Raw genomic sequence first — 61,546 nt, forward strand, 5'->3', positions numbered from 1 at the left:
ACAAAAAGAAGCGGAGATAAAGAAAAGCGAAGGAAGCAAGTTTATTAAATTTTCTAGCAAAAAATTGATAAACAACTAGCAAATACTGAAGGAGTTCAAGCGAAAAAGGAAAGCAAAGAAAATCCTAAATGCTCCCTAGAAGACTATTCTTCAATAGCTTGGACATCTCATGACTACTCGGTCGTCACACCTTTAGCAGCCTTGATGTTCTCAGCAGCAGTATCATCCGGCACTTTACCCTCAGCTGTCCCAGCTTGGACACCAACTTCTCCAACTACTTCACCGAAAGAAGACTCAAAAGTAAAAGCAAGCAAGTCTTCTGGAGAAATAGAGAAGGTCTCGAAATCTTTACCAGAGAATTCAAAATCAGACGGTCGCCCATAGAGATGATCCATATAACCTAGCTTGTAGAAATCGGCTTGACTCTGAGTAAGCGATGCCTCAAACCCAGCCTTCTCAACTTTCAACTGCTCATTCTCCTCAAGCAGGCAAGCACGGACCCGCTGCAACTCCTCAATTTCCTTCTTCAGATTGTCATTGATCTTCAAAGTACTTTGAAGCTCCAACACTTGAGGCTCAAGCCTATCGACAACCTTTTTGAAATGGATCACTTGGTTGTAAACAGCAATCAATTCTTCATCCTTTGCATAAGCAGCAGAGCGGAATTCAGAGATAGAACGCTCAAGATCTTGAATTTGAGGTATGTAACCCTCGATTTCCTTCTCTGCACCTTCGTACTTTACTTGGATCGCATCAAGTCTAGTCTTCAAATCCATGATCTCTTGGCGAGCGGCCTCAAGCTGCAGGGAAGTGGGGGCAGGAATGTTAGATCCCTTCAAAACAGCAAGCTCAGATTCCAATTTCTTGATTTTTTTCGACCGAGGAGTAAGCTTCGGCAACCATGGTTCTTTCCATCTCTTTAGCAGCCTTGGTATCCTCTTGGTCAAGGAACATAGACTCGGCTGCCAGAAGTGTTGTTTTCTGCATCATGGATAGCAAAGCAGCCTTCCTATACTCGGAGGTGTGCTTCGCGAAAAGACTCGAACCAACAATTTCCCTGACGCCATCAACAAACTTGGCACATGTATCCATGTCTTCAAGTAGATCTGGTTTCAAAAGCGCGCAAACCTCAGCAAATTCTCCAGAAACAGCCTTGGTGGATTCGCCAAGCTTGCCTGAACGAACAGTTTCCTTCTTATCAATAGACGAGTTGGGTGCAGCAGCGGAAGAAGCAGGTTTTGGCACCACTTTAGCAGGCAAAGACACCTTGTCACTCTTCATAGTAGCAAGCCTCTCCAAAGGTGAGCCAGAATTAGCTCCAGACGAACGCTTTGGCACAAACTTTGGTACCGGAGGCACGGAGGAACTTCTGCGTTGGGCAATTTTTTCAGCGATCAAGCTAGCAGCCTTCGAAGTAATAGGCATCACCGACACGAATCTAGCAGTTCGTTCTTTCTCGCCTTTAGAAGAAGTCAAGTCAATCACGATCTTGGGAATAACTGGAGAATCCCCACAAACAGTCTTCAGTTTCTTTTCAACAGGCGTCTCTTGGGCAGGCGGGGAATGTTTCTTTTTCCCACCTTCATTGATAGTAGGCACCGGAGAATCCCCGCGAGCAGTCTTCAGTTTCTTTTCAGCAGACGTCTCTTGAGCAGACGAAGAATGTTTCTTTTTCCCACCTTCATTGATAGTAAGTTCCATCATAGCAATGGGACGAGCCATTGCGTCTACCTTGATCCGTTTTATCTCTTCTTGTGGGGGCAGCCCACCTTTTTCCCTACGAAGAGGACTAAGCAGCCAACGCCACTCGCGATATTCGGAAAGGATACCCAGAGTGACGTGTACTTTCTTCATGTCCGGAAAAACCTTAGGAGTTGAGCCAAATTTCGAATCTACAAAAAACAGCGGAAGACAATCAGAAAGTTGAAGAGTAACTGGGCACTAAAGTAAAGCAGCCGAGAAGATTAAGCAGCTTGCTTACCAGATATGAAGACCGTAGGAACACGCAGCTCGGAGGAAGAATCAGACTCCCATTCTCCACTTATCTCTAAATTATCTCCAAAGTCTCTTTGGCCCAGTCGTGATCTCATTTGCTGGAGCTATCAAAAAGCTTATGACGAGATCGCAGTTGCCCAACTCCATCAATGTGACCTATGTCAAAGAAATACCAAAATTCGTTGGTGGTTAGTCCCAAGTCAAAAAATTGGTTCAAATTGTGGAACCCCACCATCACTCGGACCGCATTCGGGGAACATTGGGCGGGCGCACATTTCATGGAACATAGCACTTCTTGGAAGAAACGCGGCATAGGGAAAGTAAATCCTAACACAAAATAGTAAGGATGAAACTTGATAGCTCTCCGAGTTCCACTGCATGGTTCCCGGCTGCTACCATCCTTAACTCGCCTCACACGCACTCCCGACGGAATGGCATGCCAATACGCTTCAAGAAAATCTCTAAACAAATCGTCAGAGCTAATCTTGAGGTGAGCAGCTTTGAAATAGCCAATCTTGCTCAAAGACCCGCCTTGACGATACAACAGAGGCACACCATCATCATTCTTACGGCTTGAGGAAAACATGCTTGAAAATTCTGCAAAAGTACAAGGAAGATTTGTTAGAGAGTTGTTTAAAAAAAAAAAAGCAAAGCAGCTCTCGGCCAAAAAAAAAAAAAAAGTTGAAAGCCGCAGGAACCCAGCCAAATTGCCAGGCCCCACGGCTTGGCTAATCAGCAGCGCCCCAGCGCCCAGTAAAAAAAAAAAAAAAAAAAAAAAAAAAAAAAAAAGTGAAGGCCGCAGGACCTAGCCAACCCACCAGGCCCCACGGCCTAGTTTGCTTCAACGCCCAGCGCCCAACAAAAGTCAGAAACTTTTCATCTATGGCGGTGCCATGCCAAAGTTCTCCAAAGCATCCAGTTACCAGTCCTCGATTCCCATCAAGCCAAATCTCAAGCCCCAAGGCATCAAAAAATAAAAAATAAAAAATCAAGAAGACAAGAAAATTAATTTTTTCTTACCTTGAAGCAACGAAAAGCGATCCGTTACACGGGCAAGACGTAGAAGATTGCTAGAGGAGGGGGAACAAATATCCTCTAAGCTCTCTTTTTCTCTTGTAAGGATGAATAAGTTTCTCTCTAAAAGTTGATTTAATAATCCACTTAAGGTGGACTTAAATAAGCTTTGGGAAAATTTATTTCCTTTTCCTAGAAGGATTTAATTTCCTATTGAAAGAGAGAATCAACAACAAAATAGGAAGCAATTCAGAGTTTCCTAAAGCAAGAAAATCTCTACACCTATTGCCCTTTTCTGCATGCAGCTCAACAGGTGTGGGGGCATTTGTGGAGCAAAAAATATTCACTAGGCGACACGTGGACTTTTGAACGAAAGAGGACAAAAATATCCTTGAGGCATACCGGGATTCCTACGCGCAAGTAGTGGGTAATCATCCTCAACCAATTCAAAAATGCTCCAGAAGAGGTAACCAATTCCAAATTATCTTATTTTAGGTAATTATTTCCAAAACTTAATTTCTCTAATATATTATTTAGTTAATTAATTATCTAAATAATATATTCTTCCCATATCTCCTAAAATCATCCCTTAATTATCAATTTGAAACATCCACTCAAACCTAAAAAATAGTATAGGGCCGGCTATCCCATTCAAAACCTAATCCATCACCTTTTTTCTACCTTTTCCATCATTTCTTCCCTTTTATTAGCCAATCAATACCATAAAGTACTAAAACATTTCCTTTCATATTTAATTAGCCAATTAATTGGCTAATTAAACCTAAAATAAAACCTAAAACTCCCACCTAGTAGCCGGCCACATTCCCTCCCTTCTTTTCCTTACCTTTTCTGATTTCCTCCACTTTATTACCCAAATAAAGCTAGTCATTCAATTTGGTAACTTCCCATTTATTTCTATCATATTTTATTAGCCAATAAAGTGACTAATTAAACCACAAAATTCACCAAAAAACACACAAAGGGGCCGGCCACTTTCTTGAAAAAGTGGACCAACTTAGTACTATAAATAGTCACCCATTTTTACCAAACACTCATTCCAAACCTCTTGCAAAAATTCCAAAACACTCTAAACACTATTTCTCTCTAAAATTCTAACTTTGACATCGGAGGTTCTTCGGCCAAAGTCCCCCCCCATTCATCGTGGGCGCGTGAGGCTTTTGGCCTTAACCTAAGGTGCTAGTTGTTTTGTAGGTGCAAAATCGTCCAAGATCGAAGAGGTGAAAATTTGCATCCACACTTACCTCATTGGCAATGGATGAGTTAAGGGGACATATTAAAGATGATATTCCTTGGTGTATGTTTTTCGCAGATGATATAATATTGATAGATGAAACTCAGGCATGAGTAAATGTGAAGCTTAACCTTTGGAGAGAAGTGTTGGAATCTAAAGGTCATCGCCTAAGTCGGTCAAAGATAGAGTATATAGAGTGAAAGTTCAGTGCAAACGGAGGCTCAAATGAGTTAGGGGTAAGGATTGGAGATCGGGAAGTACCAAAGAACGACCGCTTTCACTACCTAGGATCTATCTTGCAAAAGAACGGAGAGTTGGATGGAGAGCCCAACCATAGAATACAAGTTAGATGAATGAAGTAGAAAAGTGCATCCGGCGTGTTGTGTGACCGTCGTATGCCACTAAAACTCAAGGAATTTTTTTATAAGATGACAATAAGGCTGCCAATGTTTTATGACACGAAATTTTGGGCGATGAAGCATCAACACATACATAAAATGGGTGTAGCGGAGATGAGGATGCTTCATTGGATGTGTGGACACACGAGAAATGATAAGATTAGGAATGAGGATGTCCAAGGTAAAGTAGGAGTAGCCGATATTGAAGGAAAGATGAGAGAAAATCTGTTACGGTGGTTTGGACATGTGAAATGAAGGTCTATTGATGCTCTAGTTAGAAGATGCGATTACGGGATAAAGGTTCAGGGTCGAAGGGGTAGAGAAAGACCTTGGAAGACTTTGGAAGAGACTTTAAGAAAATTCTTAAAGTCCTTGGATCTAATAGAAGACGTTACACAGAACCGAGTATAATGGTGTTCTAGGATTCATATAGCCGGCCCCATTTAGTGGGAAAAGGCTTTACTGTTGTTGTTGTAGAGATGTTAAAATCACCTGTAGGTGAGGCTTCTCAGGTCCATATACTGGTGAATCAACACTCACTCACACACTTTAACCCTTTCCATTATTTTTCTTTATATTTTTATGCTTCAATGTGGTAAAGGGTAGGTTAAACTCATTGAATTTTCCATGGAAGTGGTTGGTTTGTCAATAGAGCTGCAAATTGCCTTGAGCTATGGAAATATACCATTTCAAATCAAAGCTAGAAGTTTGATTACAAATCCAATTAGCAAAGTAAGGTCCAAATTCAAAACCCACCATCTATAATGTAAGAACATATCGACCCATTGGTAAAAAAATAAAAACCAAAAAAGAAGAATTTGATTTGCACCTGAAAATCCATTGAATCACTTGTCGATGCCCCGAATTGAATTTGAATCAAACCAATCATTCTTCAAGGAAACTAAAAATGGATAAGAAATTTAAAAAGTGCGAATTGGGTTGACATGCCGACTTGAAAAGGAAGTAGCTGCAGAATCATGTTTTAGGGCACGGAGGGAGAAAATGGTTTTTCTTTTGTTATTTAAAACAAAAACAATCTAAAGATAAATGAAAAAAAAAGACTATGAAAATCCATCAAAATTCACAATTAAAATCTATACAAATCCATATAAATCTGTCAAAATCCATATATAATTGTAAGTCCATTAAAATCCTTTAAAATCTTCACTTAAAAAAAATCCATTAAAATCCTCTGAAATTCAAATTGACTACACCCCCTAGACAAAAAGGGTGTGATATTCACACACTCCTTTTTACTTTTCTCACACCCTTTTAATTTTCGACCTTCGGATCAGATGAATTAAAAGAATATCAAAGGACAGAAATTAACAAGGGATGTGGGAGAAGTAAAAAGGGGTGTGTGGATAGCACACCCCAACAAAAAAAGATAAATTTTGTTCTATGAAATTACTTTGATACCCTTAACATTTTGGCTGTGATAGAAGACTAAATAGTTTTTTCACCCTCTTTTGGTTGACAAAGAGAGCTCTATTAATATGTAGTGTAGATAATATAGGTGTAAAAACTAAGTTGAGTATAGAGAGAGGTTATATGAGATCAAATAAAATTTCTCATTAACATATAATCTTCTTCCTTTTTTTCCTTTTTTATTTTTCAAACTTTTTATTTTACAAAGTAAAGATTGTTTTTATTATTTAAATATTTTTAATCCACTTGGAAATATTTTATCACACACCCAGTTATGTGCCACATCAATGTATAACAAAATTTTTGACAGAATTACGATGAAAAGACAATATTGATTTGCGACATTCATTTTCAACGACTATATTGATTGATTTTTAATTTGAAGACTATCTTAATAAAGTGAGTCAATTTCAAGAACTATTTGTTATAAAAACATTTTAGGTTTCAACCCAAAAATTAAAGTAGGTCTAAGTGTAGTTTTATTTTTTATTATTTTTAGCAAACGATATTACACTTAGGGAATGGGGTAAACTTAGTCTCAAAATGGATTAGTAATAATATGGTTCAAATTCGTCTTTAGTGATAATCAAACCTAAGACCTCTCACTTATAAGTGAAGAGGAATACAACTAGATCATATTACTAAGTGGTAGTTAGCTATAGCCTATAAGTAGAAATGGTTAAAATTAATCATTTATTGCTCATCGATTCAAAACTTTCGTTTGTCTTTTACGTCTATGCTTTTGTCGCCTATCGAAACTTACCTTCACAATTTAATAGGATAAGAAACAATATGGTTGGTGTGGGTTATGTCTGTCACTCTCACTATGAAAGCTTCCCAGACATGGTGATGCAGTTTCCTGGTTAATTTCCAAGTCTCCCTCCATAGTCCATCAGCTACTGTTAAAGTCAAGGCACTCCAACTCTGCAATTGATATCCAACTTCACTAGTAAGTATTTCTGTGCTAAAATCCAGATAATTTGGAGAAGAAATTTTTTTTTTGTTTATTCTATCTTGCATGATCATCAACAACGTAAGAGAAAATCAAACATTGTATTGCTTGTTTTCTGAATCTCTTTATTTTCGATGCCAAATTTAAGAATGTCTCACTTTTCCATTATCATCCATCCAATCTTAAAAATAAATAGACTCAAGTCAATGGTCTTTTTTTATTGATTTTTAATCCTTCCTTCCGACTCTACTTTTATTATCGTTTTTTATTATTTAATAAAATTCGGAGATAGGGGGATTGGGAAATCTTGTTCTACTTGAGAATTAGCTCTTTCTAATCGTTCTGAGCGAGAGGGAAGAAGCTTATTTTATAGTTGATGGCTAATCTCGATATCTTGGTTCCTTTTTAGTGTCTTGTACTAGTTTAGAGAGTAAAGTTACTATTATAATCTGACTACCAAAACTTATATGCAGTGTAGTTTGACTCGCCTAATTCATTATCATCATTCCAATAAAAAACATAAATATAATCAAGTCAATGTTCTGTTTTTATTGATTTTTAATTCTTCATTTAGTAATATGATTATTGGAGTTGGTCCATGATTCAAAACCAAGAACGTGGTTACAATTTTATATTACGTTGTCATGAAGCACGCCAGATGTGAATTTGACTTTGGGATGATTTAGAATATGTTATTGTTTTGTTCAGATTCAAATTGGATCCGAAATTTTTTAATTTTTTCTTCAATTTTTCTCACATTTTCAAAGATACATTATCTGGTGAGCTAGGAGTGGGGGAGCTTTTTACTGGGGCGGGCTAGGAACAGCTTTCAGCGTTCTCTACGACGTCGTTAAGGAGGTGAAGGAAAGGACGTACATGTTCAAACCCATCCTGATGCTGAACTCTATTTTGATATCCTTGACGGTGATCATGATTACTAGTGGCAGACCTAAGAATTATTTTCGAGGAGTTAATAAGTAAAAGTAGTACTGAGCATTTTTTAAGAGCACAGATGTCAAATATTAGCGGAAATTCTTTCCCGCACATGTTTTTTCATGAATAAGAGGTCGCACTTGGTGCGATGGCAAGTGCCTTCGTCCATGAGTGGTAGGTCTCGGGTTCGAGACTTGGGAGCAGCATCTTCATAAATGGAGCTAAGGCTAGCCGACATTCACCTCTCCCAGACCCTGCGTAAAGCGGGAGCCTTGTGCACTGGGTACGACTTTTACATGTTTTTTCATGAATGAACAATTGAGAATTAGGACAAAGCTCATCTCTAACTGCAACGTAGAAATAATGGCTAAATATTTAGTCAATTATTGCTTATTGGTTCAAAACTTCTGTTTGTCTTTCTCTATGCTTTTGTCTTCCTTCGAAGCTTGCTTTCACAATCTAATAGGATGAGAAACAAAATTTTCTCTGTCACCATATGAAAGACTCCTGGACATGGTGTGCAATGTCCTGGTTAATTTCCAAGTCTCCCTCCATAGTCAATTGAACTTTTTTTTTGCAGGTAAAAAGAGGAAGGAATAGATATTGATATTATTGCTTTCCACTTATTTTCTTTTATATGTATTGTGATCATATATGGAATGCTCTTTATATAGAGTCATACCCGTGGAAAATCACAAAAGTGAAATGAATGCCTTTCGAAAAATATCATACAACAACAACAATAACAACAATGCTACTATTCTTAAGTCTTACTCACTTTTTATATTTGGCTAAAAACATGTAGGCATTCATTTCCACAACTTTTACATCAAGATGAAAATTTTGGATTTTTCTTTATAAAGTAAAGTTTTGATTGTTTTACAAACAAAAAAAATACGGAATTCCAATTACGTATAGCATGGTGGTCCGAAAAATCTAGAAAATACATTTATAAGGGTAGAGATCGGTATAGAATGAGTATATACTAAAATTTACTTTTTAAATTTTATTGCGTAAAATCTTCTTCTTGTTAAAAACCACAGTTTTGGTTGTTGACTTGGAAGTTAGCGGTGACCGGAGTTAGAAGGTTCGGATTGATCAGAAGATTAGGGTGTAATTCACTTAATGCTAGGAGTCGCCTCTAGTACATATCTTCTCCAAACCTAGATATAAAATAGCCCCCCCTTCTCTAATAAGTCATTGTTTTTTTTTGGGGGGGGGGAATTGCATGCTCCACACAAAAGTCGTAGACCGACCGATCAGTTGAATCAAAGTAATGCTTTCACCTTGCAGTCCTTACGATTCCACCACGACATTCTGATTGAAGAAGTTCTATATTGCTCAATAAATTGACCTATATTTATTTGTTAACTACCACAATGTTAAGTAAGAAATCTAAAAAAAGGTTATGATAAAATAAACCTATATAAAAAAAAAAAATGAAAGCTACAAATATCTATTTTTTACGAACGGGGTCATAGAAGGTCCAAGTTGCGACTGATTGTGGTTGAACACAACACTTTCCAGAAAGGGATGGAAAATGGGTTTCTGGTAGGCGGATTCCTTCTCCCCAAATAAAAAGGAAGAAATCCCCCATGCACACAACACTTTGGATCATTGCTTTGTAATTACACTCGTCGGCAGCCATGAGTGTGATAGGTTTTGTTTAGCGGAAGCTTCTTCTCGGTCAGTCAATGGCAAAGTCAATTTCACAGCAAGCAGCTTTGCAACTTGCTTGGTAAGTCAGTGGGGACGGGGAAAAGTAAGTCAATGGATTCAACTCAGGAATTATTAGCCTCCCATTGAAGCAGAATCGGATTCTTCCTTATATCAAGAGAGCATTTTTATCTGGGTTTTTCATACGGTTCTGTTCTTCTTTTGTCTCTAAGTTTTGATTGAAATGATTACAAGTTAGTTTTCGGATTTTTCGGTGTCGGTTTTTGTTTGAGAGAAGCTGGAATGGGAGGAGTTGGGGAGCTTTTTGCAGGTGCTGCTGTAGGAGCATTGTTTACTGTACTGTATGAGGTTGTTAAGGATGTCAAGGACAAGACTATGATGTTTAGAGAGCTTCTCGGAGATCTTGATTCCACGCTAGAAGCGTTAAAGCCGCTGATCAAAGACATAGCCAAGTACAAAGAGGTGTTGGATCAATCAAACAAGGAAGTAGAAAAAATTGGGAAACAAATGGCGAATGGGGACGAGCTAGTTCTCAAGTGCTACAAACTTAACTGGTGGAAAGGCTTCAAAAAGTATAAATACGCCAAGCAACTTCTCGATTTGGACAAGTGTCTAAACAGGTTGTTGACGGTACTGACTGTGGAGGGAATAAGGAACGGGTTCGAGAACTTGGCTGTTTCGAGGGAGACCTTGGCTGTGTCGAAGGAGACCTTGACTACTGTCCAGAAAAAGGGTTTGGTAGGAAACAAAGAGAATGTTGTCATACAAAAGCAAGAAGGATTTCATGATTTGGGTTCAGTTCCTGAACCTCCACATGTTACAGTTGGATTGGATGAGCCTTTGAGGGATTTGAAGGAGATGCTTCTTAAGGACGATGTCTCAATGTTAGTGCTGACTGCTACCGGAGGATGCGGGAAAACCACATTGGCAATGAAATTCTGTCAAGATGAGGAAGTCAAAGGTATAACAATACTTTCTAATTGCTAATTGAGAAGTGTTATAGTAGAAATAATCTTTAATTTAACATCGTTTTCTCTTGATTACTACTAGTAGTATGTTATAGATGTCGTTCGTTGAGTTGAAGCCTTTTGTATGAGTTTACAGCACCTATTTATACCCAAATCAAACCCAGCTTCGGATATATATAACATCAAAGTTAATCCACAAATGTAATATTTCAAATGCTTGAATATCATATCTTATTGGATATCTGGTTTCGAAATTCAAGCTTTCTTTTTTCCATGAATAATATGTGGTATATCTCGGATATCATAGTTCACTCATGCATTATATAGTAAAGAATCGTCCCCATTTCTGTTATACAGTTCATATCTGAGTCATAGAGGAATATAATTGGAAAATCCCATGGGTAGGAAATTTTCCTTGACAGGGTAACGAAGCATTTACTACACTACCTTCATGATTGATCAGGTTCCATTAAGAAAATTGCTTCACTTGTTTCATACTCTTCAATGTTACCATAGTGTATTGTTCCTTGTTTTCGCATTTATCTAACATATTTCTTGTATTGTATTTTGATAGATAAATTCAAGAAAAATATCTTCTTCGTCACCGTTTCTAAAGAGCCCAACTTAGATGTTGTAGAAGAGCTATATCAACACATGAAGTCTCAGGAAGCAACACAAGATCCTATACTGTTGGTCCTGGATGATGTTTGGTTCAAATCCAAATTTCTTCTTCAGCAGTTTGATGAATTGAAATCGCGAAATTGCAAGATCTTGGTGACATCGAGATCTGAATTTCCAGGATTTGGCACTCCGTATAATCTCAAAGCTTTGAATGATGAAGATTCAATGACTCTTTTGCATCATTCAGCATCCCTGGGAGATAGCTCGTCTGTTCCAGAAGATCTTCTGAGAAAGGTTTATTTCTCACTATGCAATTCACAACATATATACATATCAAGGCCTCACAAATTATAGGGGCAACAAAGTGGGGAAAATAAATTGTTTTGATCTTTTACGATATGTATACACATACAGAAGCAAACACCTATTTTACCATATGAACCTGCAAATGATCATTCACTGGTCGCATGTGAGGTAATTAAGAACCAAAACTAAAATAAGAATGAAGCTAAGTAGGTAGTCAATAACCATTTTCATGAAATCATTGAGATGTTAAAAGAAACTTGAACTTTCTGTCTGCAACCCAGATAGTAATTGACATCATTTGGTACAATTAATCTGCAGATACTAAAGCACTGTAAGGGAGTGCCCCTTGCCATTACAGTGACCGGGAAATCACTTCGCGGAAAAGCTACAGAATTCTGGCGTTCAAGACTAGCAGACTGGTCAAAAGGTTCTATTCTTGATTCTGAGACTGAGTTGCTTCTTCGCCTTCAAAGTAGCATAGATGCCTTAGATGAAAAAGAGGTTATCATCAGGGAATGTTTCACAGACCTTGTTTCATTTCCTGAAGATCAAAGAATCTCTGCTGCTGCTTTCATTGATATGTGGGCAGAGTTATATAAGCTAGATGAGGACTTTCTGTCCATTAAGAACCTCCACGAACTTGCCCGCAGAGGTCTGGCAAATCTTGTGATCACTAGGTACGCAAGCTATTAAGTTTCTCCTGTATAATATTCTCATTGAAAATGTCCACATTCACGTGTCGCTCTGACCATAATATGAAACTGCAAGTCTGCAACTGACTGAGTTTGGCTTGTTACCAGGAAGGAGAATATAGAGATTATGGATGACTACTACATCGAACACTTTGTTAGCCAGCATGATATGCTGAGAGAGCTGGCTATCTACAATGCAAAACTAGACCCAATAGAAGAAAGAAAAAGACTGATTGTCGTAAGTGGACACAATCAACCCAAGTGGTTGATGGAGCAGAAGTCTCAACCCATCAATGCTCGCCTATTGTCTATCTCCTCTGGTTGTCCCATCTCTCTCTTTATAAAATGCATATATGTGCACATTGCACGTCTACCTATGACCAGCACACTTACCCACGTACATTCACTTTCGTCCATGCTCACACACACATGAACACAGACACAAGCATATGCATATATACACATGCAAATGCACTTGCACACAGAGACACACGCTAAAATTTGCACATAAGTTTCATATAATTTCTGTCCTACTCATATCTCGTAGCATATTGTTTGCAGATGGAATATTCCCAACACAATGGCAGAGTGTTCATCTACCACATGTTGAGGTTCTAGTTTTGAATTTTAAGACAGTGAACAATGCCTTACCTGAATTTGTGCAGAAAATTGACAAACTGAAGGTTCTAATAGTCACAAACTATGGTTTATTGCCTACTGAATTGAGTAATTTTGATATTCTGGAATCATTATCAAATCTGAAGAGAATCAGATTAGAGCGCATTTCAATTCATTCCATAACCAAGAACTTCGTACCATTGAAGAGTCTAAAGAAGATATCTTTGTTCATGTGTAACATGAGTCAAGCTTTCCACAATTGTTCCATCAAAATTTCAGAGGCCTGGCCAGGTTTAGAGGAAATGAATATCGACTATTGCCATGATTTGGTGGAACTGCCTGCCGAGCTTTGTGATCTTGTTCATATGAAGATGCTCAGTATCACCAACTGCCATAAGCTATCTGCCTTGCCTGAAGAGATCGGAAAGCTGGAGAATTTGGATGTACTGAGACTAAGGTCCTGTACAGACTTGGTAAGGCTTCCGGTCTCGATTGAGAACCTCACTAAGTTGTGCTGTCTTGACATGTATGATTGTTTGGGCATTAGGAAGTTGCCTGAAGGCATTGGTAATATGAGCGGTTTAAGAAAGATCAACATGGGACAATGCTCAAGTTTGGAAGAGTTGCCTCTATCAGTGTGGGATCTTGACGAGCAGTTAGAAGAAGTGATTTGTGATGAAGAGAAGAAACATTTGTGGGAATCCTTCTTAGCCAGAGACAAAATCAAGGTGGCAAAAGAAAAAACCAATCTGAATTGGCTCGAAAAGCCTCAGTTGTGAGACCTGTCTTTCCTCAATAAATGATGGAGCAACGTCTTTCTGATTGTGTTGCATTGTTTTCTTTAGCTTTCATCTTCTTGTTTGATTTTTCTTGTTTGATTTCGTTCTTTGGTTCTGTTCAATTTCTCTGTTTCATCACATCAGTTTGTAAGACTATTTATTCATAACAGCTCTGAGAAAGTACAGCCATGGATGCTTCGAAACTAAGAAGAAAAGCTTAGAGAGAGATTTAAGAGAGAGAAAGATAGAGAGAAAGTATATATTTGATTAACTGTCAAAAGATAATACAATCCTGCTCCTCCTCGCTATTTATACTTACTAGTTTGCTTAATGACTAAGCTAACCATCTAACTAACTACCCTTCTAGGATTGTGACACTTGTCATAACAAGATCATTTCATACAATAAACTCTCCTAGCTACACATCACTCAATATTCCCCCTCAATCTCAACTGGGGAACCCCAGCTTGAGATTGTGACAGTGTTGAACAAATAAAGGTCCATGAAGACCCTTTGTCAAAATATCAGCCACCTGATCAGCAGTAGAAATATACTCAACATGTAAATCTCCTTTTTGCACCCTTTCACGAACAAAATGAAAGTCTATATCAAGATGTTTAATCCGAGAGTGAAAAACCGGATTAGAACACAAAGCCAAAGTTGAAATATTGTCACAGTGCAGAGTAGGAGGTGAGGGCAAGAAAATGTGTAAATCTTTCAAGATCAATCGTATCCAGGCAACATCGGCAGCAGCATTAGCTAGAGCTTTATACTCAGCCTCTGTGGAACTACGCGATACACTTGCTTGCTTCTTGGACTGCCAGGAGACTGGATTCTGTCCCAAAAACACCACATATCCAGTAGTCGATCGTCTTGTGTTGATATCAGATGCCTAATCTACATCACTAAATGCTAATAAATCCAAAGTATGTGTAGATGAATATGTAAGGCCACACTCCAAAGTACCTTGAAGATATCGAAGAATCCGCTTTACCAAATGAAAATGAACATCAGTAGGAGTTGACATGAATTGGCAAGCATAGTTCACTGCAAAAGCGATGTCGGGTCTAGTAAAAGTGAGATACTGTAATGCTCCTACTAAACTGCGAAACTCAGTAGGATCAATCAGTGGTATGCCTTCATCTTTAAGCAACTGACTATGTGGCTTGCAAGTAGTTAGACAAGCTTTACACGATACCATACCAGCCTTTTTAATTAGCTCTTTATCATAATTTGATTGAGACACAAATAGATCACCATTAGCTTGATAAGTAATTTGTAAACCCAAGAAGAAAGTGAGTTGTCTCATGTCTTTCATATCAAATACCATTCCCAATTCATCAATAACTTGTTGAACCAAAACTGAATCAGAACTTGTGATGATTATATCATCAACATATAGAAGAAGAATAACCACTGCACTGCCTTGAGTTTTAACAAACAAACTAGGATCCGAATCTGAAACAAGGAATCCCAAGGTAGGCAAATAAGTTGTAAACTTAGAATTCCAGGCCCGAGGTGCCTGTTTCAATCCATACAGTGATTTTCTGAGCTTACAAACATAATCAGGATGTTGAGGATCCTTGAAACCTTGGGGCTGTTGCATAAACACTTCCTCCTGCAAATCTCCATGAAGAAATGCGTTCTTGACATCTAATTGCTTCAAAGACCATTTGTGAGAAGCAGCAAGTGCCAAAACAATTCTGACAGTACTGTGTCGAACAACAGGACTGAAAGTTTCATCATAATCTAAACCATGTGTTTGACTGAACCCTTAAGCAACTAGTCTAGCTTTATATCTGGAAACTGCACCATTTTGATCCCTCTTGACTTTATAAATCCACTTGCTTCCAATAATATTCTTATTAGAAGGCAAAGGAACAAGATCCCAAGTCCTTTGTTTCTGAAGTGCAGAGAACTCTTCTGTCATAGCATCTCTCAAATGAGAATGAGCAACAACATGTTTGTAAGATGCAGGTTCAATAGGCTCAGATATGTCTAAGACAGCAGTACAACCAAGTAAAACATGATCATCAAAAGAAGAATATGAACCAGAGGAAATAGGAGCAGCCATTGCAGAATAGGTACTATAATCTTTTCTAGCAATAACCCCAGATTTAAGTCGAGTAGTCATAGAATGAACATTGGAAGAATCAGAAGTATCATTATGTATGGAACCAGAAGACAAATCATTAGCATATGGAAGTGAGAAAGGTACCTCCAATGATGCAGGACAGTGGACAGGCAACAAAGATGTAGTTGGATGAAAGGATTGTGGAGTAGTGGTGTGATGAGAGGTCTGTGTTGGAGAAGAAGATCTTTCATCTTGACCCATACCAGAGAACATTGGACTATCATTCACTAAAGATGTATCCTGAACCACTAAATCGGAACCATTATGAACAGATGATGTAGTTTGGTGTTGTTGACCGAATCTTGCTCCAGAATAAATTGGTAGCACAAAAGGAGTAACCACTGGATGCTTGAACTGATAGTGAGGTCCATTCACAGTACGTTGCACTATAGAACTTTGTTGAAATGGAAACACCTGTTCATCATGAACTACATGCCTCGAAATAAATAATCTTTGCTTCCCTCTATGATAGCAAACAACTCCCTTGTAACCTAAAACATATCCCAGAAATATACATTCATCGGTTCTGGGGTCCAATTTATGCTTAGTATAATGTCTAAGATACGGATAAACAGCAGACCCAAAGACCTTAATAGAATTGACTAACGGATGAGTCCCAAACAACTTGAAGTAAGGAGACTGCCAAGCTAAGGATTTGCAAGGCATTCGATTGATAAGAAAAATAGCATGAGAACAAGCATGCATCCAAAAATTATGAGGCAAAGAAGCAGTAGTCAATAATGTGATAGCAGTCTCTATAATATGTCGATGTTTTCGCTCAGCAGTTCCATTTTGCTGAGGTGTATGAGGACAAGAAATAAGATGAACAACCCCTTTTGAATTCAAAAATTTCTTGAAGGAAAAGCTTGTATACTCTCCACCACCATCTGACTGAAAATACTGAATAGAAGTATGAAAATGATTCTGGACAAATGCAAAAAAGGTCTAAAAAACAGAGAGCACTTGAGATTTATAAACCAGAGGAAACAACCATGTAAACTTTGTATAGTCATCAATAAAGCTCACATGGTATTTATATCCTTCAAGTGATACAACAGGAGAGGGTCCCCATACATCACTACTTATCCTTTGAAAAGGTCTTACAGACAAATGTGAACTAGAAGAGAACACCTGTCTAGACATTTTGCCACTTAGGCAGAAACTGCATATATGTTTATTCACATCTGGTTTATACAAGACCTTGGAATTAGAAAGCATACTATGTAACACATCATTGCTAGGATGTCCTAGTCTATGATGCCAAAGAGAAGCCTTCACCACTTGACCAAGAAATGCCTTTGGAAGAGAAACTGATTGTTGCTTGTGATGCTTGAAAAACAAACTCTTGGGTATGTAATACAGACCTCCACTACTCCTTCCTCTCATTAGGATTGCCTTTGTTGCCTTGTCCTGCACCAAAAAACCATATTCATCAAGAATCACACAGCAGTTATTATCTTTGCACAATGTATACACAGATAATAAACTAGCTGCTAAGGTAGGGACATGTAACATAGAAGCAAGATATAAGATTTTAGACTGAGTATAAAGAGAGTTGGAACCAGTATTCTTCACTGGAAGACATTTTCCATTGCCAACCGTGATCTTTTGATCCCCTTCAAATGGTGCAATCATTTCCAGATCATTAATATCGCCCGTCATATGATGAGTAGCCCCTGTGTCCATGATCCATGCCTGATTCAGATTGAAAGTAGACTGAGACTGAGCAGTCATGGCAATCAAAGTGGGAGGTGGATTTGCTCCTTGATATGCATAGTTACTTCGATGGAAACAATTGAGAGCAATGTGCCTCTTTTTTCCACAGATTTGACACTCAGGAATAGCAGCAGGCGCTTGAGATTGTTGTTCATTGTGATAGTAACAATTTGGAGCAGTATGACCACGTTTGTTGCAAATCTGACATTCAGGGATAATGGCAGACTTCTGACCAGAATTCCCAGTCCAAGTTGACCAATTCGAACCCCCTTTATTCTGAAAATTCCCACCTGAATTACCATAGCCATTGCCTCTGTTGGTAGAGCCAAAATGAAACCCATTACCACCATTGAATCTTGATCTGGAATTATAGCGCTGACTATTACCATTGTTACGATTGGAATGAAATTGTTGTGATATATTAGCTTGACCATTACCATTAGACCGCTGATTTTGACCAACAAAACCAAAACTTCCACCATTAAAATTTTGTCCTTGTTGAGCACTAGCATTGGATGATTCTCCTGGATAGAATCGTAGACCTCCATAGTTACCATTAAACGTCTGTCCATGTTGAGAACCAGCATTAGAAGACTCTCCATGAGAATACATGCCAATCATAGGAAATTGAAAACCACCTTGAAACTCTTCAGCAGTTTTCTCAGCACTCAACAACTGTGCACGAAATTCTTTAAGAGTAAGAGGAGACTTGCGTGCCACAATCACAGTTTTGATCATGTTATACTCAGAGGGCAATCCAGCCAAAGCTGCTACAATTAAATCATTATCTGAAACAATTTCCCCTGCAGCAAGTAATTGATCTTTCAAGCCCTTAAGACGTAGCAAGTATTTCTCAACAGTATCAGATCCCTTTTTTATCGTGTGAAGTTCAGTCTTAAGATGATTGATCCGTGCTCTAGACACTGTGGCATATCGATCATTAAGATTGGTCCACGCTTCATAAGCAGTCTTACACCCAACCACATATTCAATGGCTTCATCACCAAGACTAGCAATCAACAAGCTTAACAATGCTTTATCTGTTTTAACCCAATCACGATAGGCCGCTGTAATCTCCTTTGTCACCCCACCTTCCAGAGAGATCACATACTTTGGTGGACAAACACTATTCCCATCAAAGAAATCAAACAAATCATATCCTTCCAAAACAGAGCGAAACTGAAATGACCACTTAGCAAAGTTATCATCCTGTAAGTGGATAGTGAGCACTCCCAATAAACTTTCAATTTTGAATGAAGAAGACGCCATTTGTGAACTCAGACAGAATCAACCACACGCTTCGTGCTTAGTATGGTGAACCAAATGAGAGATGAGCGCAGAACAACAAACCCCCAAATTTCTCAGACAAACAATATCTTCGTATACGAATAAGATGAGCTTAGTGCCCTTAATTTTCCAAATTTGTGAAATTTTGTTTATGCTAACAAAAGCTTCGTGCTCAACAATTCATCACCAAACGTCAACAACAGAACCAATTTAATCATAAATTTCAATTCAGTGCCCTAATCGCACTTCAACAGACTCAAGAAAAATTGTAATCCAAGAACAACCCAGCTTCGTGCTCAAATTTCATCATGATATATCACACAAGATTTCACAAATATATCCAATTCTGGCTTCGTGCCTCAATGATCAACAAATTATCTCGAATTGAAAGACGAAATGTCAAGAATCAACCAAGAACAGAACCTGAGTAAAACCACAAATCGGCGTTGACCGCAATCACCACCGGAAGAAAAAAACTCAGGATCTTGAAGAACCTAAGCTCTTGATACCATCATAACAGCTATGAGAAAGTACAGCCATGGATGCTTCGAAACTAAGAAGAAAAGCTTAGAGAGAGATTTAAGAGAGAGAAAGATAGAGAGAAAGTATATATTTGATTAACTGTCAAAAGATAATACAATCATGCTCCTCCTCACTATTTATACTTACTAGTTTGCTTAATGACTAAGCTAACCATCTAACTAACTACCCTTCTAGGATTGTGACACTTGTCATAACAAGATCATTTCATACAATAAACTCTCCTAGCTACACATCACTCAATATTTATATCAAACTCTCGCGTCTCAAGAAATTTTGTGTTATTTTTTCTTGTGTAATTATCATGTTATTGTTTTACACAATATAAATCATGTGTATTATATTTTCTTGGATTATACAAAAAATAAGTTTTTACTGCACCTCATATGTAATTTTTTATTTTATTTTTATATAGGGCTCATATGTAAATTATGCATCTGGTTATATCTATAAGTTCTTTTGTTGCTTCCTCTGATATAGATATTAGGGTAATGCTAGGGAGACTAAATGTAGAGACTAAATTTGCAAACTAAAAGATGTATCACCAATAGGAATGAACACGTTTATCAATGCTTAAGTAATAGATTAATCATCAACTTACATGTCATTTAGTTTTTAAAATTTTGTCTATATATTTAGTCTCCTAATATTATTGTAAATATTATATATTATAATATTTTAAGATGCAGTTTACCGTATTTTAATTTAATGTAGACATATAATCGATATGTTGTTTATATGCTACTACAGTTGATATTGTCGATATTGCAAAGTTAAAATGTTCAAAATATGATCGGTAGTGCTCGACTGTGAGCAGTTTACTACAATGTAGAAATAATGGGAGAAATTTTTTATTATGACGGGAATACGGATGCTACATTACGTATTTTTATGTAAGTGGTGAGAAATTTTATTTTTTAAGTTATTAACTTTCATATATATCCCATAATTTATATAGTAAAACGTGGCACCTCGTGTACCGATCATATTGAAAAATTTCTCAAATAATGGTTAAAAATTGATCATATATTGCTCATTGGTTCATGGTTAAATATTGATCGTTTATTGCTCTTTGGTTCGTGGTTAAATATTGATCGTTTATTGCTCATTGGTTCTTCTGTCTTTATGCTTTTGTCTCATTTCGAACGAGAGATTTTTCAGTGTGATCATCATACGAGATGATACATCACGTGATTTCATATAAATTGTAAGATATGTGTGTTAAAAAGTTAATAACTTAAAAATTAAAATTTTTCACCACTTACATAGAAACACATGGTATACCATCTATATTTCCGTCACAATTAAAATTTTCTTCTTTCGAACCTCGCTTTCACAATTTAATAATATGGTTGGTGGGTTCTCTCTCTCACCGTGAATGCTTCTCAGAAATGGTGATGCAATTTCCTGGTGAATTTCCAAGTCTCCCTCGACACTCAATCAGCTAAAGTCAACGCGCTCCAACTCCGAAATTTCTATCGAGCTTCAATAGCAAGTATTTATATGCTAAAACCCAGATAGTTTGGAGAAGAAAACCTGGGTTTGTATTGCAAGTTTATGATATCTTGCTTGATCACCAACAACGTTAGAGTCTTTATTTTGGCAAATCCAACTTTGTATTGCTTGTTTTCTGAATCTCTTTATTTTGGAAACCAAATATAAGAGTGGCTCACTTTTCTACAGTTTCTGATCTGTTATTTTGGAAAAGTGACTAAAATGGTCCGAAATCAAATCTCAAATTCTCAATGGGAAAAATATACTTTTGTTTATCCTCTTTTGCTTTGATCTCCAGCAACGAAAGAGAAAATCCAACTTTGTATTGCTTGTGTTCTGAATCTCTGTATTTTGGAATCCAAATTTAAGTGTCTCACTTTTCTACAGCTTCTAATCTGTTATTGTTTTGGGAAAGTGGCTTGTTGTGCTAGGATAGTATCAAAACAATTGAACCAAATCAAGCTAACCCATAGATAATATATCAAATAAAATGCAAGAACAAAAGATACTAAGATTTTAACGAGGTTCCTCAACAGTTAGTATAACTGGAGTATGTATACGTCCTCGAAGCAGTAGGAGCTTACCCAATAATCCACTATCAACCAAATGAGAGTTTACAAAGTGTTGGCAATCTCACAATTCAAAACCCCAATACACCAAATAACTCTCACTTACCAAATAAACAAATAGATAAGGAAATATAATAAATAATTTTCTCTCTATACAAAGCTCAAAGTTAATACAACAAATACAACTTTGATGAAGTGATAGCTAACCAATGAAGGGACACACTTTATTCTTCTCTCCAAAAACAATGGGGCCGCGGCACCCTTTTTGTTTTGCTCTGCTGCTCTTTTATTTTCCTGCTGCAACAAAAGGCGGCTGCTGCTGCCAATTAAAAAACCCTAATCACCACCCCGTGGCTTTCACATGGGCCAAGAAAAAAAGGCACTTTTGCTGGGCTTACAAAAAGGCTCACTACAATTTGATCATATATTCAACCTGGCTATGGTCCGAAATCAAATCTCAAATTCTCGATTCTTATCAAAAGCAAGTATCACCGACATACAGAAAACTGATAATTTCCGCAATTGGGGGGAAAATGATCGTTTCGGCCAATTTTCCTGTGCTTTTGTAAGTTTTTTCTGATTTTGGTGTAGGTTTTTGTTGTTAAGAATCAAGGAATGAGTGGAGCAGGCAGCCTGATCGGCGGGGCTGCTCTTGGAACAGCGTTCAATGTGCTGTATGATGTCCTCGATGAGCTGATTACCAAGAATGTAATTTTAAGCCCCTCCTCAAAGACATCAAATCCAGGTTAGACTCTTTGGCACCATTGTTGAAAGATATAGAAAAATCCAAAAAGAAATTGGATCTGTCGGATAAGGATCTGGGAAACTTGAAAGTACATTTGGAGGAGGGAGTAAAGGTCGTTCAGAAGTGCAAGGAAGACTAAATTTATAAATAAAATTTATAAACTAAATGTATTATTAATAGGAATGTGCAAGTTTGATAAATCAATCGTCAATTTGCATGTCATTTAGTTTTTAAAATTTTGTTAACATATTTGATCTGTCTAACATTAACCTAGATATAATAAATCAATATGCCATTTATATGAGAAAGGGATCCTCGACCCCTTTCACTTAATACTTCTCATCAAACAATACAACTGGAGCTCTTGAAATTTGATTCAAGGCTAAAAATAGAGGTCCACTTTAAAAGTTATAATAACTTTAGCCGTTTGATTAAATTTCAATCGTCCGAATTATTTGATAAGGTTGATTAGGTGAAAGGAATCCGAAGAGATTTTTTCCATTTATATCCGAATTATTTGATAAGGTTGATTAGGTGAAAGGAATCCGAAGAGATTTTTTCCATTTATATGCTACTACAGTTGATATCGTCGATATTGCAAAGTTAAAATTTTCAAAATATGATCGGTACTGCTCGACTGGAAGAGCAGTAGAAAGAATGGTTAAAAATTGATCGTTTATTGCTCATTGGTTCATGGTTAAATGATCGTTTATTGTTCATTGGTTCAAAACTATCGTTTTGTCTCCTTTTGAAAGCTGCTTTCACAATGTAATAATATGGTTGGTGGGTTCTCTCTCTCACTGTGAAAGCTTCCCAGACATGATGCAGTTTCCCGGTGAATTTCCTAGTCTCCCTCCACACTCCAACTCCGAAATTTCTCAGACATGGTGATGCAGCTACTGTTGAACTTAACGCTCTCCAACTCCGAAATTTCTATCGAGCTTCAAGAGTAAGTATTTATATGCTAAAACCCAGATAGTTTGGAGAAAAAAATTTACTTTTGTTTATCCTCTCTTGCTTGGTCTCCAACAACGAAAGAGAAGGTCCAACTTTGATCGAGCTTCAAGAGTAAGTATTTATATGCTAAAACCCAGATAGTTTGGAGAAAAAATTTTACTTTTGTTTATCCTCTTTTGCTTGGTCTCCAACAACGAAAGAGAAGGTCCAACTTTGTATTGCTTGTTTTCTGAATCTCTTTATTTTGGCAACCAAATTTAAGGTTCTCACTTTTCCACAGTTACCACAGTTTCTAATCTGCTATTGTTTTGGGAAAGCGGCTAAAATGGTCCGAAATCAATTCTCAAATTCTCAATTCTCGTCAAAATCAAATATCGGCGACATACTGTTCCGCAATTGGGTGAAAAATGATCATTTCGGCCAATTTTCCTGTACTTTTGTAAGTTTTTTCTGATTTTGGTGCTGGTTTTTGTTGTTAAGAATCAAGGAATGAGTGGAGCAGGCGGTCTTATCGGCGGGGCTGCTCTCGGAACAGCATTCAATGTGCTGTATGATGTCCTCAATGAGCTGATTACTAAGAATGTAATTTTTAAGCCCCTCCTCAAAGACATCAAATCCAGGTTAGACTCTTTGGCACCATTGTTGAAAGATATAGAAAAATCCAACAAGAAATTGGATCTATCGGATAAGGAACTGGGAAACTTGAAAGTACATTTGGAGGAGGGCGTAAAGGTCGTTCAGAAGTGCAAAAAGGTTCAATGGTGGAGCTTGTACAAAAGATACAAATACGCCAACAAGCTGATTGAATGGGATGAATCTCTTCAACGACTTTTGGAAATACTAAACGTTCAGGGAATAAGGGATATGAAGGACAGCTCCCTTTCGGTGAGGAATATAGAGAATGTGCTCAGCAGAATTGAATCGAATATGGTGATACCAAAACAACCCGACAGTGAAGCTTGGTGTGCCGTACCTCAACTTCCGCCGCTTGTGGTTGGATTGGATTTTCCTCTAAAGGAGCTGAAGATGAAGCTTCTAAAGGACAAAAATGTTTCAATGGTTGTGCTGACTGCTCCCGGAGGATGTGGGAAAACCACTTTGGCTACAAAGTTTTGTCAAGACAAGGATATCAAAGGTATCGATCATATATTTATAAGTTAGAACTCAGAATTCTGTATGTTTTTAACTTTGTACAACTATGGCAGATTTAAATGATGCCTCAATGACAGATTTATTATTTTTTCTTTGGATAGATACATTCAAGGATAATATCTTCTTCGTCACAGTTTCAAAAAAGCCTAAATTGGAAAATATTGTTCAAGATCTATATCAACGCAAGGGTTTCCCGGCATCTACTTTCGAAAACGAAGTCAGTGCAGTGATGTTGCTGCAACGTTTTCTGAAGGAAGAAGGGCAGAATCCTTTCCTGATTGTCCTGGATGATGTTTGGTCTGGATCAGAATCCCTTGTGGAGAAGTTTGATCAATTCAAAACAGAAAATCACAAGGTTTTGGTAACATCTAGGTCTGAATTTCGGGGATATGGTTTCCCTTGTCATTTGCAATCATTGGATCATGACAATGCGATGAAACTTTTTCATCATTCAGCATCCCTTGGAGATAAGAGCTCTCATATTCCAAAAGATCTTCCAGAAAAGGTACTTTTTAGTTGCAGTGCACAAAAATGTATAGTCAAAAGTTAGTTGACTTGGTTTTGGAAAATTATCAAGATATTATGTTCACTTTACCATATAAACCTGTGAGTAATCATGCATTTGAGCATACTTGTGGCCTAAAACTAAAATTAGATTTATGTAGATGGTTATTTTGCCTTTTTCTCATCTCCATAACTTGAATTTTGGCTTTGCAACTAAAAAGGTAGTTTACTTTGTTTTGGAAAATTTTCCTGCAGATAGTTGAGCGTTGCAAGGGATTTCCACTTGCGATTACAGTGGTGGGGAAATCGCTTTGCGGGAAGCCTATAGAGATATGGCAAAAAAGAGTAATTGAATGGTCTAAAGGTTTTTCTATTCTTGATTCAGAGACTGAATTGCTTTTGTGCCTGGAACGAAGCTTGGATGCCTTGGATAAAGAAATGGTTGGCATCAAGGAATGTTTCTTAGACTTAGGTTCATTTCCGGAAGACCAAAGAATCCCAGCTGCTGCCCTCATTGATATCTGGGCAGAGTTATATGATGTAGATACAGATATAAAGTGCATTGCAAACCTCTACGAGCTAACCACACGAAGTCTAGCTAATCTTGTTGTTACAAGGTGTGCATGCTTTGTTTTCTCTTGTATAATATTTTCGCTCTATTTTCCCCTTTATATTCACGACTGGTTGATGCTAATAACTTGTTATTGCAATATGTTGGTTGAAGAATCTCTTCTAAGAAAATTAGTTTTGATCATCACCAGGAAGGACAAGATGGAGGGGGACGGGTACTATAGTGAGCACTTTGTTACCCAACATGATGTTCTTCGGGAGCTGGCTATATACAACACAAAAAAAGGACCGGTGGAACATAGAAAAAGACTGATTATTGACATATGTGGAGACAATCTTCCAAAATGGTGGAGAGAACAGAAGCATCAGCCTATGAAGGCCCGCTTATTATCCATAACAACTGGTTGTTCCATCTCTCCCTTTCTCTTTAGCAATTGCGTAGACATGCACAAATAACTAGTCATTCTTGCACACGGTCGCATGCGCACACATTAATACTTTCATTTTAGTTTCCCCTCCTCACACTTACAGTTGTTACTTTGCAGATGAATGGTTTTCAACAAAATGGCACGACATGCAAATGCCAGAAGTTGAGGTTTTGGTGTTGAATTTCCAGACAAAGAACTATGCCTTACCCGAATCCGTGGTGAACATGGATGAATTGAAGGTTGTGATAGTCACAAATTATGGTTTCTTACCGGCTGAATTAAGTAACTTCCAACTTTTGAGTTTGTTACCAAATCTTAGGAGAATCAGATTAGAACGCATCTCAATTCCTTCAATAACCAAGAATCTCATACAATTGGCGAGTCTGAAGAAGATATCCTTGTTCATGTGTAACATTGGTCAAGCTTTCAACAACTGTTCCAACCAAATCTCGTCAGCATTCCCAAATCTAGAGGAAATGAACATCGACTATTGCAGTGATTTAATTGAATTGCCCGCAGAGGTTTGTGATCTTAGTAAACTAGGGAAGCTCAGTGTCACTAACTGCCATAAGTTATCTGCCTTGCCTGAAGGGATTGGAAAGTTGGAAAATTTAGAACTGTTGAGGCTAAGATCGTGCGCTGAACTGTCGAAGCTTCCAACCTCAATGAAGAACCTTGGAAAGGTAAACTTTCTTGATATATCTGATTGCTTCAGCATCAAGGTGTTGCCCGAAGACATTGGTGAAATGAGTAGTTTAAGAAGGATCAACATGAGGCAATGCTTACGGTTGCAGGAGCTGCCTCCATCAGTCGTGGATCTTGAGCAGTTAGAGGAAGTGGTCTGTGATGAGGAGACAAAATATTTATGGGAATCTTTCTTGTCGTGTCTCAACAACGTAAGGATAATTGTGGCCAAAGAGAATATCAACCTAAATTGGCTCCACAAGACTCAGTTCTGATATATGTGTATCCTCAGTGAAGGTTGTTCTTTAAACTCTTTGGTTTGTGTTTTTAGTGGGGCTTATGGAAACTCGACTGTAACATAGTTTCAAATTCAATCGCTGTACATTTGCTTGACTTTCTTGTTTGAAAATCTGTATGTGTAATCCAACGCCACAATCTGATTCATGTTCTCCCAAAATAAATTCAACGCCACAAGGTTGAAGAGTCCCATAAAATAAAGAACTTTCATGTCACGGGATCAGGTGTTAATCTTGTTGTGGATAAGTTTCTTTGGTATTTATATTAAGGTCAAGTGGTCAAGTTTCCAGAACTGTTCATATAATCGAGATGTTGTTGAACCATATATTTACCCAAAGAAAATATATTAATAAGAAAAAAGAGAATCTCTACAACTCATACACGCACGTGGACCTCGATGTGTGACAAGTTTGAGTTCGTGTATGTATGGAACTCTCCCAAAACTCTCACGTTCTCCACTAGGTGATGGCCTTCTCTCAACCTCTCTACATCCTCGGAAAGTGGCACACGTAACAGAGTGGATAAGGATCTCTGAACTGCTCCTTGCGTCTATAAAATGACGAAGGCTAGATTCAAATAAAAGGAGGAGACTGACGACCAAGAGCTGAGAGAGGGTCAAGAGGGCAGCGGAGGAGAGAAGAACGAAAACTGCAAAAATAGAAAGAGGCTTAACAGAAAGAGAAGAAATGAGCAAAGGGCTGTAATTACGCAGAACTTTCACGAGGAAGAAGAATCAAAGGTAAAAGTTTTATTCTTCTTTATTATTTATTTCCTTACACTAATCTCCACTTCATGGCACGGGACCTTCGAAGCAAAGTTAGTTTCCTAGATGCTCCTACAAGGAGATGCTCCAGTGAAGGACCTCTCTCTATAACAAATCAAAATGGTTCCAATCCCTCTTTGCCCTAGAAGCAATCTTCCGGATCAAAGCCGCTGGGCAAGAAGAAAAACCAGAAGCAATAACCCTTCTCCGCTATCAAAGTGCTCTTCGAAATTAGACTGACAAGGTTAGCTTTCCTGTGATTGTAGCAGTTTGGCATGCAAGAACAAAAATGGTTCCTGCCACAAGAAAAGCACAGCAATTCTTGCCTTTTTTTCGAAAGAACGTATCCAATTGGCATAGAAGGATGGTCGAAGTCTTCTCGTCAAGACTTTCTCGGCACAGCATATCTGCACGCAGACACAAAGGTGCCGGAAAGTAAACTCCTTCAAGGTGTTCATCTTTAGCGGCTCAGATCTACTCATCAATCATTTTTTCGGCACAGCATGTCTTCATGTAGACACAAAGGTGCCGGAAATTGATCTTTACAGGGAATGTCGAAACCTACTCGTCAATAATTTATTCGGCATAGCCTGTCTCTATGTAGACACGGAGGTGCCGGAAAGTGATCTTTAAGGGAAAAGTCTAAATCTACTTGTCAAGAATTTTCTCGGCACAACATGTCTCCTAGTACACACGGAGGTGCTGGAAGGTGATCTTTACAGGGAATCATGGACGAAGCCAATGAAGGCTCACTGAGGGCAGATGCTCCCACTCAAGTAATTCATTTGTTTAGTTGCAAACTACAATTATATAATATACACAGGTTATTTTTCAAGAAAATATATGTATCTAATATCTAACATACATTCATTCTACTTATACTCCATATCAAATATTATATGAGCAATAGTGCTCTTGTTCTATCATTCAAACCGAAAAAATCATCTCCCGCCTATCATGTACTTATATTTTTCTCATCACTTAGCCACTTTCCACTACTATATTGAAATTTTTGTAACATTGGAATTGTGATACATCATCATTTGAAACCATCCTTAATATCATACTGTGTACAACCATACTATAATAAAATTTTCTTAGTTATTTTTTGTTGCCCCCACTAGAAGAAATTTTTGGCTTCATCTCTACAGGGAATGTCGAAATCTACTTGTCAAAAAAAAAAATTTCACCACAACATGTCTCTATGTAGATACGGAGGTGCCAGAAAGTGATCTTTACAAGAAAAGTCGAAATCTACTCGTCAAAAATGTTCTTGGCACAACTTGTCTCCACGTAGACACAGAAGTGCCGAAAAGTGATCTTTACAGGAAAGGTCGAAATCTGCTAATCAAAGAATTTCCAGCACAACATGTCTATAGGTGGATGTGGAGGTGCTAGGAAATTGACATCTCTACACTATGACATTTGTACACTAACACCAGGGCCTGCCCAGGCCCAGTGCAGGTAGGGCTAGCATTCGGGGTCCAAACAAATTGGGGGCACCAAAATGATTAGGGTGATATATTGATATATGTTTTCATAAGAGTATAAATTTATAAAATTTGGCTCAATGATAAAAAAAATTAATTAGAAGTGGTGGTATTGTCATTTGAAATTAATGAGGAGGTCACGGGTTCAAAACATCATATGTGCTTATTTACTTTTCAATTTTTACAAATTTCTTTTCATATAAGTATAAATTTATAAAATTTGGTTAAATGATCAATAAGTTTAATTAGAAGTTGTTGATGCACAAAATCTGGTGGATCTTGGACCAACGTAAATCCGGCCGTGAATCACATAAACGCACAAGAACACAAAGATGTATCGTGGTTCACCTCAATGTTTGGGCTACGTCCACACTGATGTTGATTCCATTTTACTGTATGAATGTATAGATTACAATAGATCGGCAAATGAGCTCTCTGTGGATGCAGCCCTTGCTATTTTGCTCTCTATGGATGCAACCCTTGCCATTTTGCTCTCTGTGGATGCAGCCCTTGCCATTTTGCTCTCTGCAAGGGAGCTCTATTGTTGTGAGGGATGTGAGACTCTCTTCTTTCTTCGCTCTTTGTGAAGGTGAGGACGATCCCTTTTATAGAGTAAGGGTGTCCTCCTCTTACATAAATCATGGGCTCAATATCGAGGCCCAATATATGGTACAACAGGAGTCCCCCAAGTCTTTAGTCAAGAGAGTCTTTTGGCTGGAGACTTTAAATCCAATCCAAGTACGAGCCGAAGTGGCTAGATGTCGTCCAGAACTGGTACTTTACATGAGACGATACTTAACGTCAAGCAAGACTCAACTAGAGGTAGCACACGTTGCGAGGCTACTCGGCTAGAGGCGATGCTTTCAGCGAGACGGTTACTCGGCTGGAGGCGGTGCTCGTTGCGAGGCGGCTCGGCTTGTGGCATTCCTCGTTGTGAGTATGCACTCAACGTCAGCGTGTGCTCATTATGAGTTGATTCTTGATATGACTTTGGTCCACTTGTCGAGTTCGCATATTGGGTCTATGTGCCAGATCCTCGAATCGGGTCCATAAATCGGGTCTTTGAGTCGGGGCCATACGTAGGGTCATCGAGTCGGGGCCATCTATAGGGTTTTTGAGTTGGGTCCGTGAGTCGAGGTTCGAGCTCAAGGGTGTCCAGGCACATAAGTGTCCAAACATGTGAGTGTTCGAGCAAGTGGGTGTCCGATCAGACAAGAGATCACCGTTCAAACTAAATCTTTGTCACCATAAGCATGTGGCTTATCAGTCTATAAGTTGGTAAGCTTCTTTAATCATTGGCAATGTTGATCAACAGAGCTAGTTGCTCAATAATTCCTGACAATAAATGACAGTATAAGTACAAACGTATAATGAATAAATCAAATTAACATAGTTTGGTAATGCAAAATATTGTACCATGTGCCTACTACAAATAAATAATTTATTAAGTTGTGTAGTAAATCACATGTTGCATAAGTGACATAGTTAATGAGCAGTCATTGAATCACTCGGCAATGAATAAATATTTACACAAGTAAGTGAAATATGAGCCAGTACATGTGATAATTATGAGGTGAATACCACAAAATGAAAGGATGTGATGTCTGATTATGTCACATGGCATAGGAATAGTGATGTGCCGAAAGACTATCAGCATTATAATAAAATATTTAAACACACATATTTGTATTGTGTAGTGTGCATAAGCCTGTGATACATCACCACAACTTTAAATAATAAAACTTTGTGTGATGTGCTTTGCCACGTTATTGATAGTGATCATGTGATAAATATCACAAAATAATAAAATAATAAATAAATAATTTGAGAAAACATGATGTAAAAAGTAAAGCTTTTTTTTTTTTTTTTCTTTTGGCAGATGGCAGACAAAGGAAAAGTAAAGCTTTTTTCTTTTCGCAGATGGCAGACAATACCAAAAGGGAATAATAATAGAATTATTATGAGAAAGCTTATTTTCTTCCTCTCTACTGTCGGTCTGGTTGAAGGTTATGGCTTCCTTTGATTACTTTTGGGTTGACATTTCTGACGGATTAAAAAATCAAAATCAAATAATAAAAATCTAACTTGTTTTGGAAGATGGAAATATGTCAGTGGTGTTGAACTTTCGGTCGCCGCCGTCTTCGGTGGTGGCTAATAGGAGGAGTTTACCACCGAGCTTGGGCGAGGGCGAGGGCCTGGACTTGGGCGAGAGTGCTGACTCTAGAGATGCAGAAGCGGAGGTCGAAGGTGATGACGGCCTCCAAGATCTCACTGTACTTGTCGAAGTGCTCTCTCAAGGCCTCTTTGGGAATCTCCCACGCCAACCCTCCGACAAAGACTTTGGTTAGTGTGGTGTCACCAAATACTAGGAGTAGTTTGGCTCTGAGAAGCAGCACCATAAGGGATGCAGCAAGACATGCATACTGAGGTCGTGCCTGTATTGGATCGGATGGTGGAGATGAGCTGCAACGGCTGCCGAGTGCTCCGGAAGGGATGCAGCGACACATGCATACTGAGGTCGTGTCTGTACTGGATCGACTCTCCCGAAGCCCAAGGCAACGCCACCTTGTTCCTCGCCAAGTTCTTTAGCCACAATGATCTCCTCTCATTCGTCTTCGTCGTACCGGAAAACCAACGCCCCGGTAAACAACCAATTAATTAATTAAACAATATTGCAATAATTTTACACGATTAATATTTGCCATTAATTAATCCATATTTTCCTTTTTCTCGATCAGCTATGTTTCAGTCTCTGCTGTTCGAAGCGTGCGGCCGCATGGTGAACCCGGTGAACGGAGCGGTGGGGCTTCTGTCGAGTGGGAACTAGCACGTGTGCCAGTTGGCGGTCGATACGGTGCTGTCCAGCGACGCTTTGAGGCCATTACCGGCTTTTACTATGCCTGCCTTCGACGAGTCTTCGAACGCGTTTAGCAGAGAAGCATGCACGCCGAAAAATCGCTACTGTCCGTCGGCGTCGGCATACTACGACGTGGAGCGAATTTAGCCGTTCGAGGAGGCGGGGCTCTCTCTGAGGCCGAATCTCGTGGCGGCGGAGAGAGGAAGAGGGAGGGGAATGTGGATCTGCGTAAGTGCCTCGATGGATCAGCGACGGAGGGATACAATGTCGTTTGATTCGGAGGAGTCGATGATGACTACGACAACGACGAAGACCTTTGAAAGCAGTGGCGGTAATCTGAAGGATCGCAAGCTTCTGAACCTTTTTGTCTAAGTACTATTAACCTATGAGAGAGAAATTTATGAGAGAGAGAGAGGTGGTTGGAAGTATGTGAAGGTTTTCTGGAAAAGCCCAAAAAGTGAGGTTTTTGGGTTCTTGGGTTGTGCAGATTCACGGTGGATAGATGAAAAAAATGAAAGAGAACCGACATGGTTTTTCGTGTCGTTTCCCACAGACGGCGCCAAATGTTGATGCACAAAATCTAGTAGATCTTGGACCAACGTAAATCCAGTCGTGAATCACACAAACGCAGAAGAACACAAAGATGTATCTTGGTTCACCCCAATGTTTGGGCTACATCCACACTGATGTTGATTCCATTTCACTATATGAATGTATGAATTACAATAAATCGACAAGGGAGCTCTCTGTGGATGCAACCCTTGCCATTTTGCTCTATGTTTGGCTGAAAGGGTATTGCCCTCTATTGTTGTGAGGGATGTGAGACTTTCTTCTTTCTTCGCTCTTTGTGAAGGTGAGGATGATCCCTTTTATAGAGTAAGGGTTTCCTCCTCTTACATAAATCATGAGCTCAATATCGAGGCCTAATATATGGTACAACAAAAGCAATGGTTTTTATTGTTTAAAATTAAGGAGAGGTCCTAAGTAGGGGTGGTTCGGTATGGGATCCCATACCGAAACCCTTGTCTCGATTCCCATACCGAAATTTTCGGGAATCCCAATTTCAATACCGATCCCAAACCAAATTTTCGGGAATCCCAATTTTCGGGAATCCCGAAATAGTTTCGGGATTTCGGGACAAATCGGGAATCCCGAAATAATTTTGGGCTTTTGGGCTTTTGGGCTTTTGGACAAAAAAAAGCTAATATTGGTCCAATTGGACAAAAACCTAATATTGGGCCATGCCCATTGAATGTAATAGCCCCATATGGGCTTAACTTGATTCAATCAAATAAAAAAATTATTGGGATAATTGATGTTGGCCCGGGTCTGCCAATTTGTGTTGTTATGAAAATGTAGGGTTCACAAAGTTTTGGGTAACATCAATATGTGTTGTTAGGACAAAAGCCTATGAAAATGTAATTTACCCTATTCAAAAGCAATCTGCCAATTGCCAATCTGTGCACAATTGCATATGCCTATTCAAGTTCTACTACACATGCATGCAATAAAAATAAATTAAGTACCAAATCCAAAAGCAAAAATATTAGTTACAAGCCAAGGTTTTAAAATAAATAAAGTAACAAACCCAAAAGCAAAAAAATTAGTTACAATCCAAAGTTTTAATAATTAAGTTACAAACCAAAAGCAAAAAAACAAAGTTTCAAGTTTATGAAGATTGTTGACTTCTTCGGCCCCTTCGGCCCTTCTTGTTGGCACTTGTAATTTTCCCCTTGATATTGATGGTTGAGCCCTTCCCCTTACAATGGGTGGTCGTGGTCATGGAGGTAGTGATTGATTTTGACGTTGTTGAACTTGTACTTGAGGTGGTCGAGGAGATGGAGGTGGCATTTCATTTTCTTGTGTTGTATTCTCCTCACCTCCCAAATTAGCCATGTCTAAAACAATAAACCACAAATCATTTACATTAAATTATAGTCTAATAGATAATAAATACTAAAAAAATAAAAGATGAAATTAAATTGTTTACTTACTTCTTTCTAAGCGTTCAAGCTCCTCGTAGAAACATAATTCGTCAAGGGTAGGCTCCTTGTAGAAACAAAATTCTTTTCCTCTAAGCCAATCACTAGTACACACTAAAGCCTCAACCGTTTTAGGTGTTAAGGAAGCTCTAAAAGGATCAACAACTTTCCCACCAAGACTAAAGGCATTCTCACTAGCAACGGTGCTACTAGGAAGGGCCAATACATCCTTAGCAACTTTACTAAGAATTGGATATTGACCACAATTTCCTTTCCACCAATCCAAAAGATTGAAACCCTTATATGTTAGGCTTTGATGTGGATCATTGAAGTACATATCCACTTCATTGGCTATCTCATTTTGTTGTGCCTCCGCTCTCTTTCTTTGGATCTTCTTTGCCATCCTTGAAGCAACATCAATATCTACCATCACACCCCCCCGCCCCATCATCTAGTACAACACTTGATCTTTGCTCCACATTTGAGGTAGCACTACTACTAGTACTACTACCACTACTACTACTAAGGACCACTCCCTCCTTATATGCATTATACAACTCGGTTACATAACCTTTAACCCTTACTTTCTCCTCCCTTATTTTGTCACATCCATAGCCGAGCTCTTCTAGATTTGTCTCTAACATATCAAATTTGTACCTCGGGTCGAGTGATTGGGCCACAAAGAGAATATGATTCACCTTTTCAATGTCACCCCAATATTTGTCAAACTTGAGCTTCATTGAGGTAGCCACACTTTGCAAAGTGGAATTAGAGGCATTTGAAATTTGTTCTTCTATCTCCACTTGCAAGGCAATCACCGTGCTAAGTATTAAGTGTGACGTTGGAGTAAGGGTTGTACTCAATGTCAAGGTGGCATCATAAATTTTTTTGAGAAAGTGAGCAAAACTCACCGACCTTTCCCAATCATCCACCTCCGGATGACCCACCCGCTTAGCCTTTCTTGTCACCCCATCAACCTCTTTTGAGACCTCCTCTTTAAAGTAAGCAATAAAAGAGTCACACTCAAAGGCCATCTTAGAGAACACTTCTTTAAACTTGAAAGCACTATTAAGCATTTGATATGTGGCATTCCACCTTGTGACAACATCAAAAGGGATACTTGACATCCTATCAAATCTCAACAAGACACAATATTCCCTAAAAGACTCCAACCTTGCCGGGGATGAGTGTATAAACTTCACACAATTTCTTATGGCATCAATCTCCCTACTAAGCTCCGTCATTCCATCCTTAACTATCAAATTAAGGATGTGACAAGCGCACCTCATGTGCAAGTGAGCCCCATCAAGTAAAAGAGTACCATTTGACTTGAGTCTTCTTTTCATGTATGCAATAGCGGTGTCATTTGCACTAGCATTGTCAACGGTAATGCTAAACACCTTGTCTATGCCCCAATCATTCAAGCAAACCTCTAGACATCTTCCAATATCATCACCCTTATGAGAAGTAACTTGGACAAAGTTTAGGATCCTCTTATGTAACCCCCAATTAGTGTCCAAAAAATGAGTCGTGATGACCATGTAGTTTATCATTTGAATTGAGGTCCAAGTGTCGGTTGTAATACTCACTCTCAACCCCTCAATCACACTTTTTATTTTTGCCTTCTCTTCATCATACAACTCCAAAACCGCCGCCGCCACCTTATGCCTATTAGGAAGTTTGTACTTTGGATTCAAGTCACGAATAAAATCTCGAAAGTCCTCTTGATTAACCACCCTAAAAGGCATCTCTGCTATTATAATCCACCTCACACATCTCCTATCAAGTCTTTTTTTATTGAAAGTGTGAGTGACAACCGGACCTCCCATCCTCGCTTGTGTCAATGTAGGTTGGTTCGGATCTACATTCTCAAAGAGACTAGAACCCGGACATTTCCTCAAATGCTTAAGAATTCCCGTTGTCCCATGAGTTATAGGGTGTGCCGGTACTAAGAGTTTGCAATGTTTGCATTCGGCCATGTAAGATTTCTCCCCATTATTATCGGTGATCGTTACCCTCTTAGCATCATTCCACACCGGACTTTGACCCTTTCTCCTATTGCCCTTTTTCCGAGGAGGACCATCCCATTGTCTCACTACTTCTACTTCTTCTACTTCTTCTTCCCCATCTTCTTCTATCTGTTCTAATGCAATATCCTCCTCCACATCCGGATCATCATCCCAACAATCTTCATAATAATCATTATGCAAATAATCTTGAGGTGAGGGAGTGCCTAGTTGAAGGGTACCACTAGGTTGGGTTTGTTTTCGCTTTCCTAATACCGAGACCATATGTGTACTGGCTACTAGATCCGTCCATCCTAACAAATAAAATAACAATGCACATTAATATATCACAACCACAGTTCAGCATATATCCAAATTCCAAACAATAAATAAAATCAATGGTTCAAAAATCTGAGCATTCAACATAGAAGTATCGTGTATTTGAATTTAAACTAGGAAGCAAATAAAAACCAGCTCGTTTCTAAACTAGGAGAATATAAGTAGCCCCACCCCCACAAAGATAATACAAACATGAAAGTTGGAACCTACAAACAAGAGTTTTCAACACTTGTAGCGCTTGTATGCTAAACCTTTAAAAGTTGCTCGAGAATAAATGATTCAAGAAAAACAACCTGAAGAATAATAATTCAAGAAAATAATTAGTAGAGAATCATAGTAGACTAACATGCTTAACATATATTGTGTTTTCAAACCAATATGGACAATGCTTAACATGCTTCATGGAATACTCATCATGCAAGTCTGTTGTGGTCTGTTGTGGTCTTACAGACAGTTTTCTAGGACTCGGACAATTGATGAACTGCATATGCTTAAAGGTTTCATGGACTCGGACAATTGATGCAATATCACAGTAGTCGGCAAGGCCAAAGAGGCCATTACGACGAGAGACCAAAACACAAAACATCACCGTCCACTCAAATTGGAATAACGATTGATGCTGGCATAGGTAGTGTGAGATACTCGAGAGAACAAATTCCAAACAATTAAGCAATGTTGATGTTGCAAAAATATAGTATCAATCTTACTGCCATAGTTCAAAACCCGGTTCGGCCTTGGGAGGGATCAGATAAGCATTCCACGCAGAAGAAATGGATTGACATTTAGTAGTAAACAATACCGGCACCAACAATCTCAGACATGCTTGCATTTACAAATACAATTAAAATATCACAACAAACAAATGAGAGCACAATGATGAAGGACAATGCACAACAATGGCACTTGGTACCATGATAATCTCAGGGGTTTAACAAAATGTGGGATAGTTCCAGGAGAAAATTTGCATAATCCGTATCCATACTCGGCAAACAGGCAAAAACAAAAAGGAGAAATTGATTGGATGAAAAACTAAGCGCAATTTTGACACAAACATCAAGTTTAAATTCAAAACTAGAGAAACAATCACAGGGGTCATCAGATAGGAGTGAAAGACATGAAATTTGCTTAATCACAAAGATTCAGTTGAACTATTGCCTCATGTCGCAAGATATTGAATAACAAGTGCTATAAGCCTATAAAGGTCAGGGCCGTAACCCTCGAATCAATGCTCACTAGAAAACGACAACAGACTTGCCTAAATTCTGTGAAGAGACAAAATCGCAAAAGAAAAGAGAAAGAGCGAGAGGTGTGTGTGTGACAGTGAGATAGAGAGATTTCAGAAAACTAAATTAATTACCTAATTTCAGAAAACCAAGTGAGACCGTGAGAGAGATCCCCAGTTCTGTCCGTGAAAGAGAACCCTCGAATCAATGCAGTTCTGTGACCGTGTGAGAGAGAGAGATCGCGAGAGAGAGTGGTGGTTGTGTGGTGAAGGAAGGTTGGAGAGTCAGAGACGAGAGTATGGTGTGGTGGTGGGCCGGTGGCTGGTCGGAATTCGACAGTCTGGTGAGGGACGACGTTGGTGAGGGCCGGAGGCTAAGGGTCAGGGCTGCAATTCGAAACAAATGAACGGAGGAACTGAAATGTGATCTGACCTAAAAACAAATCAACGGCACAGATTAAATCTAAAACAATCAACGGTTGAAATAATTCTCTTATAATTAAAAAATTATATATATATATATATTTTTTCTTTTTCGGTTCGGTATGGGAATACCGAAAAAATGAAATGCAATACCGAATCCCATACCGAAACTTTCGGTTTGGTTTGGGATTACATCCCGAAAATTTCGGGAATTTTGGTTTGGGATCGGGATTTTTTTGGTTTGGTTTGGGATTTTTGGGATTTTTTTCCAGCCCTAGTCCTAAGTTCAAAATGCTATGTGCGTGTTTATTCTTTTCAATTTTTATTTGGTTGTAACAAATTAGTCTTTCTGTGTTTTTAAATTATTGATTTTGAAGTGATTTTCTAAGTACAATTTTATCGATGTCTTACGTGTGAAAATAAATAATTTTCTTATTTATGGCACATTTTTTAGCGTCGTCCCCAGTCTCAAAAATCTCTGCATCTCGTGAAAATAAATAATGTCTTACGTGAAGAAAGTATGAAGACCACAAATGTTTTGAATACTGCATCTCGTATAAAACAAGGAAGCAGTAGCCAAATGACGATGTCATCGCCAATCCCCACTATAGCAACAGGGAGCATCAGTCCCCACTGCATCACGTTCGATTCCAAACGTCAACGGCGGAATGTTCTTCTCTAAATCACCAATTGTGCAGAAGAAATGACGTCTAGATCCTTCCCACCAAATACCAAGATGAGCCGAAGTGGGCTCTCACTGGAACAGATGAAGAAAAGACAATGAAATTGTTTGCTGTAGGTTGCTACCTTCAAAGCTATCTAATTCAGGGATTAAAAATGCTAAGAGGCGATCTGTAACAAAGAATAGGGATGGAGGTCCTCATGTTCACATGGTCCTAGCTCTGGCAAACGGGTCATGTTTGTCATGTTCGTGTTGTTTTCGTGTAACACTTGTTATCTTAAAGGATCGTGTTGTGTCACACCCGTTATCTTAACGGGTCCTTAATAGGTTGGGTCACCATTATGACCAGTTAAGAAAAATATATTTTTTTTTCTTAAATTTACACATACCACACATTGCCACATAAAATATTACTTCAAAACATTAAAACACATTTGTCGTTTAAGTGCTACATCTACACTCGAAAATAAGAGCCTAATAAAAAAACATTCATACACTAGTCTATTACAAAATATTAAATGTGCAAGGATATGCAAAATGAAAGAATTTTTGTTTTCGAGGTTGTGAAGCCTTTCTCAAAAGTTTAAACCTTGCCAATGGAACTCAAAGCTTACATGTTATTCCTTTTACAAAATCCTTAATTTTCATCAATCATCATGAGGAAATTGTATTGGAACTTTGGGTTGATCTATTGCTTTCAAGAGTTATGTTGATGATGTTTTCAGTAAGGTTTTCTACGTCAAAATTCTTTTTCGCATAAACTAAGTATAGAAAAACCGAACATTAAAAACCATTCAAATTATGAAAAGTTTACTAAAATAATTATGAAAAGAAATAAAAAATAGTACTATACCATATAAAAATATATTAGCCTCCAACCTAATGAACAATGGATGGCTGAGATTAAATCTCAGCCGATCCAATGGTCACCAATTTTATAAAATTTAAATTAATATATATAACTATTAGAGTTTGTAAGGGTATAAAATTGTTAAATTAATATATATAATTATTATATTATTTTTTTAGGGTTATAAAATTATAAAATTAATATTTTGCTTATCGTGTATCGTGTTACCCACGTGTATACTCGAACCAACCCGTTATTTTAACAGGTGCTTATCGGGTTACCTAATAATGACCCAATTCGTTATCGTATTGACCCGAACACCTGTTAATTTCGTGTTGGGTTATCTGGTCGTGTCAGGAATTGTCAGGCCTACGTGGTCCCCAACAACCCAGGTCCTATCTGCAGAGTGCTTAGGTCATCTCAAATGAAGAGGGCTAAATGTTCAAAAGGTAAAAAATGTCTTGATTTATTCAAAATATCATCTTCAACCGATGACTGGACTAAACTCTATGAAGTCCACCATACCATTATTTGGTCAAAGGAGCATCAGGCTGGCCAAACGTAGCCCCCTTTTAGCCCTTTTTTTGGAGCCTAGCTTCTCAGTTACAATAATTGATTCAAATTCAACGACTATATCTGAAAACATCTAACATTAGTTTAATTAAATTAACTAATAAAGCTAAAGTATAAACTTAAAACTAATAAATAATTGAGAAGCTATGTTTAGTGTCTTGAGTTTGAGATGATATATGAATATGACCTGACATTATTTATTTAAATTTTTTTTTTACAGACTACAATTTTGGACAAAATTAGGTTTGATTTTTTCGGTTAGAAATGACCTTAGGCACTCAAAAGTCTAATGTATACCGCAAGCGTGATCTCTCAAAAAGAAAAAGGGAGAATCCAAATAGCCTTAGAGCTTAAGGAGGGGTTTATTTGAAATCAAAATTTTTTATCCCTCTTTGATGCCGTGGCAAGTATGCAAGGAAACAAAATTCCTTGCGGCAAAATAAAAGCATACCAATTAGGATTCAATATGATCAAAGAATGCCTTTGCCGCATCTCCAAATAAATAGCTAAAAGATGTTTATTTTGTCTGCCATGTGAAGTCAAAGTCCAAGTTCACAGAGAAGAGAAAAAAAAAAAAACTAAAGAAAAATGTTTGAAAACTTTGAGTTTTAACAATAAAAATAAAATAAAGAGTAAATTGACCAGTACCAAGATTAACTTTTTAGTGTCAAAATATGAGTTTTCATTAAAGTAAACAATACCAGAAGTTTTTCATTAAAATTCTCAAAAAAAAAAGGGTGTGATTTCCATACACTCCATTTTACTTCTCACACACATTTTGAATTTTCGGTTGTTGGATTTGAAGAATAAAAAATGATTAACTAAAAAAATTATTAAGAAATGTGTGAGAAGTATAATAAAATGTGTGTATAGCATAGTAAAAAAAAAACTTGCCGACAACCTCCCAAATTAATTGGGAAAGATACTCACGTGGCAACCTTTAATAAAAAAAGGGCCACAGCTCTCAAATTTGAATTCATGTGGTTTCTTTTATAACTTTGGGCCTACCCTTTCCTAGAGGCTGTAAATTTTGCAAGAAGAAGAAAGAAGTCTGCAATAAAGTTCCCAATTTTATGGGGAATGCTGCTCCCATGGGATATTGCCCCACTCTATGACACAAAGATGCATCAAATTTCAAACGGCACAAAGCCTTTTCAAATTTTAAATGGGACAAAACGGATTTAAATTTCAAATGGCACAAAAGCCGTATCAAATCTTAAATAGAACAAAGTTGTTCCAAATGACACAAAGTTCTTTACCTACACGATTTAAAACTGCAAGGCACCAAATCCAAACCAAAATACTTTTTTTTTTAGTGGGTCATTTACTCATTAGAAATAATGAACTACGTTGGTTTGATTCTACCAAGGATACATAGGCAATCTAGATATTCAATCCAAATGCAATTGTACAAAGACAAAAACTCAAAATCGAATCCATGGTTCATCTCAACCAAATTCACCGTAAAATCCAAATCGAGTCCCTGGTTCATCTCAACCAAATTAACCACAAAGTCCAAATCGAATCTCTGGTTTATTCAACCAAATTCACTCAAATAAATTTTAAGTATTCAAATAAACAAACACAAAACCTTTTTTAGTGGGTCATTCACTCTCTGAAAATCCCAAACCAAATCATCCAAGAACAACGAGTGGCTTGATCCCTCCAAAAAATCACGTAGGTAATCTAGGGCTTGACCTAAGTGCAACCGCAAAACCAAACAAACACCCAAATCCCAAAGTTACGATTTATTCATATTGGAATCAAAGGGTTTTTTTTTTTTTTTTTTTTTGATGAAGGATTGTAATTAATAGATGCATAGTCTAGAATGGGCTAAAATTAATAAAACTCTCTTCGGAAAAATGAACGAAGGTAAGATTATGTTTAGTGAATTATTTGTTACATCTCTTGTCCAATTTTTCTCAACAGATGCATTACCAAATCTAAAGAATTGATTGGTTATTATTGACTAGTGCGATTAATCGGTCTCAAACTATGTTTTCCAACAAATACAGCTTGATTAATCTCGTTCAATGTTAATGGTTGCAACAAAAAGAAAGGGTCATATTTTCTCTTTTGGTTACAAGAACGGGCCATATTTTCTTCCTTTTAAAAGTTGTTCTGATGATATATTTAAGAAAAACAAACAATAGGCTTTTCACATAGAAGTCATTGACAAAGTAGATAATAAATAACATTATACATTTGAAGAAAATACACAAACTCAATACTTCAGAAAATGAACAACATCTATTATACGTTAGATAAAAAAATACAAATTTAATACTTTGTAATGGAAGAACGGCACAATAGAAATTTCACAACTAAAAATTATTAGAGCATGTCAATACTTTAAAAAAAAAAAACAGGGACTTGACTTTGTAATGGGAAGGGCACAAAGAAATATCACAGCAAAAAATCAATTAAAGCGTGACAAATAGGGAAATGAGGGGTTCTTTTCTCTAATCAAGCTCTTGAAGTATTTTTGTATAGAACTTATAGTTTTGGAACAAATAATTGTACATTAGAAAGGATAGCTGATATTTTCAATAAAAATAAAGCTGATTTTTATTAATCAATGTTGAAGTTTTTGTGTATATTCTATGAAGACATAAGGGAATAATACTACAGTCTCCTCACATAAAATTCTCAGCTCTGTCATTTTTCGTCAATCTATGATTCACGCAAACGAGAATTTGTCAATGGATGTATGATACACGTAAATGAGATCAATTCATATGTGCATTAAACATACAGAGCTCATGTGAGTAGAAAAGCATATAATTTCCTTGCGTTTCCATAACATATGCACACAAAATTTCATATGTATAATTTCTCATCTTCTAGTATACCAAAAAGAAAGAGGAAAGTAACATCTTCACAATAAATTTTCTTAACCAACTTACACTAGGCCTATGAATTCACTCGTAATAAAATTTGCACTAAAGAAAAAATCATCATGCACTGTTCTATAATAAATTAAACAAGGTTAAAAGGAGGACAAACTGGCTTTCTTTTAGAGCTAATACCACTCTTTAGAAACTATATATTTGATCGCATGAACAATAAAGTCATTGTACAATTTAAATTTAAAACTCAACATTGAAATTTTTATGCATATTCTATGAAAAAATAAGGAAGTTATACTATTGTCTCCTCACAAGAAAATGTCAACTTTGTCATATTTTGTGAGCTTGTAATACACGCTAAAATGGGATGAATTCGTCAATGAACTATTGATACATGTAAATGAGAGAAATTCGTAAGTCTATTGAAAATGATGAAGCTCATGTGAATAGGTCAAACATATTTGTAATCATATTAGCTAGAATACATAAGTTTCCCCTAACAACCATTTTTGTGCATATTCTACGAAAATATAACAAAATTATATGATATTTTCCTCACAGGAAATTCTTAGCTTTGTCATTTTTCGTTAACCCATAATTCATGCAAACAGGGTCAATTTATCAATGGACGTATGATACACAAAAGAGATCAATTCATAAGTGCATTGAACATGACAACCCATGTGAGTGGAGAAGTATATAATTTCCTTATGTTTTCATAGCAAGTGCACAAAAAGTATTAATGTTGTTAAATAAATCTTATATGTATTTAAGTATAGTTTCTTATCTTCTAGTATACCAAAAGGAAACCATATAGTAGCATTTTCACAATAAATTCTCTAACTTACACTAGACCTATGAATTCACTCGTAACAAAATTTGAGCTAAAAGAATCATCTTGCACTACACACAAATGAAATAAATAAGGTCAAAAGGAGGGCAAAGTGACTTTCTTTTAGCGCTAATAATAGTGTGAATACAAAATTTTCCTGAAACGAAAGAGACAAGAACAACGTGCACAAACAAATATTTGTATTTGATGATTTTAGGGTTACAATCTCTCTCAAATTTGATTTTCTGATTCGATCTCCGTAAGGTGTTGATTTGTGGATGTTTCGTTGATCCAAGGGCCGTTGAGGCTTGATCTTGGATGAACTGTTGGAAGTTTCTTCAAGGGGCCGTGGGCTTGATCTTTGAAGGTGGATTTGAGCGGATCTTCAAGGAGCCGTTGGGGCTTGATCTTGAGGATGAATGTTTCTTCAAGGGCCGTTAAAGCTTGATCTTGAATAACGGTGATGAACGGATCTTCAAGGGCTTTTGGGCTTGATCTTGAAAAACAATGATGAACGGATCTTCAAGGGCTTTTGGGCTTGATCTTGAAGAACGGTTGGATGTATGGATTTGTCGACGTTTGTTGATCCAAAGGGCCGTTGGGGCTTGATCTTAGGATGAACGGATGATGAACGATGGTGCTTTCTTCAAGGGCAGTCGGGGCTTGATCTTGAATTGGTGGAAGTTCTTCAAGGGCTTTTGGGGCTTGATCTTGAATTGGTGGATTGTTGATCCAAGGGCCGTCGGGGCTTGATCTTGGAAGAACGATGAACGAAGAACGAAGAGAGCTTTCTTGATTCTTCGGGAACCTGGATGCTTGAGAGCTTCGGAGTTTCAGAGCTTCAGAGCTTCAAGAATTTTGCCTAATGATTTTGGTTCCTCTAAATGAATGAATTAGCCTTCTATTTATAGAAATTTCCAAGGCTTAATTTTGAATATAATATTCCAGATGAAATAAGTCGTTTCTGCCAAGTGTTGACACGTGTCATGTTTGATGACTTTTCCAACTTATTTTGGTTTTTTGTTTAGACACACGCTACGTGTAAAATTTATGTAATACATGAGCGTTGAAACTTTGATTTATCGGTCAACATTTATTTACCGAAATTTCGATGTCTACAAATAGTTCTTCTAAAAATTATATATTTGATTGCATGAACAATAAAGTCATTATACGATATAAATTTAATATTGTACAATTTAAATTTAAAACTAGTAAGAAAATTATACTTACATGATCTACAAGATTTATTAATCAATATTGAATATTATTGTGCATATTCCATGAAAACATAATGAAATAAAACTATGGTCTCCTGTATAAAATTCTCAACTCTGTCAACTTTTATGAGCTTGTGATACACGCTAAATGGGTGAATTCTTCAATAAACTTTTTTTTTGTGGGCAAACTGAACTTTTGATACACGTAAATGAGATGTATTCTTAAATTTACTAAAAATGACGAAGTTCATGTGAGTACACATGAGCATGTTAGAATACAGTTTCCTTGATAAATAAGCTTTTATATGTGTACAAGTATAATATTTTCTCCCTTAAACAGAGGGCAATTTTGTCATTTTATGAAAATTTAATCATAAGGGCTTTATAGAGAGATTGCCGGCAATGAGATTCAAATTTAAGTCTTAGTCTAGCGAAGAAAACGATCATTATCACTCTCAAAATTAGAACACCGTGCCATAATAAGTAATTGAAATTTATTGAATTAGCTAAGCTAGTTGCATGTTAGTTATCTCTTTACCATTTCTTCGAAGTCGGGAAACGGAACCATGAAGGGAAAGAAGGCCAAATGTCAGTTAACTTTGTTGAGGTCGCCCACTACGCTTTTGTTTACTTGGCTCCGACGCGTGCGGGCTCGGATTGCAGGACGTTTTCAAGAAACGATACAGTAGAATAGCGATTTCGCAACCATTTCATATACAATTCACGGTGAGTGCGATGCATCATCAGCTTTGTCAATGCATGACTTTTATGGATGTTTTTTTGTTCTGAAGTCCTACCAAATGACATGATAACTGACACACTCCGACTGGAATTAAGGCGTGATGGCCGTCACGTGAAGGTGACGTAATCAAAGTGCAAGTGATGAAAGAAAATTGTGAATAAATTAAAACCAAAACTAGGAATTAATTAAGGAAAACTAATGAAAATGGCTTGAAAACTTTGAGTGTTAACGATAAGGACGAAATAAATGGTAAACTGAATAGTACAATGATTGACTTTTCAGTGTAAAAATGTGGTTTTTTTGTTAAAGTGAACAGTATTGGGAACTTTTCGTTAAAGTTCCCAATTAATTAACTAAGAACGTGAGTGCGCAATAGTGGTTACAACTCATAACTACAAATATTCAGAGCATAGATAACATGAGGGTAAAACAGTAGAACGAGAGAAATACTTATTACACAACTAGAGATAAGTTCCTACGTTAAGATGGAGATATGTCATAATCCACCAACTATTCCTCGTACGCCACATAGATTAATCAACTAACTAGGACATGGAGGAGCGAAAAACAGAAGGGTGAGTGGGCACAAAAATAAAGGTTTATAAAATCCATTTACTTTTCAATCATACTAACTCCTCACTGTAAAACAAGTATAATTTTCAAAATATCATACTATGTATAAGTATGAAAATCAAATGCATGCCAAATGTAAGTCTAGAAGTATGCCACAACATATGTTCTCAACAACAGTATAGATATGATTATGTGCTGTAAATTGTAATTTACACTAATCGGAGTCACCTAATGTGACATGTACAACTCCACCTATCACTCATCAGTCATATGCTAACACAGAAGTCGGAGTCACCTAATGTGACCTATACGACATGACTAGGTGTAATAATAATCGCTCTAGTGCTACGGTCACGTGAAGACTAGCACTATGCTTGGGTCACCTACGAGTCGGAGTCACCTAATGTGACTTGTACAACAGGACTAGCACCTACTTAGATCCATGGCAAGCGTGCGGTGCAGGAGATAAACATACACATGAAGGACTAGCCCTGTCCTTGGGCTGGAGTACTAACACCGGGGTGTAGCAATGATGAGCAGACTATATGTAAGCATGCCATAATGATTCAACCATTCAATTCATCACATAACCTTACCTGGACTTACTTGCATGTACCGCATTCACATTAGCATTTCAAACCATGCACATCAATTTCATGCAGGTAATATGCATATGGATATGCCATGATCATGGAAGAAAATATCGATAATATCGGCGATATATCGCCGATATTATCGGTTTTTTCCCGAATCGATATTTTAAATGGTATCCAAGGTGTTTTCGTCATAATATCGCGATAATATCGATAATATCGCGATATTATCGATATTATCGCGAAATTTCGGAACTGTGCACGTCGGAGACGAACGTCGGAGCTTCTACAGCTCCGGCCGACTGTAAAACTGCTCCCTAGCCTCGCCGGAGATGGGTGTACTTATTCCCGAGTCGATTTCATCCCAAAAACCTTGCAAAAACACGACATATAACTTCAATTTCACATCTAAGCTTCGATCTAGAATATAAAAAGAAAAACCCGAAGCTTACCTACCTGAGAAATTGAAGGAACTCGCCGGAGCAGGTGCGATGGTGTGCGTGTGGGTCTCGGTGCAGAGAAAAGAGAGATCTCTGTGTGAGTGTGTGTGGTTGGACTGGGAGAAGGGAGAAGAAAGATCGAGAGATCTCTGTGTGAGTGTGTGTGTGGTTGGACTGGGAGAAGGGAGAAGAGAGATCGAGAAGGATCTCTGTGTGAGTGTGTGTGTGGTTGGACTGGGCGAAGGGAGAAGAGAGATCGAGAAGGATCTCTGTGTGTCGTTGAAGAATCCCCAACCTTTAAGAGACAAACCAGCAAGCACCTCCCTCGACCCACCTCGTTCCTCCGCCGCAAACCTACCACGTGTCCTCATCCAACTTCTCTCCTCTGTCAACCCACCGCTGTTCCACTGTCAACTTCACCGGTATTCCTCCGTCGGCCCCGCTTCCGCCTCGTCCTTCAATCTCTCTCCTCCATCGAAGTAGGTCCATAAGAATTCATGAAAGGGAGGGGATCTTTGTTCTTAGTGTATAGTGTGACGACGCTGCACTGATACAAATCTGTGATGGCATAGGAAAAGACAAGGACGATGCGGGATGGAGCAGAGAGGAAGTGAAAATGGATTATGGGGTGTTTGGATGCCTAGGTAATTGGATAAACAGGGTGTTTGGCTGCATAGCTTAAACATATAAAGTAGTACACGTGTTCTCTTTTAGTTGAGCCATATCAATGGTCAATGAAAATTGGGTACCCACTTGTGAGTACCAAGTATTATCCGTGGACGGGAGACTTAAACAAACAAAACCATTGGCTTTGATGTTTGTAACTTGTAATTATGAGGTGGACATGTGACGTGAAAGATGTGAGGTGCACCTCTGATGGTTTTAACTTTTAATAAATGTTATATAAATTATAAATTATAAATTATTTAGATAATATTTTGTTTTTTTTACTAAGCAAGCAAATTATATTCGAACCCTCCCTTTGTCAACCACGCACTTAGGCTTTATCCAACTTGCTATAGATGTGTTTGTGATTACATATTCAGCCTGTAATATTTATATGGTCGTTAAGATGTCTGCAAGGCTTGCAAGCTAATATTTATTATCTAGGATAAATTTCTATATTTTAAAAAACACAAAGGTGAAAATTTTGAACCTCATAGGAACTCTATGTGGTACTAAGTCACTCATGTATGTTACCATGCAATGTATAAAGTGTAAAATATTGTACTAATTCATTATATATAAATGATTATGGTGTGTTTAGACTTCTTTCATTAATTACTACATATTTTATACACTCACAATGTTTGTCAGCTCACTATATAATCAACTTGATAATGTTAAATCCATCATGCAATGCATTTCCTTCCAATTTTTTGTGATAAACTAATAGATAATTGACTAAATAAACATCCTGCAAAGTTTCAATAAAAATTTCCAAGTTTTTCTTACAATTTCCGTGGTTTCCATGTAATTTTTATCGATATCGATATTATCCCGATATTTCCATCGATATTTCCGTGTTTTCGGACTACCGATATTTCCGATATTACCGATATTTTCTTCCTTGGCCATGATGCAATAAAAAACTCAACCATGTCATAGCATTTAGAAAAATATATAATTCATGGCATAAATGCATAAAACCATTTTAAAACATTTATGGAAACTATGAGGTATATACATAATATACAAAAATAAAATGCCCACTCACTGGTATGTCATAGGATTGTAGACCCCTAGTCTCGCTTGTCCACATACGTCCTCAGGGTAAGTTTCCCCTATATGCGAAACAACAATTTATAATTAATTAATAAGGACATACGCTAAAAACTAGGAATAACTTCCCATAATTTGCTTAAACGGAGGGTTCGAATATATGAAATCAATTTACTTGACGTCACAGACCTACACGTAAAAACCACTCGCTGGCCGAAGGCCAGACGCACCCTCATGACCGCCCAACCCACAACCACACGTGCAGCCACGCATAGGCATGTGCATGGTAGGTGACTAATGGAACATAGGAATATTTTGTCAGAATTGACGGAATATTCTGTTAAATAGTAATGAACGTTAACAGCGTTACCTGACGTCATTAGACGGAATATTCTCCTTCTTCTCCAGTCGCTCTTGCCGTTCACAACTTGAATTTTCGCCGGAAACTGGAAAATTTTCAAATCTTTATATCTTGCTCAATTCTCAACCATTTTTCACGAAATTTATATGGATTTGAAGCTCATGATGAAGGGAACAAAATCATACCATTTGAAAGTCGAAAAACGATCAGAGATTGGCCTGAAAATAGCTCAATAGCTCCGGCCAAAAAGTCAACCTCTTGAACTCGCTTGTTTCGACTTCAATGCTTCACGAAAACTAGTCTAGGGACCTTAGGGAGTTGCGTGGATGCTTCCAAAACCTTCAAAACTTGGTAACTCGACCGCGATCATGTTGACACAAAAACCATCGAGTCGAAGCTTTCGAGTTGCTCTTTGTTGATGCACAAAACCGAAGGTCTTGGAATAACGTAAATCCGACCGTGAATCTGCAAGAAAGTAAAGAACACAAGATGTATCGTGGTTCACCCCAATGTTTGAGCTACGTCCACACTAATGTTGATATTGTTTCACTCTGAATGGTGAATACACAAGAAGACTAGAGGCAGTGTGCTCTCTAGCCTATTTTTTGTGTGCTCTCTTCCCATGGCCTAAAACTTGGCCTCCCTTAATGAGGAGAGTGAGGAGTCCTTTTATAGAATAAGGGCTCCTCACTTATTACATATTCGCCCCTTCATTTATTACATAATTACATTTGAGTCCCCCGAGTATTTATACGAGGTCTAAATACGGAAGCCCTAAGTATGGTACAAACACTCTTCGTTGACCACTCAAAACTCAACCAACACGTGATCTGAGGGTATGGTTAAGTTCGTGGTGACGAGAAGAGTCCAAATATGTGGTTTTCAGGTTCGATCTATTAAGAGATGGTGGTGGTCTTCTTTGTTGCAGAGAAGAGCGAGGTACGGGTTTGAGAGAGAAAAGGAGATGAGAGAGAGAAATGATGGTTTTTGATTAAGCAGAGAGAAGGAGAGTCTGATTGGGTGCCAGAAAGAGGGAAGAAGATTGATTGGTGAAAAACATAAGGCACATACCAAATTTTAAAGAAGTAGAAGGATAGGTTTTTACAGATTTCCCACAGTAAAAGCAAATCAGAAAATCTATTCGGAATAGTGTTTCTAACACAGATAAAATTAACGTACACTCGTAACAACGAGTACAATTTATTACGATAGCGAGAATACTAATTTAAGAGCTAATAAATACGTCCACGTCACTTGCTAACAAGGGCATAAACAATAATTTACATATTCGGGGAGAAATTACATAGAAAATTAGGGACGGGTCGTCACAATAACTCTAACAACTACTCACAAGAAATATATATATATATATATTTATTTATTTATTTTTAAATGAAATTATCTACCCTAAGAGAAAGGGATGGGTTTAGTATCACAATGAGCTAGCAATAGTGTGGTTCAAATTCGCCTTTGACAAGAATCAAACCTAAAATCTCTCACTTACAAGTAAAGAGGAATACCATTAGATCATAGTATTAAGTGGCAATATGAACAAGAAATATTAAAATATGTTTGATTATTATTTTTAAACTCTGGAGTTTTATTTAAAGGAAAACTAATGAAAAGAGTTTGAAAACTTTGAGTTTTAATGATAAGGACAAAATAAAGGGTAAAATGAATAGTACCAGGATTGACTTTTTAGTGTAAAAATGTGGTTTTTCGTTAAAGTGAACAGTACCGGGTGCTTTTCGTTAAAGTTCCCTTTATTTAATTTAAAAGCTAAAAATTTATTTAATAACTAATTTGAATTTTTTAAAGAATAAAAATTAAAAGTCAAAATTTAAAACTTAAAGAATTAAAAGAAAAAAAACTTAAAGAATTAGCTTTAAAAAACTGCATAATTGAAAGTAGTTATCTAATAAATTTCTAATTTTTAAAAAGACAAAACAAAAATTGAAAGTGAAATGATAATCAATTGGCCTTGTAGCTTTCAGTTTTCATATTTTAGAATAGAAAACTGAAAGCAGTTACCAAAAGATTTTTAGTTTTAAAAAATAACTACAAACAAAAATTAAATATGAAATGATTATAAAATGGTCCCTCAACGTTCTAAAGGCCAACTTGGCTAAACAAGTTGCGACCATAGTGGTGGGTTTGACAGTGAAAAATGTACGAGAAGAAGCAAACGAGTGTATCTAAACTCAAAAGGTCGAGATTGCACTCATGATGAAATAGTCAAACACTTCAGTAATTATACACACAAAAATTGCAATATAACAAACATAAAGACACTATTTGACAATAAGTAGTGCTGGCTTGAAGAGGAACTAGCAATGAACCAACTAGTGTCTACCTATGTCAATTTTGTTCGCAACATCTATCAAGAACAGTGAAGTAGACCCAAGAGATGCCAATAACACACCAACGCAAAACTAAAAATACTCACTAGGAGAGACTTACAAAAAACAACCTCACCAAGAAGCCTCTTATTGACTTTAATATTAAAATGAAAAATAAATCTACGACAGTCCAGAAGAAGAGAAAATAGTAAAGCTAGGAGAGGGGAGAGAGGGGCTGTCACCGGCCACTAGCTGGAGCAAGGAGTCATTTGTAGGTGAGAGGAGAGAGAGGCTAGCAGCAGTTTCTCATATCTTAGCATTCCAAGAGTCCATGCTTTCGAGTTATAGTGACAAAAGATAAAGCAAAAACAATTGTAATTTAAACAAGGTCTTTGTGCAGAAAATTGACGACGTCCACAATTGTTCATCAAAATTTCTGATTGCTGGCCAGGTCCTATAGTAGAGAAAATGAATATCGACTATTGCCATGATTTGGTGGAACTGCCTGCCGAGCTCTGTGATCTTGTTCATATGAAGATGCTCAGTATCACCAACTGCCATAAGTTATCTGCCTTGCCTGAAGAGATCGGAAAGCTGGAGAATTTGGATGTACTGCGACTAAGGTCCTGTACAGACTTGGTAAGGCTTCCGGTCTCGATTGAGAACCTTGCTAAGTTGTGCTGTCTTGACATGTATGATTGTTTTGGCATTAGGAAGTTGCCTGAAGGCATTGGTAATATGAGCGGTTTAAGAAAGATCTACATGGGACAATGCTCAAGATTGAAAGAGTTGCCTCTGTCAGCGTGGGATCTTGACGAGCAGTTAGAGGAAGTGATTTGTGATGAAGAGAAGAAACATTTGTGGGAATCCTTCTTAGCCAGAGACAAAATCAAGGTGGCAAAAGAAAAACCAATCTGAATTGGCTCGGAAAGCCTCAGTTGTGAGACCTGTCTTTCCTCAATAAATGAAGGAGCAACGCCAATCTGAATTAGCTTTCATCTTCTTGTTTGATTTTTCTTGTTTGATTTCGTTCTTTGGTTCTGTTCAATTTCTATGTTTCATCACATCAGTTTGTAAGACTATTTATATCAAACTCTCGCGTCTCAAGAAATTTCGTGTTATTTTTTCTTGTGTAATTATCATGTTATTGTTTTACACAATATAAATCATGTGTATTATATTTTCTTGGATTGTACAAAAAATACGTTTTTACTGCACCTCATATGTCAATTTTTTTTTATTTTTTATGGGGCTCATATGTAAATCATGCATCTGGTTATATCTATAAGTTTTCTTTCGTTGCTTACTCTGGTATAGATATTAGGGTAATGCTAGAGATATTAAATTTGGAGACAAAATTTGGAAACTAAATAATGTATCACCAATAAAAATGAGCACGTTTATCAACGGTTAAGTAATAAATCAATTATCAACTTACATATCATTTAATTTTTAAAATTTTATCTACATATTTAGTCTTTCTAGCATTACTCTAGATATTATATATTAAGATATTTTAAGATGTAGTTTACCATATTTTAATTTAATGCATGCATATAATCGATATGCCATTTATATGCTACTACAGTTGATATTGTCGATATTGCAAAGTTAAAATTTTCAAAATATGATCAGTAGTGCTCGAAGAGCAGTTTACTGCAACGTAGAAAGAATGGTTAAAATTTGAGGAAAATGATCATCGTGAATCCTTTTCTTAGGGATTTCGTGATCGGGATCGTTCATTGTACATCGTGCAGTCAGTTTTCGTTATGTGCTATTTATATTTAATTTTAAATTTTAAAATAATTTCTAACCGAACTATATACGATGGACCGCTTCGATCATGGGATCTCCAGGATCTCCAGAAAAGAGTTCCGTAGAGGATTCTTTTCCAAAATTGATATTTATTGCTCATCGGTTCGTGGTTAAATATTGACCGTTTATTGCTCATCTTTATGCTTTTGTCTCCTTTCGAAAGTTGGTTTCACAATTTAATAATATGTTAGGTGGGTTCTCTCTTTCACTGTGAAAGATTCCCACACACGATGCAGTTTCGTGGTGACTTTCCAAGTCTCCCTCCACACTCCAACTCGGAAATTTCCCAGACATGGTGGTGCAGCTACTGTTGAAGTCAACGCGCTCCAGCCCCGAAATTTCTATCGAGCTTCAATAGTAAGTATTTATATTGCTTGATCTCCAACAACGAAAGAGAAAATCCTAACTTTGTATTGCTTGTTTTCTTAATCTCTTTATTTTGGAAACCAAATTTATGTGGCTCACTTTTCTACAGTTTCTAATCCGTTATTGTTTTGGGAAAGTGGCTATGGTCCGAAATCAAATCTCAAATTCTCAATTCTTATAAAGTATCGGCGACATACTGAAAACTGATAATTTCCGCAATGGGGTGAAAAATGATCGTTTCGGCCAATTTTCCTCTACTTTTGTAAGTTTTTTCTGATTTTGGTGTTGGTTTTTGTTGTTAAGAATCAAGGAATGAATGGAGCAGGCGGCCTTATCGGCGGGGCTGCTCTCGGAACAGCGTTCAATGTGCTGTATGATGTCCTCGATGAGCTGATTACCAAGAATGTAATTTTTAAGCCCCTCCTCAAAGAGATCAAATCCAGGTTAGACTCTTTGGCACCATTGTTGAAAGATATAGAAAAATCCAACAAGAAATTGGATCTATCGGATAAGGAACTGGTAAACTTGAAAGAACATTTGGAGGAGGGCGTAGAGGTCGTTCAGAAGTGCAAAAAGGTTCGATGGTGGAGCGTGTACAAAAGATACAAATACGCCAACAGGCTGATTGACTGGGATGGATCTCTTCAACGACTTTTGGAAATACTAAACGTTCAGGGAATAAGGGATATGAAGGACAGCTCCCTTTCGGTGAGGAATATAGAGAATGCGCTCAGCAGAATTGAATCGAATATGGTGATACCAAAACAACCCGACAGTGAAGCTTGGTGTGCAGTACCTCAACTTCCGCCGCTTGTGGTTGGATTGGATGTTCCTCTAAGGGAGTTGAAGAGGATTCTTCTAAAGGACCAAAATGTTTCAATGGTTGTGCTGACTGCTCCCGGAGGATGTGGGAAAACTACTTTGGCTACAAAGTTTTGTCAAGACACGGATGTCAAAGGTATCATATATTATACGTTAGCACTCGGAATTGTATGTGTTTTTTTTTTCTTTGTACAACTATGGCAGATTTAAATGACCCCTCAATGACAGACTTGTTATGTTTATTTTGAATAGATACATTCAAGGATAATATCTTCTTCGTCACGGTTTCGAAAAAGCCTAAATTGGAAAATATTGTTCACGATCTATATCAACGCAAGGGTTTCCCGGTACCTACTTTCCAAAACGAAGTCGGTGCAGTGACGTTGCTGCAACTTTTTCTGAAGGAAGTAGGGCAGAATCCTTTACTGCTTGTCCTGGATGATGTTTGGTCTGGATCAGAATCCCTTGTGGAGAAGTTTCATCAAATCAAAACGGAAAATCACAAGTTTTTGGTGACATCTAGGTCTGAATTTCGGGGATATGGTATCCCTTATCATTTGCAATCATTGGATCATGACAATGCGATGAAGCTTTTTCATCATTCAGCATCCCTTGGAGATAAGAGCTCTCATATTCCAAAAGATCTTTCAGAAAAGGTACTTTTTAGTTGCAATGCACAAAATGTATAGTCAAAAGTTAGTTGACTTGGTCTTGGAAAATTATCAAGATATTATGCTCACCTTACGCAAAGCATCCACAATCGAGTGAATGAACATATCCATTTGCCATATAAACCTATGATTAATCATGCATTTAAGCATACCTACTTGTGGCCTAAAACTAAAATTACAATAATGTAGATAGCTATTTAGCCATTTTCTCATCTTAGTAACTTGAATTTTGGTTCTGCAATTTAAAAGGTAGTTGACTTTGTTTTGGAAAATTATCCTGCAGATAGTTGAGCGTTGCAAGGGATTTCCACTTGCCATTACAGTGGTGGGGAGATCGCTTTGTGGGGAGCCTATAGAGATATGGCAAAAAAGAGTAATTGAATGGTCCAAAGGTTTTTCTATTCTTGATTCAGAGACTGAATTGCTTTTGTGCCTTGAACGAAGCTTGGGTGCCTTGGATAAAGAAATGGCTGCCATCAAGGAATGTTTCTTAGACTTAGGTTCATTTCCGGAAGACCAAAGAATTCCAGCTGCTGCCCTCATTGATATCTGGGCAGAGTTACATGATGTAGATACAGATATAGAGTGCATTGCAAACCTGTACGAGCTAACCAAACGAAGTCTAGCCAATCTTCTTGTTACAAGGTGTGCATGCTTTGTTTTCTCTTGTATAATATTTTCGCTTTTTTTTCCCCCTTATTATATTCACGACTGGTTGATGCTAATAACTTGTTATTGCAATATGTTGGTTAAAGAAATCTCTTCTAAGAAAATTAGTTTTGATCATGACCAGGAAGGACAAGATGGAGGGGGACGGATACTATAGTGAGCACTTTGTTACCCAGCATGATGTTCTTCGGGAGCTGGCTATCTACAACACAAAAAAGGGACCGGTTGAACATAGAAAAAGACTGATTATTGACATATGTGGAGACAATCTTCCAAAATGGTGGAGAGAACAGAAGCATCAGCCGATGAAGGCCCGCTTATTATCCATAACAACTGGTTGTTCCATCTCTCCCTTTCTCTTTAGCAATTACATAGACATGCACAAATAACTAGTCATCCTTGCACACACTCGGTCGTGCACACATTAAGTAATGGTTTCTTTTTAGTTTCTGCTCCTCACACTTATGGTTGTTACTTTGCAGATGAAGGGTTTTCAACTAAATGGCACAAAATGCAAATGCCAGAAGTTGAGGTTTTAGTATTGAATTTCCAGACAAAGAACTATGGTTTACCCGAATCTGTGGTGAACATGGATGAATTGAAGGCTGTGATAGTCACAAATTATGGTTTCTTACCTGCTGAATTGAGTAACTTCCAACTTTTGAGTTCGTTACCAAATCTTAAGAGAATCAGATTAGAACGCATCTCAATTCTTTCCATAACCAAGAATCCCATACAATTGGCGAGTCTGAAGAAGATATCCTTGTTCATGTGTAATATTGGTCAAGCTTTCAATAACTGTTCCATCTCAATCTCATCAGCATTCCCGAATCTAGAGGAAATGAACATCGACTATTGCAGTGATTTAATTGAATTACCCGCCGAGGTTTGTGATCTTAGTAAACTAAGGAAGCTCAGTGTCACCAACTGTCATAAGTTATCTGCCTTGCCTGAAGGGATTGGAAAGTTGGAAAATTTAGAATTGTTGAGGCTAAGATCCTGCACAGAACTGTCAAAGCTTCCAACCTCGTTGAAGAACCTTGGAAAGGTAAACTTTCTTGATATATCTGATTGCTTCAGCATCAAGGTGTTGCCCGAAGACATTGGTGAAATGAGTAGTTTAAGAAAGATCAACATGAGGCAATGCTCAAGGTTGCAAGAGCTACCTCCATCAGTCATGGATCTTGAGCAGTTAGAGGAAGTGGTCTGTGATGAAGAGACAAAAGATTTATGGGAATCTTTCTCGTCGTGTCTCAACAACGTAAGGATAATTGTGGACAAAGAGAATATGAACCTAAATTGGCTCCACAAGACTCACTTCTGATATGTGTATCCTCAGTGAACGTTGTTCTTCAAACTCTGGTGTGTGTTTTTAGTGGGACTTGTGTAAACTCGACTGTAACATAGTTTCTGTTGGTGTATAAATTGTATCTGATGTGACAGTTATAATTCTAGATTATATTGCTAGAATAATTAGTTAAGTGCTGATTTGGTTGTATCTTGTTTCTGTTAGTGTGTAAATTGTGATTTGATGTGACAGTTATAATTCTAGCTTATATTGCTAGAATAATTAGCTAAGTGCTGATTTGGTTGTATCTTGTTTCTGTTAGTGTGTAAATTGTGATCTGATGTGCCAGTTATAATTCTAGCTTATATTGCTAGAATAATTAGCTAAGTGCTGATTTGGTTGTATCTTTCTTATTTGAGTCTCACAGGTCTTAAATAAGTAAGGTGCAAAGTGTCTACATCTCATAGGGTGTAAGATGGAAGGTTGAGATTGCTTTGATGTATTTTGAATACCACCAAAAGTGTATAACTGTTAGAATTCGAGTGATATTCCTTCACTATCTCTCTAGCGAATGTCATGGTGAATGTGTGTGAATGAAATCTTAAGAGTCATATTGACGCAGGACAGAACCAAAGGTCTCGAGAAGAAGGGGATAGATAACTTGGGATTCGCTCAATTAGGGGTAACAGGGCTCGCTCACGTCGCTAATTGTGGATTCATACACACGATCAAGCCAAATGCTTGATTTTAGAAGGAGAAATCACTCTCTTCAAATGCACAAGGCAAATACAAATTTAATTCATTCATGTCTCCCTAAACATACATACGGAGTCCCTTAAATAGAGAGATTACAATACATTGGTAGGATACATATATATAACTAACGATTATAGTTACTAGAAACCTAATAAAACATAGCCTTGAAAGATGAAAAGCTACAAACAATCAAATTTAATATAAAAACTATATTTAATGTCGTGCATTGCATCATACTCCTCTTCTCGAAAAAAACTCGTCCTCGAGTTTCAGTTGACTTTTGGTTTTCCCTCAATCTTTTGGAAGGCCTTTCAAACTTTTCCATAACAGGTACAATAGCACAAGAAATTTACGAGTGTTCGTAGTCTTGATCCATATTCTTTCTTCAAATGAATAAGCTTGAAATGGCACATGACTCCAATGGTGAGCAATGCGTTTTTGCCCAATGTAGAAGTTGTGCATTAATTAAGTTTGAATTTACCACCTCGTTCATAAATTGTAAAGTTTCCTTCACATCCACAATCTTTACTTGGTGCTCAACATTCAAGAAACTACCTTCAAGAATCTCATTGATCACGTGAATAACAATATCATCTTTTAAGAAATTATACAAACTTGAGGAGTATAACTTGCTTACCTCACTACCATCCTCATCAACTTCATTCACAAAACGATTATTGACTTCATCTTCATCAATGTACTCATCATAAATTGGTGGTGAATCCCAATTGACGAAACTATTTCTTTGATAGTGTGCTCTTCAATCAAATTGTAAATCACAACCATAGTCTTCAACTACAGCGGAAAACCTGCTCTGATGCCACTTGACGCATGACAGAACCAAAGGTCTCGAGAAGAGGGGGATAGATACCTCATATTTGCTCAACCATGGACAACGGAGCTTACTCAACGTCTTTACGGGGATATCCCAGGTTATCATCCCCCGTCTCCCCAAGACTCCTTTGGCTTTTGTCCTGCATCAAGTGACATCAGAGCAGGTTTTTCGTTGAATATGAAGATCATGGGTGAGATTTTTCATCTGTTTGAAAATCAATTGGTTGAAGAGACTAGCTCGGTCGATTGAAATTTGCCGCCAATTTATGACAAGTACTTTGATGACGACGAAGAAGTCAATAAGAACTTTGTTGATTGGAGTTCTACACCAATCTTTGACAAGAAAAATGATTATTATAAGTATTTGATTTTAGTGGCTAATCAAGAGTGTTGTAGGCAGCTTGAGGTCACTTGTTCTCCATATTGGGATTCTGCCCCAATTTTTGTTGACTGCCATGTAGACGCAAGTAAGAGTTCATGGGTTGAACAACGATGTGGACAAATTATAAAGAATGTGAAGCCTCTTGCATTATGTTTTCATGATTATATTTGGGATGAATTCATTGATTGTGCTTTGGTTAAGAGAAAATGCTTGGATAAGGAACTACCTTTTGCTCATTATTGGAGTTTTCTTTTCTCATTCATGAGTATTTACGGTCTCTTAGAAGCAATAAGTTTGGAAGCCTATATGCATCGCAATTCTTTTGGAAGAAAAAAGGGATTAGTCTATACACGATCGAAACAAAAAATATATTATGAATTTTGTGGTCTTTGCAATGTTGTACGAATTGTGATTATCTTACTAAAATCTTTACTTTGGGAAACATTGGTTGGGCATCCAAAAGATCGAGGAAGACCAAATGAAATTCGAGGACGAATTTTCTTCGAGAAGAGGAGAATGATGTGGGAGGAAGACTCAGAGAAAACAATTTGAAACTATTAATATGCTTTGGAATAACAAAGGTTTTGTATTTTAATTACTTAGGAATTTGTTAAGTTATTTTGGGAGTTGTAAGGGTGTCATGGAAACTTGAGGTCTATTAATTTGTAAACGCTTATAAATATTGTACTAGAGAGCTTTGAATGACAGACTTGAATGAATTAAAAAATTGTATTTGCCATGTGCAATTGAAGTGAGTGATTTCTCATTCCCCAATCAAGCATTTGGCTTGGTCGTGTGAGCGAATCCACGATTAGCGACGTGAGCGAGCTCTGTTGCCCCTGGTTGAGTGATTCCCAGGTATCTATCCCCCGTTCTTTCTATTTCCCTCGGTCCTTTGGTTCTCTTCTGAATCACATATTCTCTGTTGCTATCTTTCTCTTCTCTCTATCATCATCCTTCATTTTTGTACTGGATTTTCATCTAAATTCTGTGTGAATCTATGAAGTCATAGCTCACAGTGTACCATTCTCTGCTAACTTTAACATGGCCTTAGAGCCAGGTTGGGTCTGAATCTCTGGGCGTCGATTATGTGAGTGGTAGTGAGTTCATCCTCGCAACATCTCGTTGCAAAGAAACTAGTGAGAGAGAGGTGTGATCTTAGTTTAATATGGCTGGGTCTGGCGGAGGGGAGCTTCGAGCTCCGAAATTCAATGGAGAAAACTTCGATTTCTAGCAAATTTGAATGAAGATGATTTTTCGATCTCACGAGTTATGAAGTATTGTTGAGACGGGTTTTACTTCTCCAGCGAAGACTGAGAAAGAGATAACAGAGGCGGAGATGAAGCTACATCGTGAAAATTTGGTCAAGGATGTAAGGGCTCTTGAAATCATTCAAGGAGCTGTATCGGATTAGATGTTTCTACACATAACAACTCTAGAAACTACGAAAGTAGTATGGGATATTCTGAAGCAAGAGTTCGTACGAGACAAACAAGTACGATCTGTGAAATTACAGGGTCTTCGTCGTGATTTTGAGTATACACGTATGAATGAAGGTGAATCTCTAGCTGCATAGTTGGATAGGTTGTTTGATTTGATAAATCAGATAAAGAGTTATGGAGAAGATCTTAGTAATCAGATAATTGTGCAAAAGTTATTGATCAATTTACCCAAAACATATGATAGTATAGCTTATGTTATAGAGAATACTAAAGATATAGAAGTAATTGATGTTCAAGATGTGGTTGCTATATTGAAAGGGTATGAACTAAGGCTAACTAGACATGGAGAAAGTAGTATTGAGCATGCATTTGCTAGTTTGAATATCTCACCTAAGAATGGTAAATTTTGTAATCAAAATACCAATGCTGGTGGAACAAAATTTCAGAAGAATTTCAAGTTTAAAGGGAAACAGTGGAATAACAGGTTCATTCTAGGTGTAAGAAATGAAACGAGCAACACTGTTAGTGCTTGCAAATACTGTGATAGGCTTCACTATGGAGAGTGTTAGCTGCATGGGAAGATCAAATATCCCAAATGTGGCAAGCTTGGCCATATTGCCAAGGTTTGTAATCTCAATAAGAATGTTCAGCAAGGGAATTTTGCAAACAAAGTGGAGGAACCTGGAAATCTATTTCTTGTTAAACAAACAAGTGGAGTGAAAGTTGTGAGTGACATTTGGTATATAGATAGTGGATGCAGCAATCATATGACCTCCATAGAGGATCTGCTTGTGGACATTGACAGAAGTATTAAAGCAAAAATGTAAGTTGACACATGGGTTCTAGTTGATGTGAAAGGCAAAGGAACTCTTGTTATTGACACTGAGAAGGGAAAAAGATATATCAGAGAAGTCATGCTAGTACATGGACTTG

At 37.5% G+C, this 61,546-nt stretch overlaps 4 protein-coding genes, 4 long non-coding RNA genes and 1 other non-coding gene across 9 annotated transcripts; 6 read left to right on the top strand and 3 right to left on the bottom strand.

The window, feature by feature from the left end:
- Positions 1 to 6,861: 6,861 nt before the first annotated feature.
- On the top strand, positions 6,862 to 13,951 carry LOC114823368 (probable disease resistance protein At5g66900). Its single transcript, XM_070808678.1, has 6 exons — positions 6,862 to 7,036; positions 7,828 to 10,610; positions 11,192 to 11,532; positions 11,863 to 12,221; positions 12,345 to 12,556; positions 12,798 to 13,951. The coding sequence occupies exons 2-6, from the start codon at positions 9,932 to 9,934 to the stop codon at positions 13,631 to 13,633; spliced, it is 2,427 nt and encodes an 808-aa protein (XP_070664779.1). The 5' UTR covers positions 6,862 to 7,036; positions 7,828 to 9,931; the 3' UTR covers positions 13,634 to 13,951.
- Positions 13,952 to 23,038: 9,087 nt separating this feature from the next.
- Positions 23,039 to 26,925, top strand: LOC103402701 (probable disease resistance protein At5g66900). The gene is made up of 6 exons (XM_070808689.1): positions 23,039 to 23,186; positions 23,556 to 24,210; positions 24,329 to 24,732; positions 24,987 to 25,348; positions 25,493 to 25,704; positions 25,847 to 26,925. Exons 2-6 carry the CDS (start codon positions 23,565 to 23,567, stop codon positions 26,686 to 26,688), a joined length of 2,466 nt encoding a protein of 821 aa, XP_070664790.1. The 5' UTR covers positions 23,039 to 23,186; positions 23,556 to 23,564; the 3' UTR covers positions 26,689 to 26,925.
- Positions 26,926 to 27,292: 367 nt separating this feature from the next.
- Positions 27,293 to 28,313, top strand: LOC139189641 (uncharacterized). Its single transcript, XR_011573463.1, has 2 exons — positions 27,293 to 27,449; positions 27,743 to 28,313. It is a non-coding gene; the product is annotated as an uncharacterized lncRNA (long non-coding RNA).
- Positions 28,314 to 30,663: 2,350 nt separating this feature from the next.
- LOC139189644 (uncharacterized) lies at positions 30,664 to 32,806 on the top strand. Its single transcript, XR_011573466.1, has 2 exons — positions 30,664 to 31,605; positions 31,702 to 32,806. It is a non-coding gene; the product is annotated as an uncharacterized lncRNA (long non-coding RNA).
- A 513-nt stretch (positions 32,807 to 33,319) lies between these two features.
- On the bottom strand, positions 33,320 to 34,032 carry LOC139189643 (uncharacterized). The gene is made up of 2 exons (XR_011573465.1): positions 33,815 to 34,032; positions 33,320 to 33,718 (listed from the first exon to the last, which is right to left on the bottom strand). It is a non-coding gene; the product is annotated as an uncharacterized lncRNA (long non-coding RNA).
- A 2,619-nt stretch (positions 34,033 to 36,651) lies between these two features.
- LOC114823818 (small nucleolar RNA Z43) lies at positions 36,652 to 36,741 on the bottom strand. The gene has a single exon (XR_003771765.1). It is a non-coding gene; the product is annotated as a small nucleolar RNA Z43 (small nucleolar RNA).
- Positions 36,742 to 46,953: 10,212 nt separating this feature from the next.
- On the bottom strand, positions 46,954 to 47,811 carry LOC139190408 (uncharacterized). The gene is made up of 2 exons (XR_011574658.1): positions 47,163 to 47,811; positions 46,954 to 47,078 (listed from the first exon to the last, which is right to left on the bottom strand). It is a non-coding gene; the product is annotated as an uncharacterized lncRNA (long non-coding RNA).
- A 4,225-nt stretch (positions 47,812 to 52,036) lies between these two features.
- LOC139191192 (probable disease resistance protein At5g66900) lies at positions 52,037 to 52,486 on the top strand. The gene has a single exon (XM_070811763.1). It carries the CDS (start codon positions 52,037 to 52,039, stop codon positions 52,484 to 52,486), a length of 450 nt encoding a protein of 149 aa, XP_070667864.1.
- A 1,088-nt stretch (positions 52,487 to 53,574) lies between these two features.
- Positions 53,575 to 57,506, top strand: LOC103402729 (probable disease resistance protein At5g66900). The gene is made up of 6 exons (XM_029091714.2): positions 53,575 to 53,740; positions 54,053 to 54,707; positions 54,824 to 55,227; positions 55,526 to 55,887; positions 56,036 to 56,247; positions 56,394 to 57,506. Exons 2-6 carry the CDS (start codon positions 54,062 to 54,064, stop codon positions 57,233 to 57,235), a joined length of 2,466 nt encoding a protein of 821 aa, XP_028947547.1. The 5' UTR covers positions 53,575 to 53,740; positions 54,053 to 54,061; the 3' UTR covers positions 57,236 to 57,506.
- Positions 57,507 to 61,546: the final 4,040 nt, after the last annotated feature.

The sequence above is a fragment of the Malus domestica genome, chromosome 02 (genome assembly GCF_042453785.1).
Source record: "Malus domestica chromosome 02, GDT2T_hap1".
In the NCBI taxonomy this organism is placed as follows: Eukaryota; Viridiplantae; Streptophyta; class Magnoliopsida; order Rosales; family Rosaceae; genus Malus; species Malus domestica.

What these genes read in the sequence shown, in the direction of transcription:
- LOC114823368 (XM_070808678.1), top strand. Translation starts at nt 9,932, where the DNA reads ATGGGAGGAGTTGGGGAGCTTTTTGCAGGTGCTGCTGTAGGAGCATTG. An exon ending in TCAAGATGAGGAAGTCAAAG is followed by an intron (nt 10,611 to 11,191) that starts GTATAACAATAC and finishes GTATTTTGATAG; the next exon opens with ATAAATTCAAGAAAAATATC. An exon ending in GCAAATCTTGTGATCACTAG is followed by an intron (nt 12,222 to 12,344) that starts GTACGCAAGCTA and finishes GCTTGTTACCAG; the next exon opens with GAAGGAGAATATAGAGATTA.
- LOC103402701 (XM_070808689.1), top strand. Translation starts at nt 23,565, where the DNA reads ATGAGTGGAGCAGGCGGTCTTATCGGCGGGGCTGCTCTCGGAACAGCA. An exon ending in TCAAGACAAGGATATCAAAG is followed by an intron (nt 24,211 to 24,328) that starts GTATCGATCATA and finishes TTCTTTGGATAG; the next exon opens with ATACATTCAAGGATAATATC. An exon ending in CAAAAGATCTTCCAGAAAAG is followed by an intron (nt 24,733 to 24,986) that starts GTACTTTTTAGT and finishes ATTTTCCTGCAG; the next exon opens with ATAGTTGAGCGTTGCAAGGG.
- LOC139191192 (XM_070811763.1), top strand. Translation starts at nt 52,037, where the DNA reads ATGAATATCGACTATTGCCATGATTTGGTGGAACTGCCTGCCGAGCTC.
- LOC103402729 (XM_029091714.2), top strand. Translation starts at nt 54,062, where the DNA reads ATGAATGGAGCAGGCGGCCTTATCGGCGGGGCTGCTCTCGGAACAGCG. An exon ending in TCAAGACACGGATGTCAAAG is followed by an intron (nt 54,708 to 54,823) that starts GTATCATATATT and finishes TATTTTGAATAG; the next exon opens with ATACATTCAAGGATAATATC. An exon ending in GCCAATCTTCTTGTTACAAG is followed by an intron (nt 55,888 to 56,035) that starts GTGTGCATGCTT and finishes GATCATGACCAG; the next exon opens with GAAGGACAAGATGGAGGGGG.